The following is a 60948-nucleotide window of genomic DNA, read 5'->3' as shown; positions in this document are numbered from 1 at the left end:
AAGCAATAAGTGAGGGGGAGAAGGAGAGAGCTCCTAAATTGGGCGTTATAAAACCACCCCAAACGGTCGGAACAAACGAGTCGGAAAAGAGTCGGGAAGGAGAGTCGACCAAGAGTCGGTCGACAGTCAAGGAAGCGAGTCGAGTCTGCGCGATCGTACCGTCGATCGCAGAGACGTTACAATGTCGAGAGTCGTAGAAGTTGAAGTGAAGTGAGTGTACGGGTAGCCAGTGCTACGTAGCAAACCTCGTGGAATCCGACTACTCCACGAGGGTCATCGGAGGCCCCCTTCCATCCGCGAAGGTCCCTCCACATCCAGGACATCCATCGTCCTCCAAAGGAACGCCAGCTTCCTGCACCGCCAGCGCGTGTGCCCAGCCCACGGCCGGCCAGGCTTCCAGCTGGCTGTCGCCGTCACCATCGCCATGGGACGGCGACAGCCGCCCATGGCTCTATCCATGGCAGATCTCCGCCCAGGACATCGCCCAGCATGTGTTCGTCCGAACACAGCATCCGGACTACCATCCGTCATCTCTCCACATAAGTGAAACCACCGATCATATTGTGATAGAGTTAAGATATTAGTGAAGAGTGACAATTATGAACTGCATTAGTTAAGGACCTAGATCTGTAAGTATTTTTCTTTGTCTCATGTTTGTAACTAGTTCTAAGATTATTTCCATGTTCTAGCTTAATAAACATAGGTACATAAAACATTCAAGCTTTTTAAATTATCTTCCAATTTACTCGTTTTCAGATTAGATTTAAGTTTTCTTTATTTTCTTTTGGGCTTTAAATTCATTTTGTTTTAATTAGGATTATATTATCATGATGGGGAATAAAAATGGGAACACATGGCGAAGGAACTTACTATTCTACATATCCGATGAGGCACCAGGAAGACGCGATCTTCCAATTTCATCTCAAGTTTCCGTTCGGTGGATGTCTTCGCTTTCTCTCACTTAGCGGAGAAACGGACAGCTTACGTCTATTCATACGCGCGAACGCGGAACTTGATTTTGCACAGCCTACGAGATGATCAAATCTCATCTTAATTTTTCTCTCATCGCCCACTCCCATCAATAACCAAAAAACTCCCCCCAACAAAAACATAATTTTTTTTTTACATATTATTTAACCCCCCCGTGATAAAGTGAATAAGTTTTAGTTATTGAAAAACATTTGCCATTTAAAAATACAAAAATGCTTTGATTTTTTCCTTATAAAATGAAGCTGGAATTTTTAAATTATGCATACAACAAAACTAAGTGATTAAGGGGGTGGCTCATTTACTACGACTACTTGAAATTTATTGATTTGCGGCATAAAATATAAGCTTTCAGAACTAACCCAAAAATGAAACCATTTTACGGTCATTCTAGTTGGGCTGTGTTTTCAAAGATCTCTCTGAAAGTCATCGTATAGGAAGTACTATTTATCGTGCTGTAAAAACAAAACACCGTAACCCATCATTTAAAAAAAACTTTTTTTGTATCGAATAAACTGAACACAAGATAAATGCCACCTTTTCTGACAGTTCATCAAATGTTTTCCAAGCTCAAACGCAAGAAAAAAGCATCCAAGACATGTTTTTGTGTTTGAGAAATATGACCGAAAAACATTAATAAAGTTACATGATACATCTCACTGCATATGTCACAGAAAGACATTATTGAATAATTTTATTTTTGCTGAATTAAAAAAAATATATTTTTTGTTGCTAGAATTTTATCACTCTATGCGCTTTGTAACTGCAAGACGTTTGGTAAAATTAGCATTTATATTACGTAAATTCACTAACTAAATCTATTCTTCAACTTCTTCCATTGAATAATTAAACTTCCAACTATAAATGTGTATGTGATTAAATGAAAAAATGTGTTTCTAAGCCAGTGTTTTTAATCCATAGCGATACATTGAATTGAACCTATACAATGGATATATATTATTATATTTCGTCTAGAATCTCAACCGTTCTTGCGCTCTGTAGCTGCAAGACGTGTTGGGAAGTTTATTGTAAAGCCACAATTGATTTTATTAATTTTCATATAAGCGGGTTACCAGGTTTTTATTTTTTCATCTGGACTCCGGTCATATTTCATCCTGGTTTTGATGGAGATAAATATATACATAAGAATTAATTCATGCAAATAAAAACGACAAGTGCACAAATATTTTTTTTTCTAGTATACAAGTAGTCTAATCTAAAAGAAAAAAATACTTTGCTATTTTCATTATTTTGCTACAGCATACGCTTTTCAAAAACGCTATGAATAGTATGAACTTGTAACTTGTACACAAAAAGGATAAAACATTATAGGATGGTTTTGCAGAACAGACGTACACTTTTTAAAGGTATTTGCACAACAATATTATACGACAACATTCAAGAACAAAACAGAATAGGTGGTGTTTAAAATATTAGTTCCAGAGGTTCCCACAATTGCCACCGGTGGCAGCATGTCGCGGCTCAAGAATTTTTATTAATTGAAAAATGTGTTTGCATTAATACTCCGTAATATTTGAATTTTTTTGTTATTAGCAAATTAGCAAAAAAAAATAGATGGTGCAATGACCAAGCTAATAACTTCATGCACAGGATTGGGTTTCAGATTTGATTCTAGGTATGATCAGAATAATAAAAATATAACCATTCTCAAGTCCAGATGCTCTGTGCTGCAATTTCTTATTGAATTCAATTCGGCCTCTTGCATATTGTGATGCTAAAAGAAAATTTGAAATAATACTTCGACCTACACATTTTCATTTACCAGTGAAGTTTATCTTTAAATGTTCCCACATATTTAAGAACATTTAGTATATTTTGTAATACTATCTTTTTGGGCCATACAAAATAAGACATGTTATATATTTAAAAAAAAACTATTTGTGCTCTAACAAAATCAAAACTGGATAAAGGGGATCTTAGAATTAGTAAATATAAATACAGAGAGGTACATATAATGTTTTATTAAAAAAACAAAGTACATACATAGAAGCATTCCAATTCCAAAAGACTATATATAGTAGAAATGTAAAAACTATTTGTGTAAGTGTTTAAGGAAGATTTTATTTTCCTCCCCAACCCAAGAAGCCCTTCACGAAGCCAGTCAGCCCGGAACCTAGCTTCTTCTCACTTCCGATCTTATCTTCCAAAGAAGGAAACTCCACAAAGTTGCTGGCCAAGTCGAAGAAAAGAGGTTTGCAAGGAATAGGCTCCATGTCCGGAGGAAGTTTGAATACATTGGGATTCTTCGACATCAGTTGAGGGTCTTCGTAATACTCATCTAATCTATCAGAGAGAGGCTTTTTGTTCTTGATTCGTTTGCCACCGGCCACAGGTACTTCATCTTCTTCCTCTGCGAGAATGGCCTGTGCATGTGCGCTTATTTTAGCAATTACAATGTTTGTTTTTAATGTTTTTAAATCATTTATTAATTTGTTATCTTGTATCTTCCTTGATAGTGCCTCAGTTGCGTATGAATCGGCACGGTCATACAAGGCCATCGCTTCACTCCACCTCCTGAGAGTGATCAATACTTCAGAAATATAAAAACATCTAAATGATCTATACATTTTAGCGAGAGTGTCAATTTCAGATTGGTACATAGAGTCTTCTTCAAATCCAGGTAAAGTTTGTAATTCATTTACATTTTGTAATATGATTTCATACAGACGCGTCAAATCGTGAGGTCTCACTTTCTTTCCGTCAATCGGAGTTTTCTTTTCGAGGGCTTCTTTAGCTTGTTCCACCATGAGCTGATTACGTTGAATAGTTCTACTGAGTCGAATATAGTTCATGTATGAAAGTAAGTTCTGTACTCCTGGTAATGGGGTTCCAGAAGAAGACTTTAGTTTGGGATCAGTCTTGGCTTCCTCTTTGATAGCAGAGATAACATCCTTGCAATCCATGAGGGCATTTTCGATAAGTTGAATTTTAGCTTGCCGAGTAGCTGCCTTTTCCAGAGTTTTATCTAGATCCTGAAGTGTGAGCAGAAAGAGACGGGTTCTTTCCGGACGAACAGCAATTCGTCGTCCTCTCCATTCCACCTCTTGCATTGTTCCAGCACGGCTTTCCCTATAAAAATTATACAATTATAATCAGTATCTTAGATAAGCTTCTGTTTTTATGATTTCAAGATGTAAAACATTTACCTAGCTTGAGCCAGTAATGTATCCAAGTTGTCCAGCATTCCTTGGCCTCTCATCTGTAGCAAGTCATCGATGGCTGTCTCATCACCAATGTTATATGCACAGTACCTTAAACTGGGAGCTAACTCTTCGATCTGTAATATATTGGCAATTCATTCAAATCGAAAAATAAGAGACAAAAAAGTTTTAATACTTTCGTTTTTTGATAACTAAGGGAAACCTCAAAATAATATTTTGTGGGTTACTATGTTAATATTGCAGGGAACAATATGTTTAACTATAACATACCTTCTGCCTGTAAATAAGTTGTTCATCTTCAGAAAGCGTTGCCAGGAGTTTCTCATAAACAACCTGAGCCTTTTTTAGATTCTCAGCTGCGGGCTTCCACATCTGAAGTTCGAAATGAAGAGAGCCGTGCATCCAGGCTACATAAGCTTGGGCTTCTAGTTTTGATCTGGCATCACAATGGTGAGTCTAATGAAAAATATTTCAAAATTAAGAATTTTAAGTATTCAAAAAAACAATCTAAATTGTTTAAATAAAGTTGCTAAGTATTATTTTATAGACATAAATCATTTGGATATCTATCTTTCAATTTAATGCAGTTATTTTATTATACATTTATTTTAAAAACCAAAGAGTTTAAAATGTAAGCTACAGAATTCCTGAAGAAGAATTAATTATTTTTATTTTATTTTTATTATATTATTACCATAATTTGATTATATGCAAGAAGCCTTTGCTTATACGGATTTCTTATACATTTTAACAGGAGTATTATCCTTCAAAAAAATTGCAAAAATAATTAACTCTCACATCACATAATTCCTGCAGATGCAAGGCGTATGCGCATGCTTTTCTGAGACGCGACACAAGACGGTATCTCTTGCGTGGCTCCGTGTTCGCTTCCTGTCGCAGCTGCATCGCATAGGCCCAACTGCGTTCGGCCTGCGCTAGGGGAGCGTGCAAGAACCGCTCATCAGCTTTAGATCCTACCAAAAGGGCAGTTGTCACATCGCGTTTCTTGTAATGGCGTCGATCTCCCTATAACATTTAAATATTAATATTACAATCTGCCCAACGATTAAATAAATGTTCAATATATAGAGCTTTGAAAATTGAAACATAAATTCTGTTATTCACTATGAGTTATTTTGACAAGAGTAAGTATTTTGAATGTTTTTTGTTTGTATAAGAAAATATGAATTAATAACTATTACAACAGATATGAAGAACATTTTTAAGGATATATGAAAGTCTAGACATTTACTAAACATAACCATTCACTGGCTGGTTTAAGTGATCACTTAACAGTATGTAATATTCATATATTATTTATTACGTTCCACCAATTCTTTAAAATTTTGTTGAAGAAAACCTATTACTGATGAGGAATAGTAAAATATTCCACAACTGAGCTTATAAAAGTAACTTAGTAAAAAACGGTTAGACTTAAATTATCTAAAACTAAATCACTCGGAAAACAAAATACATAACATTTAAAATTAATAATAAAACTATAAATAATCTAAATCTTTCCTTAACTATTCACAGCTGTAATTACAATAACCAAATTCCAAATATTAAATTTATTTGTAAATCGTTGAACAGAGTAGATTCAATTAAATATTTAGGCATTTATATAGATGGGAATTTAAGATGGACTAATCAAATCGAACATATTAAAAATAAATTAAAAAAGGAAATTTACTTTTTTAGAACTATAAGAAATATAATTAGCCTAAAAGAACTTGTAAAAATATATTACGCAATAACTCAATCAGTTTTGGAATATGGAATAATTGGATGAGGATGTGCAAATGACACACTGATCAAACAAATAATAATTGCACAAAAAGCTTTAATAAAAATTATCTTAAGAGTCCCAATCAGAACTAGCTCCCTCGGTATATTCGAAAATCTTAATGTAAAATCTATAAAACAACTTTATGTACAAGCTCTGTTACTTTACGCACATAAACATTATTCTCTACCTTCCGTTACAAATACAAGAGTTACTAGATACTCCACCCTGATGCTGCAAAAAAATAAAAATAATACAACCTTGGGTCAAAGAGGATTGTCTTACTACTCGGTTTACAATCTACTTACATTATCCATAAGGACAATTAGTAAGTACTCACAATATAAAATTGCTATTAAGAAATGGATAGTGGAGGTGGGTTGCACACGGATCGATGAGTGGATCAAGCCAAATAGGTAAAATGTGTGTACTGTTTATGAAATTTGGTCTATTGGTCTATTTAAATTGGTTATGTTTTTTATGATTATTTTAGTTTATATTGTTTATTATGTTAATGATAATTAGGTTAATTCGGTTAAATAGATTAATTACGTTTTTTTTATTGTTATTATTATGTTAACTTTGTTAAATAGCTAATCTTAGGCATGTTTCACATTTTGTAAAATGTTTCCCTCGGCACGGGACACCCCAGTGAGGGAACATTATTCTGTATAAAAAAAAAAATACAATTTAAAAGTATAAATAAATAAATATGTACTAACATGCCACCACATTGCGTAAAATAAAAATTGAGGTCGTTAGACAGAGATGGAGAGCATTTTGAGGAGGGAATATGAAGTCTATTTACATGTGAGTATTCTGTCAAGATGCAGTATAAATAAATTAATTAAATGACTTTGTAATTAGATTTGAGGTATTGGAAAAGCTTCGAACTTAAAATGGCTAAGATCAGCTGTGAAAACAGTAAGACAGATTGACATAAACACTTACCTGGGGCAGTTTAAGCAGCTTGCGTAATCTTCGAATTCGCCGGGAGCAGTAGCCGCGGTAACGCTGGTAGTCACCGTGACGTAACCCGTGTTGCTGTTGGGCATCCTTGATAAGTCTCAATACTTAAAATACGTTGAGGAAAATAATAGGTAGGTATTTTAAAAAAATCAAGCTTCTAGATATAAAATGAATACACAAACAAGAAACAAAAATACATATTCAAAATATTTTTGGTAAGGTGTTTTATTTCAAAACTCTGTTTATTTGTAATTTTAAGAGTAGCTGTTTAAAGATAAGTAAGACATGACTCCCATTATTGTTGACCTTAATGTTTTTTGTTTAACGTAATCGGAAACATTAAAAAATATATAAACAGCTTTCAAATCGGTAAGTACAAGTTTTCGGTTAGTTGGAAGATATTACTTTGTGGCAATAAGTCCCTTAATGCAAAAAATGTTCAAAATGATAAATAAATAAAATAATAGACTTCTTCTTTAGCACATAAATGGAGAATGTGGACATCTATAGACGCCTCGAGGAGACCATCACCAGCCAGCACTCTTGCCTCAACACAGAGACCTACACCTTTAGGTGGGGACGAAGGAATTATGAATTTCATGATTATAATTAAAATCAATACATTCAATGTGTTGCCACCCATATTGGAATCAAACAACAGAAATCTTGCATGGTACGCAGATTCATCCACCATAATGAAGACAAAAATAATTTTATCACAATTTGCTATAGGTACATGAATAATAAAAAATATTATTACTATCACAAGAAATATTAATGATTAAATTTTATTGAATTGAGTAAATTACATATACTATAAATTTAATTTTAGTCTATTTAACATTTGTAATTTTTGTTGTTCACATATAATTGGTAAAAGATGTTTAGTTTTATAATTTTTTATTTTATGAACTGTATATATATTGTGACATCTTTTACTGTTAGTGAACTGAAAATAATTAAATTTACATATTACTTTATCAATGGATTAATATGAAAAATCAACAAAATGCTTCAAATGTATATTATAATAATTAGTTTATGTATTTATTTACTGCCTTAGCCAATGACAAAACCATATTTGGAAATTTATACATACTTGTGTACAGAGCGTTCGAAGGTTTAATAAGCCTACGCAAATGTATTGATTATTTACTTAGTTCACAGACATGAACTAAGTAAATATAAAAATTTAGCTCGTATACAAAAAGTGTTCGTATAAACGAACACTTTTTGTTACGTACACATAAGCAAAGTATCAAAGATTTGAATGGACTGTACTTAGGTACTTTTAGCATTAGTGATTAAGGAAGCTGTGAAAAGTAGAAAGACCCCTCTTGATAGATTTTGTTAGGATTTTAATTTGAAACATAAAAAGCTTGGTAAACTGCAGGCTACATGACCCAATAAAAAGACATCATCCTCAGCAAGTAAACACGGGAGATTTAATCAGTAACAAACCAGAACGGGAAAATCCTTTTGATAACCTCAAAATGTATGGGAATACATATGTTTACATAAAGCACGACAACAAAAAGACTGAATCATTTCAAAATCTAATAAAACACATTTCGTTAAAGGATACTCTCTAAAGTAAAGACTTTCGGAGTTGTATTTTCTTCCACCGATTCGGGAACGACATTTTCTTTATCAGAACGTTCAACAATAACTTCTTCCGTAGCCACAACCATTTTAAGACAATTTAAAAATTGTTTACGATAAAATCACGTATTTAAACTACTATGGTCAAAAAGTTCAGTTAAATGTATACTTTTCACTATTTACGCCTAGTTTTACTATTTCTATCTCAATCTGTTTAACATCTTGAGGATTTTTAGTTTTACCCACAGTTTTACCGATTTTGACGTTTATCGTTTACGTGAAACTTTCACAGCAACGTGGATCAAATATAATATCAAAATCTCTTCATAGATGGCATTGAAAATATGAGTTCAAAATAATTAAATTTCACAATTATTTGTCAAATATAGTTCGATATTTTAATCGTTGATTTTGAATTTTTCCTAAAACTATTTCGAACTGAATATTTACATACTTTTTTTACTCAAGCAGATTTTATATTTTTATATTATTCGAATTACTGACATCTACTAATAAGTAGAAACGTATACGTTTATGCAAGTTCCTGTTTTAACATCTGAAGATATTTTTTTTTACTGTCACATCGTCACGTGTTGTGTCTTGTATCTTTCTTTCGTGATTTCACATCAAACGTCTTTGAAGAATTCTTACATTTTCGTGAGTCTGGGACTCCAGTTTGTTGATAATTTGGCGCCACTGTCAATTAATACTTGTACTATTGATATAATCTGTGGGTTGTTCCGTTCGTCTAGAAGTACGCCGGCCCATATCATTTCCGCGCCGGCCGGCACCTGTGGATCTGAGTGCTCGCGGACTATACTTACGCCTTCTTAATAATATAATAATGGAAAGCTTCGAGGAAAATGTTTCAAACCTCGCAGTTAAGTTATTTAATATTGAAGCAGTGAAATTCGGTAACTTTAAAATGAAAAGTGGTTTAAATTCTCCGGTTTATTTCGATCTTCGAGTCATAGTTAGTCACCCTATCATAATGGTAAAAAGTTTGTTTTTATTGCGCGGTTTTAAAGTACGTTAATTATAATTTCAAAACCATGCTGACTGAAGAAACTTTTTTAGGAAACCATATCTGACCTTTTGCTGGAACTCGCACCAAACAAATTCAATTGCGACCAGTTATGCGGAGTACCTTATACAGCTCTTCCTATCGCTACTATTCTGGCTATCAAAACAAAATTACCAATGCTGATTAGAAGAAAAGAAGCCAAAAGTTATGGGACCAAGAAACTGATCGAAGGGCAGTTTAAAGCTAAGGATCGGTGTGTTATAATCGAAGATGTGGTCACCTCCGGTTCTAGTATATTGGAGACAGTAAATGACTTGAGGAAGGAAGGACTTTTGGTTGACCAAGCTGTTATTATCCTTGATCGCCAGCAGGGGGGATTGGAGAATTTAAAACGGCAAGGAATCGAAGTTGTTGCTCTTATTACGATGACAAAATTGATGGAAATTCTGCTGAGAAAAAAATTAATAACGCCCGCTATTAATGGGCAAGTTGTCGAATATTTGAAATCATCTCAGACTACCCCATCTTGTAAGTATTTTTCTGTCTTAAAAGCAAATTATAAAATATATGTACTTTAATTGCTATAAAAAAAAAAAAATATGATTTACTATATCTTTTCCTCTCGAAGGTATTAAAAATATTGAAACTGTTATTTTGATATAATTTAGAAGAGTAATAATCGAAAAATAACCTTAAAAAACAAAAGTAACAAACTTAAATTAATAATGAGCATTTTTTGTTTTAAAAAAATGACTGAGAATCTTGAAATCATCCCGTTTTTATAAAATTTAAATATATTTTTTTAAAACTCTGTTTTCAGTCCCCGTGAACGATGTAGACAGAACTAAATTAACGTTTGCCAAAAGATCTGAACTCGCGGTAAATCCTGTAGCAAAAAAGTTGTTTAAATTGATGGAAAATAAAAAGAGCAACCTTTGTCTCGCTGCCGATGTAAAGACAACAAACGAAATCCTGAACTTGTTAGAAAAAACTGGACCATATATTTGTGTGTTTAAGATGCATGTCGACATTATCGAAGACTTTAATGAAGGTTTTATAAGCCAGTTAACATCCCTGGCGGAGAAGCACAATGTGTTGTTAATGGAAGATAGGAAGTATGGAGATATCGGTAACACTGTGGCTTTACAGTATTGTGGAGGTGTGCACCGGGTCGGCAGCTGGGCTGATTTGGTGACAGTCCACCCGGTGTCTGGAGCCGGAGTCATCCGAGGGATCCAGAATGTGCTTGGAGATATGCTCAGAGGAATATTCTTAGTTGGGGAAATGAGCTCAGAGGTAGAAAAATTTATTTCAAAAGTAACTTTTTTGTCTATAGATGAGAAAACGTTTTAGTCAAGAGTCAAGATTTAATAATGTTTTGGGGCCAGCTGCACCAAAATAAGTTTTAAGTTAAATAATAAAATTGTCGCTTTTTGATAAAATCAACAAAATTTGTTGCTTAAAACGACCCAATTAGGCAAAAATGCAACAATTAAGTAATTAACTTTAAACATTTTGCAATTCAACTATTCATGATGCAACTGACACTTAATAATTTTCCTTAATACTTATAGTGCAGACCTTAGATTGTATTTAAAGTCACCCTTAAATTAATAATTTTAAATGTCTTGTTATTTTTAGGGGAACCTGATAACACCGCAATATACAGAAGCCACACTGAAAATGGCAAACGACTCTGCCGATCTTATTGCCGGAATAGTTTGCCAAAGCAAAGGAGTCGTGACGTCTCCGGGCCTCATCCAACTAACTCCCGGAGTTCAACTTGTCAGTTCCGGTGATAGCCTCGGGCAGCAATACAATACACCGGAAGATGTCATATTGGAGAAAGATGCAGATATTGCCGTGGTAGGAAGAGGGATTATTAAGGCCAAAGACCCTGAAAACCAGGCTAAAATATACCGTGATAAACTATGGGAATGCTACGAAACTAGAACAAAGCAGTAATGTTATATTTTTATACCAAGTGCAATATTTAATTTTAGGAGTATTCCTTCCAAATAAATATTTTTTTAATCATTCCAGATTGTGTTTATTTAAGTATATTTAAAAAAAAATATTTGCTGAATTAATATTATATACATACATGATGTTTATCAGGTAGAATAATGATTATAAAAACTGCAACTAATATTATATATTATTAGTTTCTGATTAAAAAAATAAGTCATTTTTAAAATTACGTATATTTATTTAAGTGAACTTCATCCAAACAAAACAGGCCACAGTATAAAAGGACATTTAATTACATCTTATATTTAATAAACAATATAACTATACTTAAAAATCACAGAGAAATTAGTTAGAAAACATGTAAATTAAAAATATAATGGAATGATTAAAAATAAAGGTACATTTAATTAAGTACATTAAGGAACTGGATGCTAATCATGAGTATTCAAATTTCGTTATTTTTGCACAAATCAATAATTTTTATACATAAGTTTTTTTAATATTTTTTTAAATTCAAAACAAATGAAGGGTACACAGCCAAAAATTTGGCTTCTTGTCTTATAAATTGTAGGAAAAAATATGGAGTCACGGCTGGCAAAACAATAGTCAAAAATGAGATGATTGCTGGAATGAGCTAGTTTTTCTATGTATATGGAAGTTTTTTATTTATTGTAAGTAGATGTTTTTGTTCTACAAATGTAAAAATATATTTTACATTAATTGAAAACAAACCTATTGTTATCAAATATGAACCGAATGTACCTCTTCTAGTTCTTATTCTTATTTTTGATATCTTGTAAAATGCATTTTTTAAAAAAATAATTTTTCATTGGATAGCCAACAGACATTTATAAGATACAATTATATTATAAATACATTAAAGTTCAATTAGAGGCTTCCACATAATATTGTTATTGTAAATGTTGTCACATAAAAATTATACATAACATAAAATAACTAATCATACAAAACTTATAATATTACTAAAAATGTAAATTTAATACATATTATTAAAAATATATCTACTTTTGAATATTGGTTGCACATTATAATAAATAATACAACAATAGTTGACCATGCAGTGTTCATTTATTATGTGCCTACATACAGAACTGCACATAACCTGCATAATATAGGCTGCGGATTATTTGTTAATGGGCCCGTTTTTGCTGTGTACCCTTCGAATACAACCTACTTAATCATCTAATACCAGAAAGTCACATGAAAAAAAATTTTTTTTCCAAAAAAAAAGTGATTTTTTTAACAATATTCTAAGAGCATAAAATACACGTGTTTTACTAGTTACATTAAATATTTAAAATTTATTTAAATGACATTCTTTTCCAAAATTCATATTGATTTTTGAAACTATTTTTAAATAAATGCATAAGATCTAAATCTATTACATTCAATTACTTTTATTAAACAATTAACATAATATTGTACATACTAACTTAATTTTACCTAACCCAGGGCTGGTATTCTGAACGGAATTGCGCGTGAAGTGATTGCTCTGTTAGTGTGCATTTAGTATGTAAATACGCATTAAAAATGCATTTTCTATGCGCGCTTTTGCATTCAGAATACCACCCCGGGGGGGATATCTGAATCTTCTGTACCCCCCTAAAAAACTGTTAATTTGTGGATTTTTATTTTTTGCATGCGACTACACTCTGCTTCATATATGGCCACACTGATGATTAAACGTCAAATGATGTATAAAACTGTTTTAAAAAACAAGAAAAAAACTTATTCGGTTTGGTCAATTCAACATAATTAAATGTTTTGGGAAATGCTTAAGGTTGCAATAATGATCTAAATAAAAATCTTCTTGTGTGGTTTCACATGTACGTATTTGCGTGACGTTCAATCATCAGTGTGGCCATATATATGAAGCAGAGTGTAGTCGCATGCAAAAAATCTACAAATTAACCAATCTCTAGCAGATAGAGAAGATTCAGAATTCAGAACACCCCAGTTGATAGATGCGTCATACAGTCACTTCTACATAATAAGGCGCATTTACAATTCATGAAATAAGACAAGGATTTTCACAGCCTTTCAGACACTGGTAGTTATGATTACATACCCATACAGTGCCTTATGCACCATTAGGTGTGGAGAAGGAAGTGTGACGGCCAAAAGTATGCTACGGACATCAGAAATAAGAACTGAGCGCTCTATTGGTGGGAAGACTTTACATGGTCGTGTAAGGAACGCCACGATCCGTAAGCTCCGAGGTGTGGTCAGATGGGAGCAACAGCGTCCACCAGGGAGACCTTCAAAATGTCGAAAAACATCTGGAGTTCAGCATCACGAGATAATAATCCTGTAATAACAGACTCTCGAGTATACAGAAAATTGAAAAAGTTATTCTTACACTGGCTGCATCTATGATGCAGCAAATATTGCGTTGCCCACAACAATTTGGAAAAAGAAGATGGCAAATCACAATACATATGCAATCATTCATTTAAGAAAGAGACGTGCATTCATATTTGTTCATATAATTTGTTACTTCTGTGTAACTCGTTACCATAGAAACAACACTAACTGGCAACCGTTAGTTTTCATGTACTAAAAAATATAACTAATTATCATAGAGTTAAGAATAGTCCAGAAGGAGCGTAGAATCATATTTGAATCCATCGGACTGTGTCCAATAATTCCCCCACTCTGGCTTACTTTCGCCGCGCGTATTTGTGAAGTCGCCAGGTAATGTTGCTTGATGGGAAAAAAAAAATCATAACACAAATGTAAGGTAAAAAATAGTAAAGTGTTAATTTCTCTAAAATTTTATTCTGCATGCGGACACATTGATTGACACAACAGAGTAAATAAGTAGAGGGTCATTTAATAAGAGTAATAGAATTAATGAACTTTGAACTTAAAACATAAAACAAATTTTATTTGACATAAAACGGATATTTTTATATCATGTTAAATAATATTAGATGTTTTGAAGATAATGTCGTTCAAATGTCCCGTTTGGACGTACTCAAAATAATGTTAGGTATTCTAGTTTTAAAATTATCTTATTTGATATATTTAATAATACTATAAAATTAAGTAATTTTTAACCCTTTCAGACCTTTCATTCACATTAATGTGAATTTTAAAACTTATTTACTCACGTACCTACAGATTTTAAAAAGCAGTGAGTAAATTTTTTTATAACTGGTTTCACAGAAAAATTCATTTTTGGACAGCCGACTTCTTACTGGCGTAAATAATTAGGAATGTAACTTTTAAAATGTTTCTCTAAAATTAAATTAATTTGAGTAAACATGCAGTTTGCCGATGACATCGCTCTGATTTCTAAATGTGAAGAAGAACTCACTGAGGCTCTGACATCTATGGAAAATGTATTAAATAAAAAATATAATATGAAAATAAACAGGAGCAAAACCAAAGTAATGACTGGCCCGTAATGAGCAGCGAATGAATATAGTAATGTCAGGAACAACTCTGAAAAACGCAAAAGAGTTTGTCTACCTTGGAAGCAGGATCACCTGGGATGGGAGAACAAAAAGAGAAGTCAACTGCCGCATACACCAAGCGAGGCTTGCGTTTAACAAAAAATCAAAGATTTTTGAGTCAAATAATATCAATCTAAAACTCCGCAAGCAACTTGCCAAGACATATGTATGGAGCATATCGATGTACGGTTGTGAGACATGGTGCCTTACCGAAAGAAATAAAAAAAGACTAGAGGCCTTCGAGATGTGGTGCTACAGAAAAATATTAGGAATTTTCTGGAGAGACCACATCACTAATGACGATGTTCTCAGCAGAATCGAAGAAGGAGGCACGTGATCAAAACCATTTTAGAGAAGCGAGCCCGATGGATCGGCCACATTATGCGCCATGAGGGTCTCCTGCACGACATCATAGAGGAAATGGCTGAGGGGACAAATTATAGAGGGCGCCCCTGGGAATATTTGGAGCATGTGTGCGAAGATTTAAACTGCGCTTCATATGTCGAGCTGAAGAGGGCTGCAGAGAATAGAGACCAATGGGGGACGAGATGCAGGATTTTGCTGCAAACAGAATTGAGACTGCGAAGAAGAAGATGATAACACGAGTTTTGAGAAAAATGAACTTTGTTGTGTTCCTTAACTTCTTAGATTTTCATGGGCGTTCAGATGCACAATAAGTTTTTCTGGGTTATTATGCCGTGTGCCGTTCACACTATTTACTGATGTTTCTGATCGTAAACAGCGTCCATCATCAGGGTTGATGTTCAAGATCAATTGACGCTGTAATGCGATCCGAAACGTCGGTAAAAAGTATCAATGACCACAGCATAATAACGGAGAAAAACTTATTGTGTATTTGTCATGTTCTTATAAGATTGAGATTTTTAAAAAAACCTTAAATAATAATTACTCAAAGATAAAAAAAAAACAATTCAAAAATTTGAAAAGAATTCCTTTAGTACAGAATGCAAAATATTTTTTAAGGAATTAACTCTCATCCACTGACGTTAATTTCCTTACTCATACTCTGACCTACGTCTTTTTGGACGTATGTGTTAATGTAACCCGATTATTTTGTTTTAAAAAAAATATATATTTGTATTATTTATTGATATAACTAAGTTCTTCAGATTTAAGAAACCTGTTTAAAAGAAAAAAGCAGGGTAGTAATGAAAAGATACGACGCAAAACAATCGCACCGACGTCTCTCAGACGTACGTCAGTGTTTAAGAATTAATTCAGGTCTGGAAAGGTTAAAACTACATACATGTTTTTAAAATCAATATACCATTTAATGAATTATCACTTTGAGTGTTTTAAAGTACATCGGAAGCCATAGTTGCCGTGGTATTATCAGCGCACATAGTGTGGAATTGTAATGTTTCATCCAAATCATTAGAAAGTCTCGCCATGGTGTAGTCCAGATCTACATCATAAGTCACCATTACTTCCTTCTGCTGTAGATCATCCAATAGCATCTTCAGGACTCCCTAATAAAAAATCAAAGAATTCAATATTTTGTAAAAACCATATGAAGGGTACAGGGTATAAAGGATCAATATCAAAAAAAGAAGTTTTGAGATAGAACGTTTTTAAGTTTTCAAACCTCTTAGACATTAAAATAAAGCAACCTGTTTAATGTAAATAGCCTGTACTGTTTTATATAATCTAAAATGGTTTTCATTAATGTTAAATTATTATTTTTTTAAATGTATATTGTCAGCAGGTAAAAATGAAAGGATATGGAAGGAATTTATGAATAATATACCACAACACCCAGACCAATCGAGAAAAGATCTTTGTTCAATTTTTCTCGCAACTGGCGGGAATCGACCTTGCGACGCCAGTTTCACAGTTGGCCATCTGACTCAGCTTTATTTCCAGTACTTAACTGACATCCACCCTATATCTCCCGTAAGCATTTTTTTCGTCTTGTTCAATTATCTTGGAAAGTAGAGCCTTTATGTCAAATTTTACTAAATGGAAATGTAGATCATGTGAACTGCCATCAGATGTCATTAGTTTAAAACACATCAAAATTTACATTCATCCTTTATATCTTTTACATTTTTTTTTTTTCACCACAACAGGCCAGGAGGCCTAATTACAGTGGTGAATCACATCACAGAGCACCCAGGCTTGAGAAAAATCACATTTTAATTTTTGTGTTCTCACCGGGAATCGAACCCGGAACCTTCCGTGCGTGAGTCAAGCGTCTTGACCACTACACCACGGAGGCCGCCGTACTTGTACCCTCTCATATTAAATAATATAAACTATTTGGTCACTACCAGATTTGACAAATCCTACTCCATGTAGTTATTAGATAACCGCAAAGGAATTCAATTTTTTTTTTAAACTTCCTCATCGAAAGTAAATAAGTACAACAACAACAACAAACCATCACGCCGTTTCCCAGTAGGGGTAGGCAGAAAGGATAAAATGCCATATCACTCTATCTTTGCATACAGACCTCGCCTTCTCTACATTCATACATCTTCTCGTGCACGCACGCCGACTATTCCTACTCTTGACATGTCCATCTTTAAGTATTTGATGGACTTGATCGTGCCATGCCTTCTCGGTCTTCCTCGTTTTCTGCATCCATCAACATTCGCAATGTAGATCCTTTTAGCCATTCTTTCACTGTCCATTCGCTCTACATGTCCAAACCAACGCAGCACCCCTTTCTTGATTCTGTTGATAATGCATGTCTCAGCCTTACACAGTTCACGGATCTCGACATTTGTGCACCTATCATACATCGTTTTACCACACATTCGCCCGAGGGATCGCATTTCGACAGCATTTAACCTACTTTCATCATCATTTTTCCAATTCCATACTTTGCTCCCATACATTAGAGTTGGCACTAGAACTCCACTGCGAACTGCTAGTTTAGCCTCCTGCGATAAACATTTGTTTACCAAAGTAGATTTTAGTGCACCGTTCACCCTGTTCCCGGCACTCACCCTCCTTTCAATATCTTTCTCGGTCTTTCCAACCCTAGTGAACATACTTCCCAGATACACAAATTCTTCTACCTGATTCAGAATATCTCCGTTCACACTGATCTCACATTTAGTTATATTTTCATCCCCTTCAAAAACCATCAATTTTAATTTAACAACATTCAAAGCAAATCGCTTTTCTTCATCATTCATTTTATAAGCACAGTACCGTAAGGTTTAAACTGAAGAATTTTTATAAATAATAATTTACTTACTCTGGATTCTTTAAATGTATTAATATTGCCAACAGTTGGATCTTCTTCAGGGAAATAGGCGCACAAACTATTTAGTTTCCCCTGGCTCTCTTCATTCCACGCCTCCATTGTTGGCCTATCCTTGAAGTGCTCTGAACAGATCCTAAAATGAGAAAAAAAATTGCACTCTTATGAATGGAAATCAAGCTGTTTAAAAAATGTGTGTAATTTTTGCCCATACTTTGCAAAATAGGCTGGGATAAAGGGGTTCATTAATTTATTAAATTTTGTCACTGCTGGATTTGTCTGAGAACTTGTACAAATATGAAGTGAACAATTAATCTATCACATCACGCTTGCGATTGATGTTCTTTGTCCGCAATTCTCAAAATATTTTCTTTCGTATGTTACCACCAGATTCTTTTTATAATCAGTTTAATTCTCAGAGTAATAATGCATAACCTAGAGAGGAGCCCAAATGTAGAAAAACCATTCTATGACTATTGGGTATTAAGTTAGCTACAGAATGCAGCAAAACAATGGGCCGTACTCAGGTCGAGAATTGCCAAATGGATATTAATTTGCATTGTCATTACTTTTAAACATGTACCTGTGTATTTATCATTGCAGGGTTATTCCAATCTATTTTTCGGTTAGGTTAGGTTTGCATATATTTATTTTATAAAACTGAAAATACATGTTTGTGTTTATTTTTTTGTTAATTTATTCATTTTATTCACAATATATTTATGTTATATTTATTAAGACATAAATCCCAACTCCATTGAGCTAAAGTCCTGTGTTGAGTTTGTTTGTTTGTTTGCCACATCTCCGAAATGGCAAGTCGTAGCGGCCTGAAATTTGGACACGTCATTTTAGATGCGATTTCAATTTTTACATTGCTATTTTCGAGTAAAATTTTAATCGACCTCTACTCGATAAAAACTCAAACTTTACATGAATGCCTAGTGCGGCCCTGACATATTGCTCATAATCAACTGTCATTATCAACAGTAAACATACTTTAATTCACAAATTTATCCCCTAAATTGAGAAAAAATAGTACCCGAAGTAATTATGTTGATATAAGGAAAGTTTTTAAGCTACACAATACACGTGTCAGGATAATAAATGCCAAAAATCAATGTAAATCTTGGGAAAATATTCGGAATCAATAACCTGTGAAAACTGACTCCTTTAACACCTTTGACGATCCTACTGCTGCAACCAAACATACTGCAATTCACCATAGTCGATTTTTATTTATTATAACGTAAATATCCAAGTTATTTATAAACAAAGCCAAGCACAGCTACAAAAGCATCCGATCGAACCGTTATGTTTATGTTGTCAAATAAAACAAAATGGCCACCAATTGGTTGCTAACCAAAAAACCAACATCGCTTGTGTTCTATGAAACATAGTGATAGGGCTTCTCTCTAGGTTACGCATTATTACTCTGAGGTTTAACTATTATATCAGAATTCAAGGAAATTTTCATTTTCAACAATGTTTTGAGTATGTCCAAATGCTTGCAGCCTGACTGGATTTCCTATCTAGAGAGTTAGTTATTCATATTTAAATTTTGTTGCAACAGAGAGGGAAAGCATTTTTGAGAAGGGAATATGGATGTGTAGGCATTTACAAGGCTTATGACCTGTCAGTGGCTGGTTTAAGTGGCCACTTTACACACTGGGTAACATTCACCATTCTGCTCATGTTTGAACATCCACATTTCCTCAACTCTAAATGGTTCAGCCGGATGAATCTCACCCACATGATAAAGGTTTAAGCTCTTTTACTTCACAAAAGTCAACAGATGGATATATCACCTTACCTAAATGCACGTTGGTTAGTTCTGAAATCACTCTGGTTGCGCCAATATAACTTTTATTTATTTAAATTTAAAATTACCTACGTTCACAACACACTAAAATCCCCCACCTTTGCCTACCTCGTCCGTTTAGTAAGATTAGTTAAGATTTGATCGCCGAGGAGACAACCTCATCCGCATCAACTTTATCTCCATAGAGAAAGAAAGAAAGTGAAGTGTCCCAGAAACAGCTCTCAGCCCTCCAGTTAACTGGCCAGGATCGATCCGGGAAGTAGGAGATTTTAAGCTTATCTGCCGGGATCCTGAAACCCATCTCTTCAATCCCCTTCCTAATAAATAAAAAAAAAGTAAGCCTAAAGGTTGGTTTTTGTACCTCTTTATCCTCTGGCGCGTAGTGTCATCTCCATGCAGGATGGTGAGGGCGGCCAGAGTCTCCGTGTCCCCAGGCCGCCCCCGAGCCAGCTGCAGAACCCTGCGGGGGACCCTCACCACACACCGCAGGATGCCCCCCGCCATGATCACGGCCCTATTGGGAACCACCTCCACCTCACCGGCCAGGGTGCGATACTTCCCTGGAATTTTGTACATTGTAATATGATGCATTGCCTGTCACTCCAATATTTAATAGCTTGAATTGGGTTATTATAGTTACTTTACGTTTACCTAGGTTTCAGGGCCCGGAATACAATGCGAAGTTTACAGTTATCTTCAATAATCTACAAAGTAAAATTTATTTTTTTAATACCTTCTTCAGTAACATGCAATTGAAGACTTTTTTATTTTATTATGTTTTTTACTATGTTTTCACTACATTCATTACTATGTTTTTTACTCCATTTATTATTTTGTTTTTCACTTAGTCCACTACCTTTATAATTGATTACTGTTTTTTATATATTTTTCGACTGTCTTAGAACGAGGTAAATAACCCTAGTTAGATAGTCAAAGCAACTTTGTATAAGTTATAATTTTGTGTAACTAATATAATGATAATATTTTATTTTTTTTAAAAAAGACATTTTAAATTCGATAAATCATAAAAATATACACATTTTCATTAGAAAAAATATATTTTACGTTATAGACAGTTGAAGACAACTCTATTAACTTCCCATTCAATACAGGCCAAGGAATAAGTATTTAGGATCCCTTTTGTTATATCTACATTTGCCACTGTTTTGAGATACAGTAAAACCTCATTTTTACGTTTTCCCGCTTTTTACACCGAAATTTTCAGGACCAAGTTTTTTATACATTCTCATACAAATATTCCCCCCAATTAATGTTTTTTACATTTTTCATCACCCAGGTTTTACACTTAAAAATTTCCGGAATTCATTTGATGTCGTAATAATGATGCCGCGGCCCGCGCGCCACTGCGTGTGCTACGGGAATGAAGAATAAAAACAGCTGAACAACTAATAAAGGATAAATTATTGTCTTAACCTAAATTTAAAGCAGGTGCAGTGTAATTGACCTTTTTGTTTAAGTGCCTTCCTTTAGGGATGATAGTTTACATTTGAACAAAAATGTAATATTGACTTGTACAAATCATGATACACAGTTGACAAACGTTTAGAAACAATAAAGTTTTAATATCATTAAATTAAATTACGGTGTTTAAAACATAACAATAGAAACATTTAAAGTTATAAAAAAGATAAATTAAAAAGTGGTCATAAAAGTGGAAACAAATTTTCCGCGATCTATGTGACAGTTGTTTTTAGTGTTGCGATAGAAAAAAGTGATACCGTATAAATAAAATTTCCCAACATTTAGTGGAAAAATGATTTTATATTATTTTATGCAAATTCAAAATTCTATTTTTGTTTTTTTTTTATTTACACATAAAATAATTTAAACATGCTGTTTTTAAATCAAATAAAAAACAGATTACATAATATTGTTTGAAAAAATATAAAAATATTTTTAGTGAAATCATTGAAAATAGGTAAAAAAAATATTGACAATTTCAAGTAAATGAACTAAACTATAGTGTAGCAATTTAATTTTATTTTTATGTCATCCTATTTTTTCCATACATTGTTCATTTCCTCACTTTAGCGTTTTCCTCAGTTTTACACTTTTTTCTTGCTCCCTTGAAAAATGTAAAAAGGGGGTTTTACTGTATTTATATTTGCTGTATGTTTTATTTCTTTACACAATGGGTATTTATTTTCACACTCAATGGGTTTTGCTGATTTTACTAGATTGCACAGGGAGTGGAATCAACAAATATTTAGACACATTCAGAAACAAAATGACTTACATTTGAGATCTAGGTTGATCATAATAAAGCCCGGAGCTGCTCCCCTGTTCCAGATACTGAAGTGGATGTCTTTAGTGGCACCCGATTCGTTGAGAGACCCGAGAGGGAGTCCCCGAGCGCCCCCGTGCTTGAACACCCCGTCTCGGAAGACCAGAGCTGAGCGGTCTCCGACACCGTGCAATAAAACCTGTAATCAAATAAATAATTCAGAATTTTCCTGACTATCTGCATCAAGAGTTAAAAAAAACCTTTATTATTAATCGTACATACCTAAATGTATACAAAAACTCTAATGAACTAATTTGAGCCATTTACAATATGTGTGAATGTTCAAATAGTGGCTATCCGCCCTAAAAGTGTTTATAATACAATAAAACTACAAATTTGTCAAGGAATCTTCCGATACAAAATATTAAAAAAACCATGATGCTGTTTCCCCATAGGGGTAAGCAGAGAGGATACAACTCCTCACCGCTGTGCGTTTGCAACTCGATTCCTCTACATTCATACTTCTTAAATAAATAAATCTTCTCATGCACGCACATCGATTGTTCCCGACTTTTGACATGTCCAATGTCTATTATCAAATATGTATTTGTTGGACTTTGCTATGCCATATAAAGAGATAAAAAACCGAGAAAGCTCAGTCTTCCTCAATTTATGCATCCATCGACATTTGAATTGTAAATCTCATCACTCATTCTTTCACTGTCCATCCACTCTACATGCCTAGCAGCAACCCTTTCTTGAGTTTGTCGATAATGTTAGTCTCAGCCTTGCATACTGCATTGCTCTCGACATTTTGGCACCTATCGTAGATAGTTTTACTCTACATTTGCCTCGTCGCTTCGGTCGCTTTTTGACAGCATTCAGCCCACTTTCATCCTCGTGTCTGTCTTAATGAATAATTAACTGGCTTACTGTCAAGTGAATTTTCCCCCTACAAACTAGTGTTCGTAAATACGATTATCTTAACCGAAGAATTTTGAAAAGAACCTTGTGCAGAAGCCTGGCGCTTTCTCTCTCCTTGGTGCGGTGTGTGACCTTCAGGGCCCCCGTGTGGCCCCCGGACCTGGTGGGACGGAACTCCACTCTGAGACTTCGACACTCCTGGGGCTGCAGAGTGAATGCCTGCGAAGTGGTTTGACTGCCCTCTCCAATCATCTGTACAAAATAAATAATCTAGAAATAATTCAACTATATACATACAGTTCATTTTGTATAAATCTAATTGAACGGAACCTCTTACATGGTAGGCAAATGCCCGAATTATTTAAACGACTACAAGGCAGAAAAAATAAATATGTAATAAAATTATTTAACATGGAAAACCAGAGTTTGTGCATCAAATATTATATGCACTAACCTCTAGACCGTGAGGAGGGCATTCAATTGAAATAAGATTTTCATAATTAAGTTGTGATCAATCCGAAAAAATGAACTCAGAGTAATCAATATAATGTACAAATTAATACTATACCTTAAAACCTTCTCCTGTAACAGTGGCCAACACTCTCAACTTTTGATTAGTCGATGGGTTTTTAAATGCTATATCTTGAATATTCGAATCTTGGATTTTTAAAGAACCCCAGGATAGTTCTCTCTTTGTAGATTTAACAGAAAACTCCTGTGAATAAAAGATAATAATTCATTTAATGATTAAGAAGAAATTGAAGATTAAATGTACAGCATTATTGCTGTAATGAAATTTCTTTAATTTATTTATTGGTAGAAATACCCTCTACACCGACCCACTTTAAAGATGGGGAAATGTAGAATTACTTGATTATTTTGTGATGTTCCAAATTACAAAGACATCTATAAAAAGTAAGATAAGATTTATTTTGCATAGACACATACTCTTATGCAGCTCTTAGGAGAGCTTGTGCGTAAAATGATGATTTCTTTAGAATTTATGAATTGATGAATAATATCCGCCTTCCTTTCACAGATGATTGTTGTATAACTGGTGGGTCTTCATCCTACATAACCTTAATAGTTTTACATAACACCTGTCTTACCCAAATTTCAAAAAGTTAATTCAATAAAAATAAAAAAGTCATGATCATTTTTCATTTTTAAAAATCTTTAACTGTCACTCTCCTGCAAAATTCACTTTATGGCATATCAGTCATTAATTATTTTTACTGTCGATACCATGTACTGTAAAATGGTATATTTAGAGTTAGTCACCCTAAATCTATCTGTTAAGAGATCGTGTCTCCCGTTAACTGGTGCGGTAGGCATCAAAAGAAATCATTTAGAAGACACAGATTAAATTGGCAATCATACAAATTTAAGATCAAAATAGTATACAAAGGTACCTGTGAATGTGATACAGCACTATCCACACTATAGGTGGACTGTTGTGATGTGCTTCTAGAGCTGGGAGCTCCAACCACATGCATCACTTCCGTAGTATAAAGACTATCGAAAACCAGTGACCTGAGGACAGAATTGTTGAGATGCGACTTTTAATCAAAACTACAAATTTAAAAAAATGTTTAAAACGAGTTAGTTTTTTGACGAGTTGAGATTATTCAATAATAATACATTAAAAACTAAATCATATTTGATTCCTCTTAAAAAATTAAAAAAAGATTTCTTCAACAATCACAAAAAATCAAATTGTAGAGAAATATTTGCGTTCTTATGATTTATTCTAATATTTTAATTTTGGGGGTGATTTCAATGAGTTGTAAATAATGAACTATTAGAAAACAGGAATCAAGTTGCGGTAGAATGGGGTTCAATCTCGGACCTCAGATCCATTAATACGGGATACTATCAATGAGACCACAACTCGATTCTTCATCCAAATTTAATCAGCAATATTAAATGCTGAAGTTGCATAGACTGTGATAGGTAGAAAACTTGGAAAGAAAGCCGATAATAAGGCATGAAAAGTTCTAACCAAGTATGAGATTTCTCAATTATCATTATCATTTCCCTATCTGCACTCCAGGGGAATGGGGCATTGCAGCGGTTCATCAAATACAGTGTATCTCAAAAGTTCTAACTAAGTAGGTTACTCAAAAGAAGCAGCCCAGAAGAAAATAAAGGAAAAGTTGGAAAAATTTCGAAGGAAGAAGGAACAGAAACTAGAGAAAAATGGCCAGACAGAAGACAATAAAGAGCACTTGTGAAAGAGGACAAATCCCACCAGTGGTGCTATTCTGAACTGTGTAATAAAAGTGTTTTCTAGCATCAATAAGAAGAGAATGTGCTTTAATATTTAAGGTGCAGAAGAAATTAATATTTATTTTTAATTTGCATGTACATTACAGCATACCTGCCAATTACAATGTGTATATTTATTATTATGCATTTATGTGGATACATATTATGTAGAAAATTTAAAGGCACAGACATACAAATGTGAGTCCATAAAAACAATAAAAAATAAAGACAACTAATCACCAAATTACGATTCATAGTTAGAGGGGAAGAGCCTAAAACTGATAATTTTAGCATGGAAAAGATCCACCTCTCTTGGAAGGCTGTCCAACAGACCAATCATCCTCCCCAAAGCCATCATCAATGGTTAATTGGTCCTGCATTCAGGAAGGACAAATGGTATGTGTTGCCTAGCTCTTAAGTAGTTGTTCGGTGTATTAAGGTTTGTTTACTGAAATTCATTATAATTGTTTGCTAGATCAAGTTTCATTATATTTTGTAGTAAATAAGCAGTGTTCCTCCCTTACCTTCTCATGTCTGAGCTGGGTAGTTCACCGACTGGATAGCCGACTCTAATGGTCGTCTTCTCCCCAGGAGCGAGACCGATGGTCGGCCTGTCTATGGTGAACATGGCATTCTCGCACGGCAGTAAACTAACTGACTGCTCGTTACCATCGTAATATGTGGCCATAAACAGTTTGTACTCCATGGGAATATTGCCGGCATTGTACATTTCTACATCTTCCGTGAATCCTAAAAAATTGACCGAATGATGGTAATTCTAGCACTGATGTTTATTTGGTACAAGAAAAAAGTTAACAATGTACTACTTTTTTTCATATTTTAATGCATTTCTTGTAATGTTGTTATTTCAATGTACTAACTAGATGAAACCTGTTTTAAGGCAGACATTTTTTACGCAGTAATAAATTATTTACAAAACAAGATCATTAATAGTAAAAACTGACAGTTTATGAATAATCAACTTTCTTACTTATAAATATGTTTGAAATTTGTAAGTTTTTAATAATTAAAATCATTTCAAACTTTTTAAAGCGTGAATATTTTATTGTCAAGTATCTTCACTGTACAACATAGTTTTTAATGTAAGATAGATCTTTATATTGATCCATTAATGAAAGATGGTTACTTGTTACAGCAAATTTTTCACCTCTCATGCCTGAATATTTTACATACATATATTAGAATTATGTACGTAGATTTATTGTTGATGAATACATGGCAAATGAAATTAATATATTCAATACTGTAATAATCTCATTTAGCTTAAATTACCTTGATTAATCATAAGAATTTCAGACTTTTGTTTGTTTCGGAGCATTAATTTAGAGATTCCAACTCCCCCAAATAAAGAAACAGTCTCAAGAGGGATGACTGGGTCATTCTGTGAGTTGGACAACATAGATATATTTAGACCGCCATCGAAGAATTCACACTGATCTCCATTTTCTGGGGGAAAAATTGTATGAGCACAAGACAATAAGTACAGACAATAAATATGTAAAAATACATATTAGATTGAATTAAATATATAATCACCATTTTTATCACTCAGTTTAGGAGCTTTGTAATATATCAGTATCTTAAAGCAAGTGGCCTTGTCGTGTGGCATTGTAAAAACTTCCTTATTAGTTCTAGAGAAATCTTTACATTTCTCTTGAATTTGCCGCCCAATAGTCTTCTTGTGCATCAATTGAACCGAAGATGACAGAATCTCGTCTATGTCAATTTTTGATACTATCGTTATGTTAGCTATTGAAAAAACACGCTTATTTGTACTTTTGATTTCTAGTGATAAGGGCAAATCAATTGGAGAATCGTTGCATAATATTATTGGCAGACAAATATCGGCACCTTCCGGGATAATAGGAAAATCTAGAGAAGGGTTATTTTCCTTGCCGATAGAATATTCACTCGCTCTTGCTGTCTTTACAGTCAATTGAGGGGATTTGGAGTGAATGGTTACATTGTGCTCGATACTAGATTCTGATTTTGTCACTACATCAATCAATTTAATGTTCAATTTTACAGTATAATCCTTGTTTGGTATCAAAGCCGTCATCTTTAACGTACACACATTCTGGGACTCGGCATTGAGCAATATTTTAGCAACGGGAGCTTGTAATAGGATGATATTGGAAATATCACCAGTATAATGATAGTCATTGAGAAGCACAGAATCGATTCCGAATTCTACAGAAATCCAGCGGGAACTGAGAGAGGAGAGTTTTATCTTCAAATCATGAGATATCCCTACAAAGAAACACTTTATAAATACGTATTTTTTTAAATATATATAGATATTAATTACCCCCAAAAAAATGCCAAATAAGAAAAATACCATACAATTTAAAAAATACTATGTATACTTGCCTACAATAACATCATCTTCTTCTGACTCAGCTCGAATCCAATCACCTAAAAGTGTAAATGTATTAATACATTTAAAAAAATCATGCATATTTTTTAACGTAATTTTTTATAGTTGTCATCATCATATCAGGATATGTAAACATCGAAGATAGATCGGACCAAAAACGATATGCGGTGAAGTTATGTAGTTATCAGTGACTTACCAGTAGATGGTACATTTAGGGTATAATTTCCAAGATCTAATTGATTTAGTAGCCCGTAATCCATATTATTGGAGTTATTAACGTCCATCTTAAATGGTGTTTGGCCAGCTACACACTCCTTGCCTTTACAAAAAACAAGCAACTGTAAAAATGTTTGCAACTGTAAAAATCACATTTAAAAAAATACAAATATGTAAATATAATGCTTACTAAGATCATTAATTTTTGTTTGCGTCGGTGAAATCCAACCTTGAGTATCATTATCGGCATTCAAATGTTGATACTGTTCGATTAGACGTTTTGGTCGCCCGTTACTTTTCGGAGTTATATGTTTATTATAGAGTTCATCGTTGGAAGCGGGAGATACCAGATGGTAAAGTTCTTTACTCGTATCTGAAGGTGTGAGGGCACTGATGGAATGTTTTTCAACCGAAGGGGATGAATTTCTTTGAAGGGTGTCTTTGGAAATTGAAATGTTACCCGACCTATTGAGAGTTTCGGTTTTAGTTTCGTTGATTGGAACCAAGTTGGACTGCGGTTTAATGAACACAACAGTATTGACACTTTTCACAGAACTCTCTGTAAAACCGCTACTCCCAGAATTAGATTTGCCATAGTTTTTTAGTGTCGAGACAGACACGGAATTATTTTCATCTGTATTAAAAGAAGATAGAGTCTGTGAAGAACCAGCGTTTGACGATTTGTTGTCTAATCCTGGGGCGATTTTACTAATTTTTGAATTTTTCAAAGTGTTTACTGGTGAAAACATGGACATTCCTCTCTCATTTTTATTCACCGGGGTATTTTCAAAATCCTTATCCAAAATTCCTTCTGCGTGTTTAGTGCTGTGGAAAATATTAGAGACAAATCCGAAAGAACTTTGATCACCGAGAGTATGGTTGACATTTGGATTTACTGTTTTTTCTTGCGTGTTTGCTTTTGGATTTTTCTGATTTATTTTCTTTTTATTCAAAGCGAGCATATTGTCCAATAGCACTGAGGGCCTCTCTGTTTCAAGTTTACCTAAAAAAAATACAGATTGCAGCGGAATGAATTGATTGATCAATAACCAAATGCAGAAACCGTGTATTAAAATAATCTATCTTATCCTAGCTACTACATACTACCGAACCATTTATTATAAAATAATGAACAAATGTGAAATTAATTCATACCTAAGTGAAAATTGGTCTAAGATGGATGTCGAGACTATAATATATCTCTAAATATTAATAGAACAATGGCAAAATCGCATTGAAAAAGGTTGAAACTGTATCATGATTATTATACATGTTTTAAAAAATCTTAAATACACTTCTGATATTTTGTATAATACGGCATCACAGAAAAAATCTATACATAATGTTATGTATATATATTTATCGAGGCTTTACTGACAGAATGCATTAAGTCATTAAAACAATTTTTGAGATAATCTAATTTAAAGCTTTTTTTATTCAACAATATTGAGTTTGTCCAAATTTTTGTAGACAAGGACTGGATTCAACTCCCTGGGGAGCTGTTTATATTAACATATTGCAACAGAGATGAAGAACATTTAAGAGAAGGTAATATAGAAGTCTAGGCATCTACAGGGCTTATGACCTGTCATTGGCTGGTTTAAGTGGCCACTTTACACACTGTGTAACATTCACCATTCTGCCTATATTTGAACATCTATATTCCTTCAATTCTTCCATCTGTTAATGTTTGTGAAGTTAAAGAGTTCAAGGCATTATTTCTCCCACATTAAAAAATTTTTTTTTTGAAGCTTTGAAAGAGTAATCTTTGTTATAGGCATAGCATAAAATTTTAAATCAACATCTTGCACTTATATTAAAAAATATACAAAGGCTGTTGACTTAATGAATTATGTCAGTATAGCCTCGATATATAATATACATATATATACAAGAATTATTAGCAATAACATAAATTTTCCTATAAATGTTTGGGACATTGTCTTATTTAAGCATATGTCTATTATACATACATATGTCTAACAAAAAAATATTTTGGACGAAGCCAAGCCCATTGTTTGGCTCTTGGGATTCTTGTCTGGTTTTAGCCGGAGCAGAATGTGCGGCCGAAAGTACTTTTTGGCTGAAGTTGGCCAAAACCAAAGCATTTGTGGGACTTTAATAATTGTCATTATTACAGTAGAGCCAATTGAATAGGTCACATTTGACACTTCATCAAAATTTAACAATATAACCTTGTAAGGGCAGTAATAAAATATTATTTATTTTTTAGAATTTAGAACTGCACAATTGCTTAACGTTTTTCAATTTTATTATTACATATTTATTGTAATAATGACAAAAGAAGGTAATTTTACGATTTACTTTCACTAAACAACCATTCTAAACATAATAAACTTTTTCTGTTCTAAACGTCGTTACAATGTTTCATCAATGAACCCTTTTTCTTTTTAAATACTAGGGATGTTACCCAGAAAAATCAAATGTTGATAATTTTGTTAAATTATGTACTTATCTTATTTTGTTCCTTAAATTTACGATAGAAAATAATAATGGGACAGGGATTTGACTTATGATTTTTAAAATAAAATTACAGTACCTATTACGTACTTTTTCATAGTAACTGAATTCAATTCACATATATTATGTTTGAATTCCGAATCGATTCATTCACTTTAATTGATGTTTTTAAGCAGGCTACCTCACTATGAAGCTAAAACTGACAAATGTCGAATGTGACCTATTAAATTGGCCCTATGATAGTTTAAAGTTTACACACAGGGTTGACTTACCCACTAATTTTCTTATCTGCGTCAGGCTAAACGGACTACTGTTCAATGTATCATCAATTGTAATAGTGTTAGTCAGATCCTTGCACACATTGGAGTCTCTCCCGGGTAAATTATACAGATTATTGATATTCGAGAGCATGACACTATCGGCGTTAGTATCGTGATCTTGCAGTCGGTAGTCTGATATGTCTGAATCATCACTGAGAGTCAGGAAAGGCAGCTCCTTGGTAGCCACAGATTTTCTGTATGTATTTCTTATTTTGTTAGATGCTTTCGATGTATTTTGCAGTCTTGACGGTGGAGTCAATTCATCTACAAAAATAAAATAATGTCATAATATTGTCAAGCTACTGATGGAACATGTATTTTTAAATGTTTCTTAATCGTTCAACAACAATAATTCTATAAATAAATTAAATGGAATATGTATTTGGTAATTTTCTAAGAAAAGAAAGCAGATAAAGATGCAAAAAATATAATCATTAAATAAGGATTTTATTGCAAATATTTGATTATTTTTTATGCTTTATTAAGTTAATTCGAGATAATATTAAGAATGAATATAAACACTTAATTTGCATCACATACATTTATGTAACATCAAGAACAAGATTTTTTCATTGATTTAAAATATTTTTAGGCTGTCAATTTCTTTCATTTTCTCAGGCAACAAATTGTATAATTTTAAACCATTGTAAAGAGAGTTTTGAGACTCTGTTTTTTTCCTTTCTGAAGCTGTATCTTTTTTCTATCTCAGGTTCCATGTTTACATTATTTGTTAATTTTAAAATATTTTTTATTTGGTTTGAAAATTCCAACATTACATTTTATTTGTTTCTTTCTGTCTGGGAGAGCTAAATATTTCAGTTAGATTAAATGTAAATATTATCTTTACCCTACCTGGCTGACACAATGGCGGGTGAGGTCCGGTTTTCTTCGGGCTGAGCGCTGGCAACATTTGGTGAATATTTCCGCTTCTTTTTTTAAAATAATTTCCCAGGGAAATTTTGCTTATGTTGCCATTAGTCATATCCAATCTAAAATGAGAAAATCAGATTTAATAGTACTGGTTTTATTAAAATACAAAAATAAAAATAATATATCTACACTGTAATATTGCGGAGTAATTATCACAACCGGGTAACTTCAAAATCGGCATTTGTGAGCTACCCACTAAAAACATTTTTTTTTGCCTATTTTTATGAATGCTACAAATAGAATAGTTATGCATTCAAACCATCATAATATGATTGAAATAAATCACGATGTAGCCATTGAGTCAAAAATACTAATACACGGATTACAAATTAGACAGTATAATGTATTCCAACAAAATTGAATAATGATGTCTGTTTAGGTAAACTCACTTGGAACATTGAAAATCACTAGTTGTCTCATTTAAATATTTCTTGGATGAATCTGTGTTGAATGTTGTAGATTGTGGATGAATGGGCAAGTCACCATTTTCCTTCATCCAAGATAGTTCTTCCCTCGACATATCCATCTGAAAAGAAAATATTCACATAATAATGTAAGTGACTCGCTCTTCAAAGCGTTTAGAATGTTGGTTATTCGCCAAGAATATCTATTGAACAGTTACACACATTGATAGAGACCCAACGACCACAAACACAAACAACACTAAATACTTACTGATTTGATCTTAAACAAAGGGGTCAATATTATTTATCGCAAAGACTGGAAATTTTACTTAAAACAGGGCCAGTATTCATTTACCCAAGAGATGTTGAGCAGATATACTAAATTGTACAACAATGTAAAATAAAAAATGAATAATATAATTATGAAAAATATTCACCCGACATTTACGTATGGAAGTAAAACATAGAACGCAGGTCTAACAAATGAAAAAAAAAAAAAAATTCGCCTACAGTCTGCATTAAACGCCGCAGTGAGACTTATTTTTTTATTTTTTTGCCATACCACTCCACTGGTTTATTACACAGGCTAAATTTTCCACAGAGGGTGGAGTGCAAACTCTGTTGGCTTATGTATAAGTCACTGCAAAACTCTACTCCGGAATATCTAAAAGAACAATGTCACTGGATATTCCAAATTTGTGGATTAAAGCATCACTCGTCTTTTATTTCAATAATAATAAAAAAAGTAATTATATCTATATGAAACCAGCGCACTTAATTTGGTGAATGCTTGTTTGCAGTTGCAGGCCCTATGGCATGGAATGCTCTCCCAGCAGAGGTGCATAACTGTAAGAGAGAAGTGATATTTTGGAAAAAAATTCAAACCCACCTGTTCTCTAAATCATTTGTTTGAATCTGTAGCATGTGATGACAAAAAAATATGTTTTACTGAAAAGTTTTACATAATTTATACATTTTGAGTCGAATTAATGTCGATATTTATAGTCACTTTGTAAAGACCCCTTTAGGTATTATATTACGAAAATGGCCCTTTATGAATTATCTATAATAATAATAGCTGGCAGAGAAATGATGAAGACAGAGTGAATGCAATTGAAATGCCTTTGACGACAGGGGGGGAAATCTGAGTATGAGAAGGTTTTTTTTTGTAGGGTTGTGAATGGTGAAATCAGACAAGAATGCAAATCCAGGAAAGGTATAATTGGTAACATTAAGAAATGGAAATCAAGTTGTGAGAGGTGTCGTAACTTCATACTTTTGTGGAACCACAGCTCGATTAAAATCAATAATAGATATCATCACATACCTTAGCAGCCGGTGTGAACATAGAATCTCTCATCCCCGAAACGTTTTCCATTTGGTTTTGGAAGTCTTGAGCTTGATAGCCCCAGGACTCTTTGCAACTACCCAAATCCCTGTCACTGGCCAGGCTTTGCTTGAAGGATTCCAAGGACATCCTTATATTAGCCACAGCGGGGTCGTGGCTTGATTTTAACATTTGATCGACAGACTGGCTTTGGATCTGCGCATCCCTCAGTATGTCCTGAACACACAAGGATTTTCTGGAAACTTCGAGAGAGTCCTTGGAAAAAGAACGGTTCGAGTTTTCTTTCGAGTCCTCTTTCAATGGAGTTAGATAAGTTGATCTTCCTGTTATCTCTCGGGGGTTGAAAGATAGCTATAAAATCAAAATAAAAGTGTTACTTGTTATCTATTTTTTTTATTTGATATTATAGCATGTACATACTTATGTTTGTACTTCATAATGAAAATCAGAATTAGTCATATCAAACCAACATTATGTGTTAAAAGATAATTATTTTTGTTTCTTATTTTTGCTAAATGAACTTTAATTTTTTTTATAAATTGTTTCTTGGCGCAATTTACAAATTCTATGCATTTCAAAAATGTTAACTACAAAACGTAAAAAGTACCGTTTATGAAATTATTCATAAATATTCAATTCAAGTTAATAACCTATTATTAAAAAGTCTTTTCTTACCGATTTCAATTCATTTGCTGTTCTACTCCGTATTTGACTGGCATCATCTTCTAAACCTAGATAAAAAAAAATATATGCATAAAAACTTCTCCGGTATTCAAATGGATCACCTCATTCCGTTTTTTTTTCAAAATTTAATGTTGCCATTTACACAGAAAAGTCCTTCTTTTAGACAAATATTTACGATCATAATTTTTCAACTTAGGTACTTTAAAAACACGAAAACTAGATTTTCACTGTTTGAAAAATACCTGCAAAGCCACCATTTTGAAATACTCGTTTTTAAGAAAAAATACAAAAATGTACATAAAAAATATATCAAGCAAGAGAAGGGAATATGGAATTCTAAGAATTTACGGGACTGGTTTAAATATACACTTTACGCACTGTGTAACATTCACCATTCTGCCTATGTTTGAACATCCACATCTCTTCAACTCTTTTATCTGTCGACTTTTGCAATGTTTAAGAGCTGAAACCTTCATTGATGTAGGTTAGATCTATCTGACTGAATTATTCTACCTACTAGGCAACGGCTGAAAACACTTTTAAACTTTTACGCCTCTTTTTATACCAGTTACACAATATTTTCAGTATGCCCATAGTTTGGTAATTAAACAGTAATATTCTGAATATAAAACACTACTTTTAATGCCTTAAAATTATGATACATATTTATAGTTTTATTTCACAAGGATATTGACCTACCGGAAGATCGATACGCATGATTGACAGGTCGCCGGTTCCCAGGTAAATAATGTTTGAAATTGCATTATTAACAATGCCCTGAACTCCAATACAAAAAAAAACAAACACTCACCTTATAATGGGGTTCACCAACTTATTGTTAGAATTTTCTCGCGTCAGGCTCTATGGGATGCTGAATTGAACAAAGTCGTTGAACTTGAATGCATGCGATGACACATTGGGTTTGTATAACTTAATCTAATAAACAATTGGCCGGTGCAAGGATCCAAATTTAACTATTGCGATCACTAAATTGACTTGTCAGCGATCGCGCGGAGAATAAGATCACATGCACACAGGCGGGGACGGTTAGTACTAAATTGCTGTAGAAAAAGGTACTGCTACCCACGGTAAAGTTGCTACATTTTGATCAGAGTTCAGTAGGTAAATTTAAATAATAACATTTTATTTATTTAACAGCAACCAGATCTTACGAGTTTATAATACAAAACTGTAATATTAAATATAAATATTTGTTATTAATAAAAATATTTTAAGTTATCTATTTATCTTATTTCCTCGGGTAAGTCATGGTACAATTTCTAACTCTTGTACAGTGAGTTTGAAGACTGCTTAATTCTCATGGGTAGTCTTACCTTGTTTTATATCTCTGGTGTCAGATGTATGGCATCCTTTTTAAAATTATTTTTATTTAAAGCTTATTTAAAAATTGAAATATTAACCATTTGTTTTGTTAAACTGTTAAACCAACCTTGCCATTTATCCACGTCTATAATACCCAATGACGACTCCATACTAGCCGCTGTTAAGCTTTGAACAAAATTTTTGTTTTCATCACTGTACATGTGATGAGGGTCCAGTAAGCTGAAAAATTCATTTATTACATCATGTATAATTTTTCCACAATAATAATAACGAGACAAAAAGATTCAAGCAATTCAAAATAATATTAAATATCATTATGATGTCGCAGGATAATTTCTGCAATAAGGTAACTTCAAAATCGCCATTTATTAGTTACCCTCTAAAAACACATTTTTTAATCCTTCTCCCTGAACACTACAAATAGACAATTCATGCAGTCAAATCATAATAAAATGATTTAAATTAAATCACAAGATGTCTATTTGTAGCATTCATGGAGGAAGATACAAATATGTGTTTTAAGCGAGTAACTTAAAAAAGCTGATTTTGAAGATACCTAGTTGTAGTGATTACCCCACGATATGATAATTTCCTGTTTTTTTTATTTTCATTAGTAACACGCCGATGAACTTTTATTTATTATTTGTTTGACGCGAACTAGATATTGTTAACATTTTTTTTTTTTTTAAATTAAATTTAATATAAAGTTACAACATATTAACAAAAAGAAATACATAATAAAGCAAAATTACAGAAAAAAAAACCCAAACAAAATACCACACCAAAAAAAAAGTTGGATAATAAACAAATAAATTTTTAAAATATTTCCCTATCCACACTCAGTGGTGAATAAGGCAATAATTGGCACTCCGACTGCAGAGTATCTAGACGTTATTGTTACATGAAGGGTAAGGTGATCGGTATTATGTTTAAGGTGCCCGTCCAGAACTTATGAAATATTGCAGTGTAGAACCACCCTTAAAACCAAAACGTATTTCACGTCCACCCAGCTGGAAATCAAATCCAGGACCTCAAGAATGGAAAAGAAATGTGCCAACCACTACACAACGGGGGAGACTTATTGCCACTCGATATCCTTTTTCAGGATTTTTACCTGAGAAGCCATTAGGTCGGCCTCGTGGTGTAGTGGTCAACGCATTTGCCTACCATGCAAGAAGTCTCGGGTTCGATTCCCGACATGGTTGATTTGAAATATTATTTAAAAGGGTGTTTTTACACTTGAAAATTTCATAGCCCTTAGACTGGTACCTGAAGCGTAAGACTGATCACCTTACCTTAATGTAACAACTATGATCAAGATACGCTACGATTAGTCTACCAATTACAACACCACCATTAGGTGCGGAAAAGGAATGATGAAAAAATGTGCCAGTAAGTCAGAAACACGCGTCCAGGTTTCTGATTCTATGTCACATATAAAACTGTACTTTTTATCTGCCTGGACACTTTTTTTTATTAAAAAAAACGTTATTTAACATCAAAACATACATAAAGAAAATAATTTTAAAAAACAATTAAGGTTGAACTTGCCAAAAAAGTTTGGCAAAAAATGACTTATACTTTTATGTTATATAATTATATTAATAAAATTTAATATTCCGACTAGAAGGTTGAGAAACAATGAAGTACTGTTTATCGATCAGCATAGAACAAACTATGGCCTTAATTCTCCAATGACCCGTCGTATTGTTAACTCAAGACAAGATCTGGACTTTTTTGGTTTAAGTTCACAGTGATTTAAACAAGCACTAAATAAATAGTCCAGATCTTGTCTTGATGTCCCTCATGCTTGTCAATGCTTCCTTTCCTTTTTTTAAAATGTTTATAACTATTCTTTTACTGTAATATTTAAATCCTATAAATTGTATAAATGGACAATGTCTGTTAATAAATAAATAGATAAATAAATACTCTAAAAATAATTTGAAACACAAAAATCTCCATCTTAGAACATGCTGAGCCATGTTAGATGGAGACTAACCTGGTTGGAGGACACTCCATATGCAGTAGTGTTATATAGATTTCCGTAATAAATGTGTAGTAATTTATAAATAAATAGTAATTACCTATCGGGACCGCGTCGCTCTAAAGTGGAAGATGCCTTAGGACGTGGAGTTTGTTCCAAAGTATCATTAAGTAATTGCTCCCGCTTTGAGTTAACTATTTCTACTGATCTGCGCACATTGGGGGGTTCTAATGTCTTTGGTTTCCGTTTATCGTCCATCCTGATTCCTTAAAATTAAATTAATATAGGGATTGAAAAATATTTCAATACAGATTTCGAACCGTTGTGAGAAGGGAATATGGAACACGGCCTGTTATCGTTTGGTGATCACTTTACACCGTTTAACATTTACCATGTAAAGCCCGAATGTTATTTCATCGAAAAAAGCACTTTTTCGTTTTTTGTTATTGAATAGATCTTCGTGGGAGCTTAAAATTTAAATTTTTGACTGTACTTTGTTGACTGCGTAGACAAAATAACTATTGTTCCAGAAAATACTGTCCTTTTTACGATAAATATGTTTGCCAAATGCCGATTGGGAAAAATCTTTCGCAGATTGTACAAATACAATTACCTCAGACAATACACCGTATGCTAGTATTCGTAACGAACAAAAAAACTGGTTTAAATATTAAAATCACAAAATATGAAAATATGTAAACATTTGCAACAAATTTTTAGAACGCAAGTAAATTATTATCGATAAAATCTGTCAAAAACTTTCAAATAATCAAAGACAAAAACCGTCCGTCCGAGTAACCATAGAGATTTGAGAAAATATCCGTTATAGACAAGGTCGAAGGTTTTTCTTTAATAAGAAAAAAGTACCTGCTTATAAATTATTTCGTCCTGTAATGATACATAAGGCGGATCTAGTAGGTATTAATACGGCATTTCACTGGTGTACAAAACACAGCGTATCTCGATCATTTTCGTTGCATATAAGGCAATATGATCAGCATTACGCTTCAGGTCCCAGTCGTCCAGGGACTATATAAATATACAAAAATTGTCAACCAGGGACTATATGTCTACCGTGTTGGAAATCGAACCCGAGACTATTGAAAATATAATTTGATTTAGAATTTAAGGAAAAATAGCACAAAATTCTTGTGATTGTACTGCTTTTTCTTTACTAGTGAGTCAATAATTAAGACAAGAGGTTTAGTTTAAAATCTGCCGGTCGAAAAATAAATACCTTAAAAGTGCTGTTTTCAATTAATGTTAATCCATTATTGTAATTTTATTTTTTTAATCACGCGATTTTTAAAAAACGGCGATCAAATATTTATTTACTTTTAAAGGTATTCTGTCTGTGAAAAAAAACTTTTAATTTAATCCGTTGAGATGGAAATTGGCACACAGTATTTAAATGGTAAGAAGAAAAACGATAACATCAGAATTTTTCACCTTTTTTATAAAAGTGTCTTATTTGAATGGCGACAAATTAACATGCCCGGGAACAAATCAGCACTTGTATATTTAAAAGAAAACAGAGTATGTATGTGTTCAAACACGTCAGAATTTTTACTAGAAATCATTGAAATTTATAAAAAAATATATCTGAAATTACCTTAGAGTATAGATGTATACACTAAGGAAATTCCCCGAGGATTAATTACATTTTGACACTAAAATAGTTATACATTTTACCAATTGAGTTCAGGGTTTTCTCACCTTCAATCCAGATACATATATATATACAGGGTGTTCTTTAAGCCGTCACATCCGAAACCACGATGATCAGTATGGGCAAGAAGACATATTAGCATATTTAAAAAAATATTTAGAAACAAAAAAATTTTTTTAAAAGAAAATATTAAAAAAAAACAAATTGTAGCATACTTCTGCAGGGGAAAAGCAAGGGGGGCGCCACCGCGCGGTTGGCGGTATATTAGACTCCCCCTTCTTGTTTCTCCCCTGTAGAAGTAAGCAACCATTTGTTTTTTTTAATTTTGTAAATTTTATTTGTTCTAAAAATGTATTTTAATGTGCCAATATGCCTTCTTGCTCATACTGATCATCGTGGTTTCGGATGTGACAGGGTTTAAATAACATCCTGTATATGTATATATATATATTTATATATTTTAATTCATTGTCATATTGTTGGCAGAAATTATTCTCCAGAAGTTTTTTCAGGGATAGTTCCTTTTGTCTGGGAAATGAGGTAAAAGAAAAAAGAATTGCGAAATAAATTCTTATTTATTTTAGTCAAGCGAAGGATGGCTACACAAATCAGAGGGAAGCACAATATTGGCGAAAGGCGTATCTAAATCAATGGACACAATTCTATAATTTAAACCGTTAAAACGATATCTACAAAAAGAGTGCCCATTGATAACTAAAAGCATTTTTGGTTTACATTATAAAGGCATACAGAATCATTCTACTGAGTGGTTAATATGACAGGATTAAAGAATTAAATATAATAATATGTATTATTAGGTTCAATAGAATATTGTACATTTTTTTGTATACTGACTTATGTATTACGTGCAATGGCTTCAGAATATTTTGTACTATGTCAATTTGCCCCCACTGTGGAGTTATTACGAGTATAGATGACTCGTTTAAATTACAAAAATACTAGTTATATCTTCTCTTTGTATTATATGTTTGTGTATAATATTTTAAGCATAGCAAACCAATTGATCATTAATAACATTATATTTTCTTTGCCCACAAAACTGTGATAAAAATACGGTTTTATAATATCGATTCAATACTTCTTAACTTAGAATTATTCTTTTGTAGTTTGACTATATATGTATATCACACAAGTATATAAAATTTTTCCAAAAAATTAATTTTCTCATTATACATGTCATTACAAATACATACAATAATTATTATAACTTAAAATTAGTAATATTATGTTTTCATTTACGCATAAATCAAAATGAAATTAGTATAAAGTTCTTGACCAATTAAAAATATTATTACACCTCTACCTCTGTCAAACTATGGTAAAATGTGTGAAGTAAACATTAAAAATAAATCTTTTGCATCTACATCGACCCCCAGATGTTGACTCCGATCTGCAAGGAGTCCACGTAAGTAAAAACATGCAATGGGGTCCACAAGAATGGATCTCATTTAGGCGTCACCAAAATTTTGACTTCTTGTAAATATAATAACGCAGATAGTACCTTTCATGTTATGTATTGATTTTTGGTGAAATTAATTTATGTTAAAATATGACCAGAATTGTACTGTTTTTTTTTTGGAAATTAATATAAACACAACATATTTTTTTATTAAATAATATTCCACACTACAGTAAATCCTATTAAAGTGAGTAGCTTTTTGTAGCTTCAAAAATACATTTGGAGCTGATGAATTTGTAAAAAGAAAAAAACAATATTAGAAAAGCAGGGGGTCTACCCAAAACCGAAAAAATCGGCCACGTGATCTACAAGACAAAAAAGTTTAGGGCGCTCTGATTTAAAGTAATATTTAATAGTGGTCAAATGAAGTGAAGACAATTTATTTGGATGTTGAAAGAGAAAAAACACACATTCATAAGCACAATTGTTTATATTTTGTGAAAAATGCATATTTCACCACATTTCACTGTGAAAAGACGCACACGGGACAAAGGTTTTTTTTTAATGTCACATGGGATGACGCTTGCATTAAAAAAGTTAAAAGAAAAGTTTCATATGAAAAATGCGCAAGTGAAACATAACGGTACATAACCCTACCAACGTAATATCTTGCCTGACTATTCGTGGCTGTGGGTGACTGCCACAAAACTTGCTTCGTACTAGATTCACCTGATATTTTACCATAACTCACAGCCTTTTGTCTACAATACAAAGACCCTTTGGCATTCAAACACAAGACATCTGCACTTAAACCGAAACTATTTTAATATTAATCGTAATGTAAAATATTAGATTCCTTAAGATTAATTATTACTCTTGTCATATACACTATTAAAAGTGCTAATGGTAATGCTAAAAACTATCATAATCAAAATAAAACTTACGCTAAATAAGATCTTTGATTAACCTCTTATTACTATTAATATTTTAAAAGGTTTATCATGTCAGTTATATCGTGAAATATATAGGGTACACACAATATTCTGAAAAGGTAACATAATTTAATTACATATTAGAAAAAACACATTTTTTATTAAATAGATGACTAGAGTACCTTTTAGGCATATTAAAAATAAATTATTGCTTTAAAAGCTTTGTGATTAAGTCTAACAGGTGAATGATGGAATAGTAATGAAGAAAAAAAATAATAACAGTTAAAAATTATTTAAAACAAATCACAACCATAATATCCAAAAATAAAAATACATTGTTCCAGAAAGCTGTATTGTACAACAATAATTTGTAAAAAGTTTACTTTAAAATATATCATAATTTCACAAACTTTATTATGATTTTATCAACAGTTTATTTAAAGTATGTACCTACTGCATAAATAATATGGCAAATAGAAGAAACTACACAATTCCAATAATGTGTAGAGTTATAGTTAGATCAATTTCAGATTGAATTATGCACGGCCACAAATTGTATAAAAAAAATTTTTACTCAAATTCAAAACAAAAATTAAGACTTAAAATATCAAATTCCGATGTTTTAAAACATTACTTCTGTTATTTTTGCACATGTTTTACATTTTACATTATGAAGATATTTTTTTTTAAAGTTTGTGACTGGAAATAGATGTTCAAGCCTTGTGACATTTTAGATTATTTATGTTTCCTGGAAATTACTATGCATTTATATATTTATATAAATTCCTAAATAAATAATAATATAATGCCAGGACCATGGAAATGCCGTAAGAGCTTCAAGCTAAAGAAGTTACTGACTGTTTTCCTTGGTGAAATTGGTCGCGGAAAGTCTGAGAGGTTGATGATAGCTGACATGTTCTTGTTTGAATGGTTATTTTTTTGTTGGTAAATTTTAATAGATATTTATTATTGTTTTATATACATATATAAAATATTACATATTGTGTTTTTGGCCAATACAATCGTGTATTTTCTACTTCCTAAGAACAGGGTTACTAGCCCTTAGTTAGACAGTCAAAGCAACTTAAGTTTAAAAAGATAAATAAATTTAATATATTTGTACAAAAAACATGGTGGTTTTTAATAATAGTAAAATAAATGTTTAACTTATAAACCATTAAAACATATTGCACAGGTAAGAAATGTTTTAATACCTAACGTAACTAATATAATATGTTGAGTTTCTTGGTGGAACTGCATTTGAATTACAATAATACAAATAAGTATTTAGTTTTATTCCAATTTTATTTATAATTTTTACCAGTGACCGGGTTTCGTCGTGACCAACATCGTCAGACTGGTGGAAGACTAAACAAATTTCTATGTTATATACAAGTGCAAGCAGGGGTTGTAAATCATGATTTTATATAATAATGGGAACAAAAGAGTTTTTTTAATAATATTTAATAAAAGTGGAATAAAATTACATAAATATTTTTATTATTATAATATGTCTTCCTTTATTGTTCTGCGATTTATTGTGAATATTTTATAATAAATTACTTAGTGTCAAATAATTTTTTTTCAGAGGGACTTTTTCCATTTAAATATATTTTCTATGTCTATTTAAGGTAGGTATTAGGTAAGTTAAATTTTAAAGTTAGAAATATTATTATTGAGTTTATATATTATACTGCTTTATGTTAAAAATTCATTAGATCTAGGAACATCCGCTACTAACCAATACATTATCAACTTGTTTTTTTTTACATATTCTAGTTCAAACAGCTAAAATTACTATTATAATTATGAAATATTTTTATTTGCTCTGAGGTATTCTGATGTAAAGGTTTATATTTTATTTGTACTTCTGTTACGCTAAAGTAACATTTATTAAGACTCACACAATTCACTCCGTAACTTACAAAATTCATCAAATGAAAATCACTAAATTGGAGTTAATAAATATTGGACAATCCACATTACTATCACTTAGCTCTTTGTAATATTAATCTTAATTTATAATAGGTTTTGTCAAAGTCACAAGTTAATGAAAGTTCTAAACAATTATACAAAACATAAGATGGTGCAAAAGTATTTACATTTTGTTTTTTGTCAAAAAATTTGTGCTTTAATTTCAACTTAACATGGAAAAAATAACATTATGTGTTTTCCTTTATGAACAATATTTCTGTTAAGTATTTTTTTATGTGGGTTTTGAATTGAGACTAATCATAACAATTGTATTTTTATCCAAAATTTGGATAAGTGAACCAAAATAAAAGAATTACTGTGTTCATAGTTCTACCTGAAATTTTGCAAAAACTACCTAGGAAACTACCAATGCAGTTGTCTTTAGATTTCTGGAAGCTTTTCTATAATTTTCCCTTTTTTACGATAGGTCTCAATTATCAAATAAAATAAAATGGTGTATATTAATTAAATATGTATATCATGAGTGCAAAAGCAAAATGGTGTGGAACTTCAATGCTATTTAAATATGTTCCGTGATTCTGTTTAATTTAAATTCTAGCTGGGAAAATTTTCACTTTGCACCTTCTGTTGACAATTTACTGAGCTATGAATGGAATTCGAAATTTTAGCTGTTAGTTGATTTACAAATATGTAGACACAAATAATATGTGGTTAATTAGTAAGCTGGAAAAATGTTGCAAGTATAAATGTATGGTTGCAATAAATATTATAAATTGCATTATATAGCAGTCCTTAAACTGTTTAATTCAAAGGATGCACATATCACACTATCTAACTTTGTTAAAAAAAATTCAACATAGTGAAAAAATAACATATGTGTATATGTAGTTTGCAATGTAGACAAATGTAGACTACAGTATGTTAGCAAGAAAGTCGCAAATAAACTATGAACAGCAGGCAATTGATGTTGGATCACACCACATAGACAATGTCAACTCCTTTAAATATTTAGGTACTGAAATGACTAATAATAACAATTATAATACCAAGATTAGAGCACGGCTATCGTCAGCAAACAGATGTTATTATGGCTTGTTTAAACATCTGGGATCCAAATTGCTCACTAGAAAAACTAAGACCATTATTTACAAAACTCCCCTCAGACCGGTCATTGTATATGGTGCCAAATGCTGGGTTATGGCCAAAAGAGATGAAAATATGGTATTAGTATTTGAAAGAAAAATATTAAGGAAGATATTCGGTGCTGTCACCCAAAACGGACTGTGGAGGAGACGGTTTAATCACGAATTAGAGGCACTGTATAGCGAACCCAACATTGCACAATTCATCAAATTAAGAAGATTACAATGGTTGGGCCATGTGCACAGAATGAATGATAACCATACCCCAAAAAAGATTATTTATATTACTCCGAAAGGCAGACGAAGCAGAGGCAGACCAAAATTAAGATGGCTGGATAATGTGGAAAGTGACATTAGAGCAATTGGCCTGACGAACTGAAGAAGAGCCGCTGGGTGCAGGGACGAATGGAGACAAATTCTGGAGGAGGCCAGGGCCCACAACAGGCTATAGCGCTACTGATGATGATGAGTTTGTAAAATGTAAACAAATCAAAATATTTACTGAAATAAATCATTTAACATGACAAGAAGTTATGACGTCATTATTTTGAATGGAAAATAAATTTAAACTTGTAATAGCTGTTAAAAAGTTAATAAGTTTAAAATGGTATATTAAATTTTCATATTTTTTCTATAAATATACTACATTGGATTTGTAATCTGTATATAAATTAAAAGAATGCCATGTATTTTTATTGCTACTGGAGATTTGCAAACCAAATATTCAGGAACTTATGAAATTGTTGAGACGAAAATAATGTTTTTTCGTTGCAGCTCCATCTGAATTTGAAATAGACACATTTTGCACTTGGATTTTGCAATATTGATTATTCATAAATGTATTTGCTTTTGACATTTACATTATTGCAGCTTGTCAATTTCTTAAAAAGGGCTTTTATTATTGTAAAATATTTTCACTCTAATAAAGTGCACTTAAAACCAAAGTGCATCTAAATTTATTAAAAAAAAAAAAAAACATAGTTCTTTTGAACACATACGGTTTTTAAAAAGTAATATCAGAGCTGTCTTTGTCATCCGTATAAAATAATTTTATTGCTTCTCCCATTATAAATATAATATATCCCACTATTATTATTTTGAACTATTCCAATAACTAAAATATTTACAAATACCTACATTTTGTTGCAGAAGAATATTAAGTGGGTACACATCTTATAAAAATATACAGCATAGGTATACATAATATTGTTTGTAGATTTTGAAAATAATTAACCAGTAAGTAGATTTACTGATTTTAAGTTATAAAAAAATAAATAAGGACGTATGACAATACAAAATTTTGAGATACTGAGGTTTACGAGTGTGCCTAAATGGTACTAAACAAACAAAAAAAACTGAACTAGTTTAATAACCCCCAGAATGCTAAACACACCATATTTGTGCCCCCAACTACCGGAGTTATCCCTATCCTTTTCTCCTATCTTTTTCACAATTTTATGAAATACTTTAGCCAATAGGTTAAGCTATATAGGATTATTACATCATCAGTAACTAAGCTACATTTCTATGTTATGAGAGCATAAATGAATCATTCCATTTTTTTAAAAGTCATGCTGCAATCCGGGGGTAAAAATATTAAAATAAGATACATTTTCGATGGAGATTTATGTTATACATAGAGTGACAAGATGATACTTAAATCAACTCATTTTAACTTTTACAAGTCACACATTTTGTACAAGATCAAAGGATCAATTTCTTATTTCAATGACTTAATATTAACCTTTTAATTTGAAAATTCACAGAAAAAAAATCACTCATGCAATACATTTTTTAATATTGTGCAGAGATTTCTCGAATACACTTGCAACAATCTCCACATTTCATGGCCAGCACAAAGAATAATGACGTTCCATTCCCGCCCGCTTACAGAACTCAACCCTACTCTAGTATTTAACAAAGTTTTATTTCAACCACACAGAACATTAAGCACCTAATTGCAGACCATATATTGTATCTTACACTACAAATACATTGAGCTGTGGCAATCATTGTACAAATGTGGGTTAGTTGGAAGAAAAAACATTCTGGTCGGCTCAAACAATAACAAAGAACTTAGTATACATTCTCAAGTTGATTTAATTCATATATAAAACAAGCATATACAAAAAAAAACATTTACAAAAAACTCACTTAAACCTTGTACGCTTTAAGCAAAGTCAATAATAATACTGCAACTCCGTATAAAAAAATATTTGAGAAAACAAAAACACCTAATAGCCAAAAGACTACCAACACTTTCAAAATCTAAAGTGTAAATATCTATAAAACAATATACTTGAAATGTTATTTACTAAATTAAATACACAATATAAAATAGAACAATAGTAACTGAACATAATTCGCAATCAAATATGATAAATTATTTTAAGACATTTTAGCAAAACAAAATTTTCTCTACTTTTCAAGTTTAGACCATATCATTGGTGATACTGCAATACTGTGTAATCAGTTTATTTTAATGAAAATGTTTTGCTGCAATAAATTCGTTATAGGGCTAAGAGCCATTGGCTTTAAACTATTGCTATTTTTACTCTAAACAATAGTTTTTCTGATACTCCAGAGTCTTTTTGGTTGATTAATCGTAAGTAATATTTACAAAACAGTTTTTAGGTTCCCCTGCCAAAAAAAAATTGATTGATTATTAAAAATTAATTGATTGACTGGGTATTGCAGTATCATCGATAGTGTGTATATGTAAGTGCTTTATTCTAACTGAAAATTGCCCAGTTAGAATGTTTATTACACAATTAAAGAAAACGTCAATTGAAACAGGCAAACATGGCATCAAATAAAAAAATATAATAAAAAATACAAACTCTCTGATTGTCTAATATATTCAGTGTCGATGACTAAAATTCAAAACCGTAAAATAAAGATAAGTACATAAATAAAAAGTTTATAAAAGGCCCCCGAAGAAATAGATATTCAAAATATTCATAGCTATTACTTATGAAAAAAACGGAGTACGAAAAATCCACGGAAGATATTTTAGTTGTGAGCCATAATAATAAATGCTAAACCTAAAAGAAAAAAAACTTTACAAAATTCAAAGTAAAATTACTTAATCATTCACATAATTATTTTTTTTACATAATTTGATCACTATGGGGGCCACCAGTGACCAAAACTGTGTTATTTAAAGGGGGAGAGACTGCTTAAATTTAACAAATATTTCATAATAATTCAAATTCAGCGTCAATTTCATAAGCATAAGTTTAAAAAAAAACATTTGTTTAAAAGTGAATATGTATATATTTTTATGTACTAGAATGACTAAAATTTCTTTGGTTTAAATATGTTACTTTTAGAGTGGTCTAACCACTATACGGGAAAAAAAACATTTGAAACAAATATTGCGTCAAAAGTGCCACATTTTGAAAATGGATGTATAGTCATACAGTAGAAAACATTTATATTGAAATGGCGTATTGTAAAACAATCTTCGAGGGTTAAATTCAGGCTTTTAAGTACAGTATAATTTTTTTAATATTTACCAATATTTGTCGATATAGTCAACTCGAATTTTCAATCCACAAATTAGAATATTTGTGTAAAATGTTCAGGTGCCTTAATCAGTTATAATGTGTCAATTAATTCACTAATGGTTTCTTACAAATTTGCCAGGTGAATTAAACCAACAGTGAATCTCTTACCATCTCATTGTAACTGCGGGAGACAGGAAAACATGAATCAAGAATGTTGATTTTAAAATGGAGTAAGTGTGGAATATTCTATATAATCTGCATAAAGGAAAAAAAATGTATGAAAAACATTTGAACTCTTCAAATAATGAGATTTGTAGGAATCCAACAAAGAAAAAATAGTTGAATAAACTAAAGGCGCCTTCAAACACACACAATATTTGAGATTAACAAAAGACGATTGTAAAAAATAGAGCATATCAGGTAACTCACGACATTTGATATTCGATATTTGTCAGTGAAATTTGACAGTTGTCCAAAATCGAGCATAATTGGTAGTAACTTGCAAGATTTGAGAATCAGAATTTGTCTCAGCTTGACAATCGTTAAATGTAGAATATGTCTGTAAGCGCCTATACTGAAAAGAGACGATTTTGGACTCATCTGTTTTCATTACCCCCACAGGTGAAGGTCCAGTATTTGGAAAAACTCAAATTTCTGTATGAAACACTTTGAGTCTTAAGCGACAAATTGGAATGTGGAATTCGGAATGTTGGAGTTTAGAACGCATCCTTGGCGGCGGAAACAAAGGCTAGGAAGTCGATGGGCTTGGTCTGCGCTGGGGGCGCAGGGGGCAAGGGTCAGGGGGGCGGCGGTGCGGGGGCAGGCACGGCCAGCGCCAGCAGTGTGCCCCCCGCCCCCCCCGCACTGCCCCCTTGCTGGCTGAGCTCGGCCTTCACTCGCCGGGCTATATGTGATCGAGTGTGCTTGCGGAGGTGGTCCTTGCGGTAGAAACCTGAAAACAGTATTACAATTATGTACGGTACACCTGAACCTGTTTTTAGACAGTACAAAAATAAAATGAAAAAAATATTTGAACATTAATTTAACAATGCGTAATAGTTATATGTGTAATTTAAAAAAAAAATATTTACTATTTAAAATATTCCATATACAAAGGAGTCCTCCTGTAGCGTGTTAAATTATTTTTTTTACATATTTCACATGTCATTCGATTTTTTTTTATTTCTTCTAATATTAACTTTACTTAAATGTCGACAAGTGTTGTTTAATATCATTTACAAGAAGTAAAAAACCCATATTATTCGATTACAACATTAATAATATCAATCTGGGAAGAGTTACACAAATAAAGGATTTGGGGATAGTTTTTGACGAAAAATTGACATTTATTCCTCACATTGATACCATCACTAATAAGGCGATGAAATGTCTTGGATATTTGCAGCGAACTGTAAAGGATTTTAATTCCATCACTACCCTCAAAGTGCTATTTACTGCCTTGGTTAGAAGTAATTTAGAATTCAATTCAACAATTTGGTCACCCTATATATTTTAAAGTTAGAAAGAGTACAACGTAAATTCCTTAGATTCATCAATTACAAACTTAATTTACCCATTGAAAATATTGATTACGATAATTTATTATGAACACTGAATATGTCAACTCTTTGTAAAAGAAGAATTATAAATGATTTATTAAATTTATATTAAATAGCGAATGGCGTATTGGACGTCCCGGAATTAACTAGTGTTACCAGCTTAAAAGTACCTGTTCGAAATACTCGGCAGCTAACGTTATTTTTTTAATCTCCTGGCAGTCACAATTATTATTACAATTCACCAATACCTAGACTACACCGGCTAGGTAACGAGTATGGTGAAGTTGATATATTTCGTCTGTCTTTATATAAATATAGGTTAAGTATTCAAAAGGTTATAAATTAATTTGTATAAAATTTCTTAATATTGTTCTTTATTTACTATTTTATTTTCTCATGTATCTCTATAATAATGTATTAACTTATATGTATGTATATGTATGTGTGTATGTTTTCATATGTAAATTTATTAAATATTTTTCTATGTACCCTATACCTATGTTGGTACATTTCCTTATTTTTACTTATTATTGAATCTTTTAGTTTTTCTTATATTATCTTTAATTTTAACTAAATTTACATACTTATGTTTCACTGCTGCACTTGAATGTAATTTCTAATATATATAAAAGCCCGTAGGGCGTGTAAATTAATGAATAATAATAATAATAAATAATAATATAATATTTGTTTTTGGAACTCTCCACATAGCACTTTTCTTACTAGGCATATAATCTTTGTTACGATTTTTAAACTGTTTTGTTGTCATGTTATATTTTTTACTATTTCTTTTTTTTACATTCCTGAAATAATTTTTATGCAAGGAAACCTATCCACCATTGTTCTTATACTTTTTTTACATGGTACTGGTATATAATACATTAAGGTTTCAATGTATTATATTTATTTTGAAAGACTTCGAAGTAAAAATTGTGATGACTCTTATAACACTAAAAACTTGGAGGCAGTAACGTCAGATGATAAGGTAGTTGATGTTTTAAAGTATATATTATTTGACTAACATACTGGGATGATTTTGTTGCAAACTGTTTTTTATATCAACAATATTTTTAGTATGTCCAAATGTTTGCAGACCGGCTGGATTTCCTCCCTAGGGAGGAGCCAACCTTTCTCAAAAATCTTTTCCCTCTCTGTTGCAACAAATTTAGTGCTTTTTATATCATTATTGGACACAGTATCTCCTACCACCGTTTCTCATATCAGAGCTTCAGTGTCACGTACACTATAATCCTCTTTTCACTACCAATCTCTTTTGGACAGACGGCTATAGCTGGCATAACCCCGAGTGTGTTAACCACACTTGCCTTCTTCAGGCTCTGGCGGTCCTGGATGCCTACAGATGAAAGTTTGTCGTCAGTTCACGTCTGAATTATTTAATAATAACTATTGATTAATTGGACAAAATTTGCATTTGTTTTTGCCATTCAACTACTCATTTCAGTATGCTGAAACACTGTATAAAATTTGTCGGTGATTTCACACATAAAATAAATATGTACCTACATATCTGAAATATGAGTATTAATTACCTTTCCCACATTCCTGGCAGATGTGTCTCTTCTCCCCCGAGTGAATGACAAAGTGTAAGGTGAGCTGCTCTTTCCTCTTGAAGGCCTTGAGACACACAGAACACACATACGGCCTCTCCGGATTATGGGATTGCTTGTGTCTCGTGAGGTGGTCTTTACGTTTCAGCGCAGCGTTGCATATATCACATATAAACCTGGACATAAATGGATTTATACTATGAAATTTATATTTAAAAACTTTCTAGTTATTCATTATTTAGTTGAAATGAAAATAAAAACACTTTTATTTGGTTAAAAGAAATATTTGCGTTCTTATGATTTACCCAAATATTCAATTTTGAGGGCCATTTTCAACGAGTTGTAAATAACTCACTATTAGAAAATGGGATCAAGTTGAGGTAGAGTGGGATCCGAACCACGGACCTTTGAGCCTTGAGTCCGAGACATTAGCCACCCGACCACAACCCGATCATTTTGTTTTTAACCACTCCTGTATAATTTTAGAACAAGTTCAAACAATTATATTTCAACCCTTGTCATCCCTCACTTCATACCTCCATACCCTCCACAAACGGAAAATACGACTTTATTTATTACCTGCATATGTATTAATTAGACTTACGACGCTGTTAAAATTATGAAATAAGATTTATATTCAATTTTACATAGATAAAATATAATATAATATATAAAAAAGCACGTGTAGCTCCAAAACTGTTCAGTAATAAAATAATTAATGGTTAAAAAGAAAGTATTTTTATTTTAGTTTGAACATTTATACTAATTTCTTAATATCAAAAACATTTTTCAGTTTATGGTATGACATATTACACTTTGTATAATGTATTGTTTACATGTGGATAATAGGGTGTAGATAGGACAATATTGTCTTGTCCCAGCTCCGTGAACAGCTACGACCACGCGGGACAGAACGCTGGGACAGTAAAAAAATTAGGCAGCAGTTAACACGTGAGCGGCATGAAAATGAATACACGATGGCATTTATTACGAGCAAATTCATGAAAAATATTATTCATTTTTTAGCAAGACATATAAGAATTGTTAAAGGACAAACAATATAATAAAATGGATTTTTTTCTGCGTTCATTTTTGGGGGAAGAATGAGCGGGAGTGACATGTACACGTTGAGCAAATCGCTATTATCATAAAGTCCTGTCTGTGAACGTTCTCGCGGACAATGCAGCGCACGGTAGTGGGAGTAATCATTGTTCCGCGGAGATAACCTGCCCGTCTATCTCTGTGACAATGTCTCGGAACAATTCTTGTCCTACAAATTGCTGTCTACGTGTGGACATTAGGTCGGGTCCTGGGACAGAACAATATTATATTGTTCACGTGTATACATAAACTTAAAATACATTAATTTTCTATTATTTATAATATAAGTCGATGAGGTAGTAACCTCGAAGTCGGCTGACGTATAACTGAAAATTAAAGTGGTTTGTATAGATTAACATATTACAACAAAGAGGGTGAACATTTTAGAGAAGAGAATATGGAAGTCTAAGAATCTACAGGGCTTATGACCTGTCATTGGCTGGTTTAAGTAGCCACTTTACACACTATGTAACATTCACTATATTTGACATCTATATTCCTTCGATTCTTCCATCTGTTGACGTTTGTGAAGTTAAAGAGCTGAAACCTTTATTGTTGAGGGTGAGATTCATCTGATTGAATTATTTAAACTACATACTAGGCAATGCATGAAAATATTTTTCAATTTTTATACTTCTTCTTGGACCTACATACTAGGCAATGCATGAAAATAATTTTCAATTTTTATACTTCTTCTTGGACCAGGTGGATTTATCAACAATGTTTTGAGTTTGTCCAAATTTTTGTGGACAAGGACTGGATTCAACTCCATTGGGAGCTGTTAATATTAACATATTACTTTAGAGAAGGGAATATAGAAGTCCTGTGGATACCTGGACTTATATATTCCCTTTTCTAAAGTGTTTTTCATCTCTGTTGTAATATGCTAAGTTAATATCCTTACTAAAAGAGGTATTCGTATTTGCAGGAACTTATTACGCGCGAAAGTTGAGGGTCTCTGTTCTATGCAGTATCTATTTATTACCTTCTCTCCATTGTGTGTCCCACAAGATGCTGCTCTAGCATGCCCCTCTCCGGGTATGCCATGTGACACTCCGGGCAGCAGTACAGGGTGCTCCCGTCCAAAGCTGTGGTGAGGCGGATCTCTCCGGGTTTGGGTCGCGGCTTCTTCTCCTTGGGCGGTTTCTTCTTCTTCTTCTTTTTGCTGGAGCTCACGCTGCTCGGGGTGGGGGGTGTGGAGTTTAAACCCAGGGAAGAGGATTGCACCACCACACCACCAACGGAATTTGTAGACATCTAGAAAGTAATTAAAATAATGAATATGTTTTCATAGAAATTCTAATCATTTCAAGGATAGAAATTTGAAATGCCGTAAGGGACAATGAGAGAGGGAAAAGAAATTTGTTCTTATATATTAACAACAAGAAACAGGGTTTCTTTTCAAATGTCCTCCGACGATACGGAATGCTAGAGTAGAACACTTTTTCGAAGAAGCTTGACCGCGGTGCTAGTGTCGAAATGGGAGATATTGCTGGTATCGGATTTTTTTTTCCCTATTTTTGAAGATTTTATTAAATTTACTCAGTTGTTATTAGTGATAAAACGGATAAGGGTTTGGCCGGGTACCGGATATTTGGCGAGTCCTTAAGCCAGATAGCCAGATATGAATTTTCTCTCATAGTTAAAATCAAAACTTTTAATGGGCGTAAAATAAAAAGGGGTAAAAACATTTTCATGATATTTTTAATGATCATTTATCAAACAATTCATTGTTGCATTCAATATGGGTTATAAATTTTTAATTAAAAAATCATTTTTGATAAACATTTTTTATTTGCCAACTTAAATTCTTTTTCTAGAGTGTAAAGTGAACACTGACGAACGTTTTTATGTAAAAAATACATTTTTAAAAAAAATTAAGGTTACTTCGCACGAGCCCCCTCCCCTCAGCTTCAATCGGCGCTGTGTACAGGGCCATTCCCTAGAGCCCAGCGACAATCCTTTATAATGTATGTATTTTTGGAGAGTAAATCAGTTGAGCTCTGATCACTGATTTACTATCCAAAATTACTGACCCTGGGTGTTCTCAGCTCTTCGTTCTTCACCTCCGCTCTGCCCGCTGACTGCCTTCGCCTCTCTACACTACGTGAACCGGGTGGAAAATCCTTTTCAGGGCCTATTGAGGTTGACTCGTAGTCGGCGCAGACGCGCTACTACCTACTGGCATTACCTTTTGGGGCTGCCTGGGAGGGTGGCCTCCTGTTTACGCTGGGAAGCCTGACTGCGGCAGAGGGCTGGTGGCAAAAATACATGGTAACGCATATATTACAGTTACCATACGACCACGCTCGTACTTGAAGGGTTAAAAGTAATATTTCTTAAAACGACGATGACTATTTGCATTTTAATATAATAAATTATTTTAAATGACTCACGACATTATTGAGTCCATTGACATTGGCAGCTGCAGTGATCAGATTGACGGTATCGTCCTTCTTGATGGAGTCGGCAGAGTACTTGAGAAAGTGGTGCAGGGAGAGGGGGAGGGTAGAGGCCGGGAGGTGGGACAGGTAGTCGGCCACAGCTGATCCGGGCGCGGCCAGAGACTGCCACGATGCAGGCATTGCCATACTGCCCCCACCTAGGAAAGAACATTAATGATGAAAATTCAATTAAAAATTAACAAAGAATAATTTCTGTTTATTATCATCATAGTTTCCCCTTTCCGCACCCAGTTGTGTACAGAGCACTACATTTGTAAACCAAATTCAACGTATTTCGATAATTTGTTTCATGAAGGTAAGATGAACAGTCGTACGCTTTAGGTGCCAGTCCGGGAACAATTAAAAATTGCAGTTTGAACAACCATTAGCAGCAATATTTCATATCTACCCTGCCAGAAATCGAACCCAGGACCTTAAAAATGTTAGGCGAATTCGCCAACCACTACACAACGAGGCAGACTTATCTCCACTCGATTACCTTATTCAGGATTTTCACCTGACAGCAGCCATTGAGTCAAAAACACTCATCCAGGGTTTTGGTTGTAGTTTCAACACAGAACTGTATTCTTCATCCGCTTGGACACATAAAATGTATGAAGGGTAAACGGCTAAAACAAGCTTTTTTTTGTTTAGATTTTCAAAAATATGTATATCTGATGAATGGAATATTAAAAACTAACAAAATGTGGCTCCCTGTCTTCTAAATTGTGGGAAATTTGTTATTATGTTATTATGGTTTTTAATATTCCATTTTATTGAACTCATTCGGGAGAAAAAAATGGCATCAACATCTCAAAAATTGAAAAAACTAAATAAGGCTGCTTTAGCCGTGTATCCTTCATATTACCTTTATTCTGCACTTTAATGCCAAGGTTACCAGATTAAATAGAGCTCTTTTGGGCTGCGTTTCTCGTTTGGCAATGAGCAATTTTTTCTTGTACGTGGGCACCGCCAAGAAGACTTAAGACGTCAGATGCGGTGTGCGGCCTTCCTCTACTGTCTCTTATTAATTAAAATTCTTCTAGATTTTAGACCATTCTGATGGTATTCTAAACCACTGCCTTTCCACTATAAGCTGTACAAGGGCATATGTTTCTCCAAATAATATGTGGCCAAAATATGGGGCCATTTGTCTTATGACAATGAATAACAGTTCTCGGTCTTCTTCTATTATATTTAGTGCCCTTTCATTGGATTTGAAAAAAATGATTACCCAAGAAATCGGTGTTCCCGTTGCTGGTTGTCCGCTCGCGGATGTCAGTGCGGGACTCCTGTTTGATTCCCTTCCCGGGATCCTTAGTCTCCTGCAGTACCACCACAAGCTGCTGCTGCTGGGAGCTGCCGGCTAGGTGCTGAAGCTGCCCCTGACCTTGACCTTGACCCTGCCCCTGACCTTGGCTCTGGGTTGCTGGAAAAATGTGCACTGTATGCCATACAAATAATGTATTACTATCACCTATAAAACGTTTACATTTTATCATAAAAATTATTACAAACCAAATACACCAGACACCCATTTTCAACAGTTTCAATATAACACAAAAATATTGTTTTTTTGTACATTAATTTAAAAAATACATAGCAGTAATACCATATTTTTTTTTACTTTTCTACACCCCCTGCATGAACTTATTACTTATTGGTTGTAGAGAACTATGCGGAAGGCTCTGGATATCTCAAGTAATAATCACAATGTTGTATCAAATGTACCATTTTTAAAGTAATTTTTCTAAATAAAATTAAGTTACAATAAGAGCTGGCATAGATTCAGTTGGCACAAAGAACTAGGTACTTACAAGAGAGGGGAGAATACTATGCTCTTTCAATAAGTGACAAGGAGCTAGCGCCCCTTAGATCTGGTGCTGGATACAATAAACAATATAAAAAAGATATATTTTGATATTCTGAATTTATTTCCATACAAGGAAACAGATCCAGTATTATTCTTTATTTTAATATACTTATTTTGCACAGTATTGCATGGAACATAATATACAGCGTGTGAAATGGGAGTCCGGTGTATGTCATACAAATTATGCAGGCAGAGGCAAGAACTTTATATAGCCAATTACCACAAACATATTCCATTTACAGAAAGCAAATTGAAACAAGAAAACATTTTTATAAAATCCAACTTTTGAGTAGTTTTCGGTCGATATCTGCAAATTACAAGCTAAGTGTAAATGATATTAATTACATTGACGACTTTGAAAGACCAAAATGTTTTATAATAATTAAGTAGGGTAGGCAGTAAACACTGCTACAATACCTTTATGGAGTGCAGGTCCCTGTATGTAGGTTAATAAAATCAATCAATATTGTAATTCCCTCAAGATGTTTAGATTACTATGGATTTTTTACAATATTTCTTTGCTCTATGACAGACCAAGAGGCTGAATAAATAAGTTGTTTTAAGATTTAAAAGGGTTTGATTAAATTCATATTTACAAGATGACAAAAATTTATGATAAAAAAAATTTGCAACAATATGTTACTAACCATTATTATTAAATGAGATGAACATTCATATACCGAATCGCAGCATTAGAAATTGTCAATTATTTATAAAATTATGAAAGAAAAAAGTATGGAAAAGCCTACCACAAAAATATATAAGAAAATGCAATAACATTAATTTATTTATGTAATTTATTATGCTTGTCAATTATTTTATCTCTTAATTTATGTTATTTATTTTACAAGTCAATTGTTTTACTTTTGAACTCCCAACTTAACAGGGAATTTATTTCTAGCAAGTTGGGACATTAAGATGAAAAGAGGTAGGTATGTATTGTAGATAACCGTAATAAAAATGAAAAATAATTTAACACAGACAATGATTCTTTGGTCAAGTCATTTTGGTATAAATTGAAATTCTTTATGGATGCCTTTTTTTCATTATCTTTTTTATTTATATGTTTCTCTGCATCTTAATTTGTTTTTTAAGATTTTGAAAATATTATTATTACATTCAATATATTATGCAATATATTTTACTCGACTGAACTAAGTATCCCTCTGCAAGCGTTGCTATAATAGTATATATAAAAGTATATATAAAGTATATCTTTGTTTGGCATTTAAAAAAATATACATTTACATAGCACATAATGAAATCTGTTTAAATATGTACAAATGCATACTGTTTAATAATCTATTTTCCATAATTTATAAAAAACAATCATAGAATTTAGGCCTGTTATAGCAAAATAAAACTTCTATATTTAAAAACATAAGAGAGATTTATAAAAGTCTTGTATTCTATGTAGACTTGCTATATCACAGCCACATGAGAATTAAGAGCTCTTTAAGTGTATATTTAGTATATATGTACATAAAATAAAATATAAACAAACATGGGACATCACTTATAGCATTATCATAGGCTTACTCTGCTGTTGGTGCAAGATCGTGGCATTCATCATATCCTGATCGTATTGGCCATCGCGAGCCTTGTCTCCGCGCTCCCCTTTCAGCTGCTGTAGGCTGTCAGAGCCGCTCTGCTGCGAGTAGGGAATGGAAATCTGGCCGCTGTACTGGTGGCTAAGGTTGTTAAGCCCGCTGGATGAGGTGGTGGCAGTTGTAATAGTGTGATACTTAGCACCTGTGTTAACTGGAAATATTGTTTATTTGTTTATTCAAACACTTTATATACATATAAGAGCGGGTATATTGCATTAGGGCAATTTTTTATACCCAACCGTTTGATTTGAGAAAATAAATGGCAAATATTAATGTATTGTAGGTATAACATAATTGTTTTACACTAAGGGGTATTTAAATAGAGATGATGCCTCATGGAACGAAAGTATGAAATCATATTCCGCAAAATGAACATTGTTGGGTGATGCCGCATCAACTTTGCTGTGCAAAACGCATAGTAGAGAAAATAAAAACTAACTCTCCGTGTTGTGTCTTTTTGCGGTGTTTACAGTCTTACTGTGTTAATTAAATTATCTGTTCCCATACTTTTATTATAAAACCCTGTTTAATTTATCTTTAAAAAATAATTTTACGTAATCATAAAATAAATCATTATTAATTTGGTTTGTATGGACTACTTTATATTAGGCTCATATAAAACCACGTTAGTAGTTGACATTGTTGGCATGAAATATTTATTTGAAAAAGGTTTTTTTAAAGGCAGTATTTCATAATCCTTGGACTAACACCTTGTCTTTGTGTAACAGGTGATCAAGAGATACGGTAAGTAGCGTAGTAATGCCATTGGTAATAAAAACATTCACTATGCACTCTATCGAGTTCATGGAGAGAATTTATTATTGTTGTAATATTCATGGGAATAGATTTACCAGTGTGCATGATGTTCTGCTGTGTGACGTTCCCACCGGAGTTGGGCACATTGTTGAGGCTCACGACGACGTTCTCGGGCTGGCGGAACTTGCCCACGTTGACTGCCATGCCCAGCGTTGTGTGGTGCTGGTTGAAATGGCTGACATTGTTCCCGTGGTAGCGGTTCCCGGCGTCCTGGCTTTGCACCAGCGCCGTGGCGCTGCCATCATGAGTGAACTTGGCGGCGAACTGGTGGATAGTCGGAATCGTCGCAGGAAAATGACCCGTAAATGGTGAAAAATTCATTGTTCACGCCGGATCGCCTCAGCACTCCTGCGGATAATTAAAAACATCAATTAGCCCTCGGCCTATCCCAATGTTAAAGAGGTCATCGATTTTTCGCACTCCGTAAATCGGAATCGCGCACATTTTACAAAATGACCTATAATTTTCACTACCCACAAAAATAAATTCGCGAAACTGTCACACCTATCGTGTACACAAACGGTCGGCAGCAATTAAAGCGCCCGACGGAGATCGCAAAATGCGCAACCCCCGCCATTCGACCCCATCCCCGGTATTAGACAGTTGTTTTTTTATTTTTACCGGCGTTCGTTCGTGTCAAATTGATAAGCATAACAAGAAGCAAACTGCGACATTTGATATTACACACAATATAGCATTTATTATTAAACTTACCGCATTATTTACAACATTTTCTTTTGTTTCGTTAAATTTTCCAGTGTTTCTGACATAAATTTGAGTCAGCAAACATCTGCCCCTACGGAGGGCATCTTGTGTTGAGGGATGAAACTACATTTGAAAAATGGCGGGAACGGTTTCTTCGCGAATTTATTGTGACAAAAACGTGATTATTCACGCTTTAGAACTTATACATTATGCCACATAATATGCATAAATACGAAAAAAAACGGAACTATTTGTTATGCAACATTTTAATGAAATGCCTTATTCGCGTAGCAAAATTATCGAATATTATTTTCAAGGCCACAAAAACCGGGAAGGGTGGAAAATTATTTTACGTTTATATCTATGCATAATATAACACTACTTGTAGTCAAGTATTTTATATTTTATATGAAAATTTGTACAATATATATATTTTTTAATAACACACTTATTGGGGACAGAGAGACAGTTTATAGTGACACAATTGAAACGACCTATATGCCTGTGAACTTGCCTTCAATGAAAATATACATAATATGTACGAGCACAAGTACCAGCATGTACTTTATATTTACGGACACGGATACTTTACAAATACGGCTGCATTTATTCATAAATTAAAATAATGTTTTTTATTTAAATAAATCGTCGTGATTTAAAAATCGCGTTTTGAGTTATATTAATTTGGTATTTCATCAGCATACCCTTATCCGCACCCGATGGTGCATTGGGCACTGCCTCTAAAAAATATTTGAATGCCAAAATCAAATCAATCAAAATCACGCCAAAACAATAGGTATATATGAAGTTTTTTTATTCATTGATAAAAACACAAAAAACTTTGATTGGCTCTTTTGTAAAGTTGCTACATGTCGCATAGGAACTTTTACCTTTTCATCGTCAATATGGAATTTGGAAAAAACATTGGATCAACAAAATTTGTATTGCATTTAATGCAGTATATATATTATCTCGATTATCTGTTGCATGAACATTCCAATGCTAGTCTAGGGACATTTAAATATTGCAATATAAAACTACCTTAAAATAAATGTTTCACCTTGA

General features: G+C 32.9%; 4 protein-coding genes across 5 annotated transcripts; 1 reads left to right on the top strand and 3 right to left on the bottom strand.

The window, feature by feature from the left end:
- Positions 1 to 2956: 2956 nt before the first annotated feature.
- Srp68 (signal recognition particle 68) lies at positions 2957 to 8814 on the bottom strand. Its single transcript, XM_088233164.1, has 6 exons — positions 8510 to 8814; positions 6907 to 7028; positions 4968 to 5195; positions 4440 to 4625; positions 4155 to 4285; positions 2957 to 4077 (listed from the first exon to the last, which is right to left on the bottom strand). Exons 1-6 carry the CDS (start codon positions 8613 to 8615, stop codon positions 3069 to 3071), a joined length of 1782 nt encoding a protein of 593 aa, XP_088089290.1. The 5' UTR covers positions 8616 to 8814; the 3' UTR covers positions 2957 to 3068.
- A 286-nt stretch (positions 8815 to 9100) lies between these two features.
- r-l (rudimentary-like) lies at positions 9101 to 11589 on the top strand. The gene is made up of 4 exons (XM_088233166.1): positions 9101 to 9520; positions 9604 to 10078; positions 10371 to 10846; positions 11192 to 11589. The coding sequence occupies exons 1-4, from the start codon at positions 9371 to 9373 to the stop codon at positions 11513 to 11515; spliced, it is 1425 nt and encodes a 474-aa protein (XP_088089292.1). The 5' UTR covers positions 9101 to 9370; the 3' UTR covers positions 11516 to 11589.
- A 2085-nt stretch (positions 11590 to 13674) lies between these two features.
- Positions 13675 to 38371, bottom strand: spd-2 (centrosome assembly protein spindle defective 2). 2 transcript variants are annotated; one of them, XM_088233162.1, is made up of 22 exons: positions 38214 to 38371; positions 37701 to 37866; positions 35720 to 35832; positions 34261 to 34316; positions 33565 to 33936; positions 32223 to 32359; positions 31756 to 31892; positions 30856 to 31167; positions 28293 to 29105; positions 28083 to 28205; positions 27880 to 27924; positions 27046 to 27759; positions 26782 to 26955; positions 26013 to 26238; positions 24633 to 24753; positions 23789 to 23935; positions 23305 to 23472; positions 22309 to 22495; positions 20413 to 20611; positions 18227 to 18368; positions 16289 to 16490; positions 13675 to 13800 (listed from the first exon to the last, which is right to left on the bottom strand). In XM_088233162.1, exons 2-21 carry the CDS (start codon positions 37856 to 37858, stop codon positions 16317 to 16319), a joined length of 4518 nt encoding a protein of 1505 aa, XP_088089288.1. In that variant the 5' UTR covers positions 37859 to 37866; positions 38214 to 38371; the 3' UTR covers positions 13675 to 13800; positions 16289 to 16316. The 2 variants fall into 2 exon arrangements, with proteins under 2 accessions (XP_088089288.1, XP_088089287.1); XM_088233161.1 differs by having other exon boundaries at positions 13735 to 13850.
- A 10529-nt stretch (positions 38372 to 48900) lies between these two features.
- LOC148277228 (uncharacterized) lies at positions 48901 to 59976 on the bottom strand. Its single transcript, XM_088233157.1, has 8 exons — positions 59893 to 59976; positions 59214 to 59526; positions 58292 to 58513; positions 56114 to 56308; positions 54832 to 55037; positions 53421 to 53692; positions 51317 to 51510; positions 48901 to 49159 (listed from the first exon to the last, which is right to left on the bottom strand). Exons 2-8 carry the CDS (start codon positions 59497 to 59499, stop codon positions 49005 to 49007), a joined length of 1530 nt encoding a protein of 509 aa, XP_088089283.1. The 5' UTR covers positions 59500 to 59526; positions 59893 to 59976; the 3' UTR covers positions 48901 to 49004.
- Positions 59977 to 60948: the final 972 nt, after the last annotated feature.

The sequence above is a fragment of the Micrasema longulum genome, unplaced genomic scaffold, assembly GCF_059751315.1.
Source record: "Micrasema longulum isolate JH-2025_06_02 unplaced genomic scaffold, ASM5975131v1 h1tg001067l, whole genome shotgun sequence".
Classification (NCBI taxonomy): Eukaryota; Metazoa; Arthropoda; class Insecta; order Trichoptera; family Brachycentridae; genus Micrasema; species Micrasema longulum.
Note: the sequence above shows the minus strand (reverse complement) of the source record. Positions and strands in the feature narration are given on the sequence as shown.

Excerpts from the sequence above, each read along its gene's own strand:
- Srp68 (XM_088233164.1), bottom strand. The coding sequence starts at position 8,615 with ATGGTTGTGGCTACGGAAGAAGTTATTGTTGAACGTTCTGATAAAGAA. Across the intron at positions 5,196-6,906 it reads AGCTGCTTAAACTGCCCCAG|GGAGATCGACGCCATTACAA; the intron begins GTAAGTGTTTAT and ends TAAATGTTATAG. Across the intron at positions 4,626-4,967 it reads ATCTGCAGGAATTATGTGAT|ACTCACCATTGTGATGCCAG; the intron begins GTGAGAGTTAAT and ends ATTTTTCATTAG.
- LOC148277228 (XM_088233157.1), bottom strand. The coding sequence starts at position 59,499 with ATGAATTTTTCACCATTTACGGGTCATTTTCCTGCGACGATTCCGACT. Across the intron at positions 56,309-58,291 it reads GATCTTGCACCAACAGCAGA|CAACCCAGAGCCAAGGTCAG; the intron begins GTAAGCCTATGA and ends ACATTTTTCCAG. Across the intron at positions 53,693-54,831 it reads TCAATGGACTCAATAATGTC|ATGTCTACAAATTCCGTTGG; the intron begins GTGAGTCATTTA and ends ATTACTTTCTAG.
- r-l (XM_088233166.1), top strand. The coding sequence starts at position 9,371 with ATGGAAAGCTTCGAGGAAAATGTTTCAAACCTCGCAGTTAAGTTATTT. Across the intron at positions 9,521-9,603 it reads TTAGTCACCCTATCATAATG|GAAACCATATCTGACCTTTT; the intron begins GTAAAAAGTTTG and ends AAACTTTTTTAG. Across the intron at positions 10,079-10,370 it reads ATCTCAGACTACCCCATCTT|TCCCCGTGAACGATGTAGAC; the intron begins GTAAGTATTTTT and ends CTCTGTTTTCAG.
- spd-2 (XM_088233162.1), bottom strand. The coding sequence starts at position 37,858 with ATGGACGATAAACGGAAACCAAAGACATTAGAACCCCCCAATGTGCGC. Across the intron at positions 28,206-28,292 it reads AACAAAAATTAATGATCTTA|GCAAGGAGTGTGTAGCTGGC; the intron begins GTAAGCATTATA and ends TTTTTTGTAAAG. Across the intron at positions 18,369-20,412 it reads ACGCGCCAGAGGATAAAGAG|GATCTGTTCAGAGCACTTCA; the intron begins GTACAAAAACCA and ends TTCTCATTTTAG.